The sequence below is a fragment of the Colias croceus genome, chromosome 17 (genome assembly GCF_905220415.1).
Source record: "Colias croceus chromosome 17, ilColCroc2.1".
Lineage (NCBI taxonomy): Eukaryota > Metazoa > Arthropoda > Insecta > Lepidoptera > Pieridae > Colias > Colias croceus.
Genome location: NC_059553.1, coordinates 2,254,860 through 2,326,948, shown reverse-complemented (window position 1 = coordinate 2,326,948; position 72,089 = coordinate 2,254,860). Strand labels below are relative to the sequence as shown.

Here is a 72,089-nt window from a genome sequence, read left to right as displayed (position 1 = left end):
AAAAACGTCCACGAACTTCATCAAAAAGGTATTTCATTAAGTCTTTATCCGGAGTTGAAAGAAAAGGTCTCACATTCTTGGACGCCATCGACTTTTCTAATGAAGAATGTCCATTTTAAAGACCCCGGCGATTTTTTCGCGCCATTGTTTTAAAGATTCTTTTTTTTCCGCGTTCGATTGTTATGGCGTGGAATGTGTGTGTCTCTTAATTTTAAAGAAAAAGAATAAAAGCTGAGATTAAATATTTGGAAATTAAATAATTGTACTCGAATATTTACGAAAAAAAAAGATATTTGCACGCGGTATTATTAACTATAGTAAAAAATAAAAATATTCTGTGTTTCTGATAGGATATTTACGAGTAGGTACGTTATTAGTAGGTAGATACCTACATATTTATGGCTTAAAATATAACATTGATATAAAAGGTTGTTACATGTTTTATTTAAGTAGGTATAAATAATAGTACAAAACAATCATATTACTTAAACTTCTAAACACAACAACATCGACATTGAAGTTTACTATCGATATATTTGAACAAGTAAAACCGTTCTATTCAGCCAGCCTCCACAGATAAATAATCAAACAGTATATATATACTCTGTATCCCAGCATAAATAATTATGTATCGAATGGAGGGAAACGCGTCCATTGAAGCGAATTAATCATTCAGATGCTTACAGCGTACAGTTTCAGTGGTGCCACGTTCAGTAAATTGCGATGTTTTAGCGGGAACTTCATTTTGATCTTGATATTTACTGGATTATTCGTAATATAAAAAAATATATTTGTTTCAATACAGTGTATAATAAGCTTTAAATACAATAGAAAGATATTACATATAAATAACTAGATTTCCGCCCGCGGTTTCGCCCGCGCAGTCAAAGAAAAACCCGCATAGTTCCCGTTTCCCTAGGATTTCCGGGATTGCGTCATTTTCTCGGGTATCAAAATATCTCCAAACCAAATTCCATGAAAATTGGTTCAGTACCTTAGGCGTGATTGAGTAACAGACAGACAGACAGAGTTACTTTCGCATTTATAATATTAGTATGGATTGGCACTTAAAAGATACACTAGTTCCCAGGATCCCCTGTGTTCTCAAAGTTAACTAAATATAAAAACTAGCTTCAAAGTTTTTAGGTTATTATTCTTAGAAATTAGAATTGTTATAGAGCAGGTGATATAGAGAAAGATACTGCGTGGAAAGTATGAAAATTCATGTAGCTAAAGTAAATAGTTCCCTTTATAATTGTTAACATATCTTCTTTTTTTCAAATCATTGAAAATTTTGTAAAAAGTTAAAAAATAAGTTTATCTTATAATATATAAACGTAACACTAAACTATATGTCATTTTCCATTTTTTACTTCTTAAAATATATTTCATACCTACTAGAGTGTCCTCATAGTACATCCTCCAGCTATACTCAATAAAATTACCCAATCCTGTTTATAGTACATAAGTATACATAAACACACAAACCTACAGTTCTCGCTAAGTGATTCGTCCGGTTGTCTGCATTATTGATGCGCCTCTGATTCTGTGCCATTAAACACAAACTTGTGTGATTTATATCGATATATTTATATTTTATAGTATATATATATTTGATAATATTGTTTAGTAATTATTATTCAAATATTGTGAAAGGTATTAAAGCTATAACTCGAACGAGTTTTGCATTCCTATTTCCTACCTAATAATGAATATTAGGTATGTACCTATCCATAAAAGTTTGATGGGGAAAAATATCAAATAACCTACTTAGTACTTAGTAGGTACTTATGTTTAAAAATTATAGAATTTTCAGTTTTGTTATTATTGACTTCATAATTTAACAAGGCAGTTTAGTTTATCTGAATAGGTATCTATATAAAAAGGAAAACTGACACTGCCATATTATGAATGCGCTACCATACACACCTACCATACAACCTACCTACTTAAAAATATACCGGCCGAATTGAGAACCTCCTTCTTTTTTTCAAATCGGTTAAAAAAGCTCTTTCATTTTATAAAGCTATACGCGAATAGAAGTCTCTAGCAGAACTAAAATATATATTTTATTATATTATATTGCACAATACACAGTAGCTCTACTAGATTTGTTCTACAATCATCAATACTTCCAATATACGATTAAAAACCACAAAATTGAATACAAAGTTAGTACAAGTCATCGCAAGTTGCTAACCGCCCCGCTGCCAATGCAGTTCGATTGAATTTGACGAGACAGGGGAGGAGGGGGAGGCGGGGGAGCTCTGATGGCTAAATCGTGTTCGGTTCGCACCTGACTATGGGAGGAATGTGGCTCTATGTAGAGTTAAAAAATATTATGTAGAGAAATATAATATTATGTTAAAGCTTCTACAGAGGGAGAATTATTATAATATTAACGTATTTGAAGTTACATAAAGTTTGGACGTAGGTATAACGTAGATATCTACATATATTACAATGCAAAGCTTAGCGGTTTCATAACGAAATAATTGCAACCGGCTGCTTTATATGTATTTATCGAGAGTAGTAAAGCGTTACTGGGTACTATTTTTAGTAAATCACTCATTCAAACTTTCTAAATTGTTACCATAAACGAAAAGAAATCACACATGGAATAGAATAGGTATCAAAAATCAAAATTGGACAAGAGATTGTGTTCGTAAACTTGCATAAATTTCCATACTTTTTCGTTTCTTACATTATAAAATAAAACATTGCGGTCATAAATTAAATTTACAATTGTCACCAGTTACCAAGTAGTTCATCAGATCTCAATTACGGTAAGCATATTATTATTTGAAGCGTAACATTCGATCAACTTAAACAAAATAATTATAATATTTAATCTCAAGTAGAGCCACATTCACCCCGCACTCCGTACCGCAAATGTTCGCCACTATAAACTGTCACCTCCACCCCGACGCCGCAAGTTTAGCAACTCAAGTCGCAGTTGTTGCCGGTTTTCAAATTTCAGGTCACTTCTTCGGAAGTAGAGTATCTTTCGTGTTTTTGAAAAGTCACTCATTGTTGCTTGAGTGATGTTAGGTAGATATGGATTTTTAGGATTTTATATTAGATATCCGTATAGTAAACTAGACGTACGGTTTAGTTTACTATACGGTTTTAGTTATCGAGATTATAATATGGCATTATTTACCCGATTTGCATTTTGGCTAGGTATTTTAGATACTTAAAATTACTCAAAACCTTTATTTTTCATGTTAGAATCAATTATTACATATCGGCCTATCGGCCAAACTTTAGTAGTTCATAAAGTTTTTATTTACTGGCTAAAGTCGTAAAAATAAGTTTTTTTCATTTCATTAGTGAATTCAAGGGCAAGATATACTAAGGAAGGAATAGGAGAGCCCTAGAGTAGTAGAGAATCGTTATAGATACAATTAACATTAAAATAACATCCCACTCAAATTTTTATATCAACTAGTATCACAAAAATCAAATGCACCATAATATTATTTTGTACTCAAAATCATTATCCGTTTACGCTTTCGCTGGCAATTATTTTAATCCGATAGCTAGCACGGTCGGATGTGGAATGAAATAATTTAATAGCCCCCCGGGTCCCCACTCGCATCCAAGATGGCCGCGGGGCGGAGCAGGGGGTGGGGCGTGCCGCCTCATTTGAATTTCGAAGCCGAGCTTTCCGAACGTGTGCTTGAATTTCCAAACGGGTTTTCGGCCAATTAATTCCACGATAATTTGGTTTAAACCGCACCGGTTCTATTCGGCTTTATTGTTATTTAATTGATTATAGCGGGGCCGTAATTTGGGGTGATTATTGCGAATCGATTTCGTGTATGATCAGATTATTCACAAATTGAATGGCTAAATCTTTACTTTTAGTAGGAATAATGCAATTTTAAATAATTAAAATATAGACGCTATGACAGTCATCGGGGGTATATATTTATACTTCTAAATTATAAAAAGTATGCAATTGTAAAATATAATAGTCAAAGTTTCAATTTATTCCAATCACGTTACCCAGACAAAGCACACGAAAAACAAAAACACCGCCCGCTCTACGCTAATTCAATCCGCGGAAACGCAAACTCCGCGAAACTTGAAAACTAATCACAGGCGCCTGAAAGATTGAAACAAGTCGCATTTTAAAACAAAAAGCCTCATAATAGGTCCGCAGCAAACACTGTATTGTTAGAACTTTCACAATATTATGTAGAGTGGTGTAATGCCGCACAAAGGCCCACCCCACTCGGTAAATAACGCTTTGTTCTTCGAAGCCAAATTTTGACAATCACTAGCTCACTCGGCTATACCTATGTTGGACGGATTGCGGCAAAGATTATGCGCTTCTCGCTTAGGAGATACGAAAGGAGAGAAGTTCATTCGTTATTAACTTGATAAAAAACAAATATTTTTTTATGTAGGTACAACTCTATACTTAAATGTTACTTACCTACGGATGAAAATTAATGGAAATTAAAATTAAGAATCTAAAATTTTTTGAACGATTATAAAGCTATAAAATTTACTTTGGAAAAAAAAAAATAAATGAATAGATAATAATTAAATAAAGTCAACATTTTCAAAAAAGATTCTGTTGTGTTGTACCTACCTAACAGGTAATTATAAACTTTAATAATGGTAGTGCGTTCAGTTTCCATACCTAAGGTGAAATTAATCAGTGTTAAAGAGTAGATACATATTATAATATAAGTACATATTCAAAATACCTACTCTAGCGTTTTGTATGATTGACGATGGAACTCTGATAAAAATTAAAACGATCACTTTCTAATAACCATAATGATAATAAACTTAATATAAAGGTATTTTATCATTCTTATACAGAAATTATAAATAAAATACGATTACCTACCTACTAATGTTTACATACCTCTATTTTACAAGGTTAGGTACATTTATAATATAATTCGCAGCATCTCATTAATAATCTATGGCGCGCATCAGTGTGCGTAGGGCGGCGGGAGGATGGAGGCTCACCCCGCCAGTCCAATGTTGACAATTGATGGATATCTCTTGTCTTCCAAAGGCAGGATTAATGTCCTGTCTCGAACAGTGACGATTTTCAGAGGATTAGCCTCTTGTGAACGGGCGTCAATGGCTGACAATTGGGGCTTTAAGATTTTTCATGAAGCGTTTGGGATATAATTCTTGTGATGCGTTTTTCGGTTTTAGCGTTTTAGTTGGTTTTAATTTTCTAACAACTTCGTTACGCATTTGTGGCTATAATAACGGTATTAGTAAATAATAGACTCTACAATTCTACATCATCAAACATCTAAACCTTATGTTTGTGTATGGATACCTATACCTATGTGTGGATGTTTGAATATTTTTCCAACATTCGATAACCGCTTTAAAGGGAATGTTGGGCCAGTAAGAAAGGCATTTTATTTTACCTATCCAGTTTAAACTCAGCGTCTGTATAATAGTAATTATAGTAATGAAGTCAAGGCTATCTTCTTATGAACTACAACTTTACGTGTCATCGTCGTGATGTAAATTGTAATCCATACTTATATTATAAATGCGAAAGTATCTCTGTCTGTCTGTCTGTCTGTTACTCAATCACGCTTAAACTACTGAACCAATTTGCATGAAATTTGGTATGGAGATATTTTGATACCCGAGAAAGGATATAGGCTACCTTTTATTGCGAAAAATGTACCACGGGCGAAGCCGGGGCGGACCACTAGTAGATAATATAGATACCTATTTTATTAATGTTCACATTTGTAGGTAATATAAAAAAAATATTTAATACGAACAGTAGGTATTCTCATAAACTATAATTCATATTATTAACATCTATAATATACCTAAGGAATATTATGCAGAGAAAAGATGCGCAGGATTGAATACTTACCTATTGGCCAAAAATAAAGTCAAAATTGACCAATTCCAAAAATTATTTCACACGGCGAAAGCTGAATTATTTCTTAAAGATACAACTTATGTGTACATAATATTTTATTACTTTTAATGATTAAAGCACTATTCTTTCCGGTCTTGAAAAAATATATTAATATGCTGTTATATTGACTCTACCAATGCACGACTCTATCAACAGTTTTTGCTTGATTTTTTTTTAGATATGAAAGTATTATTGCTACAGTTTGAGAAATGACTCAGTTGCTATAAGTACATAATATAATTTTTCCAACTTCAATTAATAATTTGAAGATTCAACAGTATAGAGACATTTTTTTTTAATTTTATCTCGCCATTATCAATACTACTATTACTTTATCGATAAATAAATACATGACAGGCATTTCGGCATATCCAATAATAGAATAAACAAAAATCCTGATGACGATAGTTTTTATTTCGCTCATCTTAGTAGAAAGTTAGGAACTCGAGAATGTAGTAAGTGTATCTTATTATCACCCAAAACAATGTAAGTATAAAGGTACCTAACTACTAGGTACTTACGTATATACGTAATGGCATCGATTATTGACTTTGCTCATAAGTCATAAGTAACATGAGTTAATACTTAATAGTAATCTAAGATCCTTTTAATTTTAAGAAGAGCCTTTAATAAAAATAAACACCAACCTACCTCCAACTAAACTGTCTATTCTCAACTTGGATCAAATCGAAAATATACTCCTATTACAAATATCTTGTCCAGCGCAAGCATGAAATCCGAAACGCAATTTCTGTCCAAGTATACAACTACAAGCCAATATTATCGTTGACAACGCTTATTGCTATATACATTATACAAGTATGCTGTCGAGGCATCTGCCGGTCCGTACATTATTGACTCGTCCAATAAACGGACGGTACAACGCCTTTTGTCAGCTTCTTGCTAATATTATGTGGAGAGGGACACTTATTTTAAAGATCAAAGGGAGTTCTTTGAAAATATTCCATGAGATAGGGTATTTTACCGCGGGAAAAGCAGCTTATATTATTCTCTGGTCTACCAATAATCTCTACACACGAAAAAGATGTTATCAAATCGCTCTATAGGGGCTAGCGACGCGTACCTAAGATAGACAAACAAACAAACACACTGTTGAACTTATTATATTAGTATATATAGATTCTATGTGCTATTTGTAGTAGGTAATGATTGATAAGAAACAAAAGCTCAACTAGTTTCCAAATTTCAACTAGGTAGTCGAAAGTCAGCATCATTACATTCATAGTGACATAGTCCATAGATTATTAACATGATAACGAAGCTCAATATTTCAAACAACAATAATTGCTATCAAAACTTAACTAACTTTATTTGTTAAACGTACTGAATTCAACACATTTTTATACATAATATTATTAGATACAATATAATGAACTCATTTGAAAGATAGAGCTATACGAAAAGAAATCTCTTTTTAAACTTAACAAGATAATATATATTATTCTAGCAGATATTTTTTCATATCTAATTGGTAAGAACTAAGAAGCTGGAAGAGCTTTAAGAGACTGTTTTAAACAAACTAAAATTAAACACAGGTTAATCTTCTCTAAAAATTAAGTGTTTTCAAAGCAAACTCTCTACCCTCATGATATTCTAAGAGCTATAAAAACAAACATGATTGAACCTTCACATTAAATTCTTTACAAACTTAGATTTTACCAACAAAATAGTAGCAAAAAAGGTTCCTTTTCCACACTGACGTAGCGTGGAGTTTATAGCAGCATTCCGTCGTGTGATTAAATGAGCCGCCGGCCATCGCGATATTGCAATCTTGGGAACACGCGCGAATGGGGTGGCTATCTACTGACCCTTCTATATATACCTATCTATTGAGTTACAAGCATTGTATGGATTTATAGAAGGAGTTATTGTTCCAGGAAAAATCAACGAAGGAAGTAAAAGAAGTAAAGAACAGTTTTAAATGGGAGTCGAGCTAGCATCAACACGATAATCGATATGGTTCAGCTCAAATCGGGATACCTACCACACTTCCATAGAAGAGTAGGTAGTGTGAAAAAGTATGCGAATGCTAGTGTGTTTTGTACGATAAGAGGCCTGGAGACCCTTTCCTTCCCCAGCCTTTTCAATCCATTCCTATATTAATGTCGTTAATCCTATTCTTTTATTTCTTATCGATTAAAATCAAGCAATGGTGGATGAGCGTTGATGGCTGTTTGTTGGTAGTTCGCCTATAGATATAGGCGAACTACCAGCTCAGTTGCCCATTATTTATTTTATTTATACCTATTTTATTTTATTCATAAAAAGCACCTTACAGCTGTTATTAAGATAAATTATACAAATTACATATAAAAACGCCAATTACAAGGCACACCAGTAATAGTCCAATTGTGTGACAACAAGAGGTAAACTAATTAATTGTTTTCTTGTTGGGAACAATACTTGTTTTCTTTTTCTTTAACAAAAGTACAATTGTTCTTGATGAAACATAAAACGTACATAAAAAATAAATGTGACTTCTAGTAAACAAGCAATATCAACAAAATAACATTAAAGTTGAGAAAAAAACAAAAATAAAAATGAGCCAATTAATAAAAATGATAACATTAATAAAAATGATAAAAAACACAAACAAAAATGAGCCATTATCATAAAAGTATGCTGTCTACTCATCGGGCTCTTCTTTTTGGGAAGCTTTGTGCTTAGTAGAGAACATAGGTAGATACCAGCTCGCCATGACTCCGCTGCGCTTGTGTTGAATTCCAACAAAACTGAACTCTATATTTTGCATAGGTATATTAATCCTACACACCCATCTTTTGCTAATTGTTTATTTGCTTGATTATGTATTTTGGTCAGTATCTACTGAGTCCATAAAAAGTGATTATGTAGGTATTGTGTAGTTCAATTCATCCACTATACCTACTGGATTTTGTTTCTTTTCGGTATTAACACAAAAAACATATTATTATAAATTAGTGTGAAGAAAAATGTTTTAGGCTGCTTTTCAGTTTCCATTGTGGACTTCAGCTATGGTGGTTTCTGAGCTATGCGAAGCTTTTCTATTTTCGTAATTTCTTTTAAATTTTAATTTATGTAAGTACCTACCTACTTTATTCTATACAGGTATATCACTTTTAACCAATTGCAAAGTGATAATTCAAGATTGATTTACGTTTTTTATTTTATTATTAAAATAGATTAAATTTATAGGTTACTAGGTAGTAGGTATATATTACTAGCTTTTCCCCGCGTCCCCATTCGCATTGGTACCTACGGCTCACGATATCACTATATTCTCTAAACAAATTAACATAAATTTATTTTATTAATTAAATTATTTCACTGCCAGCTTCAATACATGCTTTCAATGAAACAATAAGTGGGATCATAATTCATTATTAAACCTATACCTATAATATTCTATCTACCTACTCATCAATATTCATTTCTTCATTTCATTTCAATATTGTTTTAATGGTTTCTGTGTGATAATGTTGTTAGGCTGTTAGATATAGAGATTTAGGTAACTTTCGTAATTATGTTATGATTAAAATGAAATGCAGTTGTTTGAACTTTCCCCTTTTCTAGTAAAAGTCACAACAAGACAGAATAGGTATTTCATAAAACTGTAGGTATTAGACAAGATTTTAAAAGATTATCCACAAATTTTATGTAGCAGCAAAAAGTGAACTGAAACAATCGATCGAAATACCATCGACTTTTTATTGAGAGTAAAACGTTATTTATTATAAAGGAAAACATTTCCACAAAGTATTATAGCGATGCGGCTGGAAGAACATTTTTCTGAGTAACAAAGCGAATATTGGAGAGGCTCCACAAAAGCCACCCGCCTGAGACAGAATAGTGATGTGCTGTGTCTTGTGTTTGATCGATATTTTTGAAATAAATATTTTATAAGATTATTAATTGTAAAATGGTGGTAAGTACATAGATATGATGTGGAATTTATGTTTGATGTGAAATTGAAAGCTCTAGTTATCTGGAATAACAAATCTTTTAAAATCATACTATAATTAATATTTCATTGCTTTTATATTCACACTGTAATATTATTTAAAAAACTTTTGACAAGATGGCTTTATGCCAAGAGAAGAAAATTGGTTCAACTACAAATATTATGTGGGTGTGTAGTTAAGTAAAATATTCACTCTACGTAGTACGTACGCACTGCAGAGAGTATACTAATAAAAAGTGCACATAAAATGCAGTTAGGTATAGATTTATATATATCTCTAAATGTTATATATCTCTAAAGGTTATTTATATCTTGTTGATCACTATACACTGGCGCTAGCGTTTTTGGGAATAAATGAGAAATTGTATTAGTACATCGTAAGAATAACAGAACTTGAACAGGAACTATTTACTATAGTTATGTTATTATAAAATAACTTATCTAAGCCATAATCAATAGCTTGATTTAAACATCAACACCAATCGTCCGCACCAAATTATATTAACAAAAACCGAAAATTTTCATCGATAATCCACCGACTTCCCTAACAACTGAGTCAGCTCTCGCAAGTGCCTTATACTTACATACGTAGGTGTAATTGTTGATAAGTACATTTTTCTTTGAGGTTACTCTCTATTAAACGCTCAAAGTCAAATAGGACGCAATGGGCTCGAACCACAAAGGTGTAGAAGATGAAAGGGGACGTTAATTGTTCCTCAAATTATTATGAATTTGATACACCGCTAAGTCAAAGGGCTATGTTGAAATTACGGTCCCATTTGCAAATGAAAGTAGGTGCTTGGTGAACTTTGACGCGAGGGCACCTACACTCGCAGCTCGAGGTCGCGAGAAGTGTCTTGAGTCCTTTCTATTTAATTTTATGCTTGATTTGTATACGTTTTAGTTTATTATGAATAAAATTAGGTTCAATGGATTGGAATAATATGGGGGTGTGTGTGTGTGTGAATTTCAGGTTTGTGTGTGTGTAAATTTTAACATTTGTTGGTAGATACCTATTGTAATCTTTATATTTAAAGTTTAAACAATGTTTGTTTGATAAAAATCAAAATGTAACCACACTCTAAAGTCAAACATTTTAATTTTATAGCTCATAGACACAAAAATAATACAAACCATAAAATCTCTCCGTGGCGATGTAACAGAAAGTCAAATAAATAAATAAACAAATACACTTTTTTAAATATAGGTACTTCTATAAAGGATAGTATAATGCTTATAAAATCTTGTAATAGGTATGTACTTTCTACACAGACCACAGTCTATCTGCAAATCTCAGCACAGAAAAACTGAAGCTTTCCGTCGGCAAAGCAAGATTTCCATTTTGATAATATCAATGATGAAAATTTTCTCACCTGCGGAAGAGGGGAAATATTTTCTATCTATATATAGATTTAACTTAAAATAATATTATGTACCTACCCTTTAGTTTCTGTGATCTGTGGTACCTACCTATAGGATAAAAAATATCGTTAGAAAACTCTATTTATTTTATCTTATTTTATTCGAAAAAATTCAAAGTGCATCGTATTTTTTTAAAGTTGTTTCAGTATTGAAATGGTGGTAATAATAATTTCGATTTGATTTCAATTTGTAAAAATGATAGGTACCTATCACCTAGGTATACCTATCTTTTTAATATTTGGTAATACGACTTTAACATCCCAATATTTCTTTAACATTGCCATTTCTAAAAATAATTCAACAATTTGAAACTCGAATCTTCAACTCCAACATCGAATCATAATCATTAGAAAACTAATAAAGAACACAAAACAATAGTTGTATCCCGAACAGTTGTACCCTCTTAAAGGTTATTAACGTTCAATTTTCTCACAATAAAAATCTCATAATCCCCACTGAAGCTCAATGCTTAACCCTTAATGTAAATATTTACGAAATATCATGTGTTTGCTGTGATTCAAAAAGATTAATGTGTGTAATGGCTGCCTACGAGTAATTTGGTCGCGATGTCTTGTGAGTTGTGACGTAAAAAAAACTTTTAACATAATATGAGATAGTTTTGGGTTAAAATTTGAAGAAAATAATAATAGATATAATATATTATGCATATGCTCTTACATATGCTAATATAATGTTTAACTGTAGGTAATCTATACAATAATTAAAATACAGATAAGTCATACCTAAGTAAATCCAGATCTCCGAACTTTTCTTTATGTAAGTAGGTACTTAACTTAACTGGATGAAAGTATGATTCGATTTTTCTAATTTGAAATGTTATACTGCAAGAACATTAGCACATACCTATTATATGTACGTGGAAATGCATTTTTCTTTCATTGGTTTTATTTTGTATTGGAAATTAAGCACACTGTACTTCTTTATTATCTGGTAACTAAATTTAATATGAACTTTACTGAAAACTTCGGATATCGAACACCTTATGAGTTATGTTGCTTTTATTCTTTTAACTAAAGGATATTGAAAACGGGTGTTTTTACTTTACATACAATTTACTACAAATAGCCTTTCCAAACATATCCACATAAGTATTAGCTAAAGTCATATCGATTGTAAAACAAACAATATTTTATTGCTCATAAAGCATCCTCGATCATACGTTATGACTGTGGTATTATCCTCCACCACGCCATCTGTCGGCAGTCCTATTATATTCATGCGATTTTGAACCATATCACCTTGTAATAGAATACGTTTAAGGCTTATAATTGTTTCAATGATATTCATACTGTGCTTAAACTCGCGGGTGGTCATCATAACCAGCTGGGAAGACACTGGTGGCGCTAAAATGTTGTTGTATTTTTGCTTTGGTTTGATTTAGGTAGTTGAAAATGTACTTAATTAGAATATGAAGTCTGAAGGCCGCTTTAATAGAATGTTTTGACGGTAAAATATTATAATACATTTTTTAAAACATTATTTTATAAATACATTTTGTCTCACGGTTTGACCGATGGACAAAACCCGCGGGAAAAATCAAGTACCTACCTATATCTCATGTGTTATTTTCATGTATGGGTAGGCATATTTCTTTAGTTTCATTAAATTAAATACGCATTAACGTAACTTCTAATATTCACAAAATATACGTCTCGCTTAATTTAAATTATTATTCAGATTTCTTAACTGCTTAAATCAAAATATTCATAGAATTTAAACATAGTCTAAATAATAAACTAAATTCAACAAAACATAAAAAATGCCTACACGTCCAAAATTGTAAAGCGCCATTTTACCGCTCCCCTAAAATACTAGGACACGAATCGAGTCCTTTATAATCTGATTCATTAAACACTTGCGTAGGACAAGTGTCGCTGTAATAGGATTAGCCTATTAGTGTGATACACGCAGACGAGATTAACTTTATAGCTTTTATTTTAAATATTATAATAAACGTATGTTATGTATGTAGTTACTTTTTTAAATACTTTGGATAGGTTTTTTAATCTATAAGAAAAAATAGTACCTAGCTAATAAAGATACCTCCTAGTTACTATAAATTAGTAATCGATCGATAATAAACTTACTCATAGATGGCAGTACCTTCCATGCAAGTTGCTGGGAAATGACATGGAAGTAGGTAATAAAAGAAAAAAATAATAAAATACTTTAAACCGAGGCAATGTAAATCAAACAAAGGCAATCATAAGAAATGGAAAAATTTGTAAATATTCCGGGTTTCGTGTTTGAAATTGTAATTCGAAACAACTATACCTACACATACTCTACTTTTCCTTTCATTTGTTATGGTGAAGGTTTAAAAGAAAGAGATACAGTCAATTAATAATCGTAAATGGAAGCATCGATACACATAATACCTAGGTACGTGTTTTAAAACAATACAGTTTTATGCATAATTTTCTTAAGTTTAATAATCGATACCAATTGAAAAGCAATACCAGAAATTAATACCCATATAAATTGTTTTCAATAAAACTTAATAATCTCTTTTCATTGTGCATCACGCCCTTACGATTAAAGCGTGGGGTTCACTGGGGTAGACCATAGACATGCATATTCCGATGTCACCATAGATAATAAATTATGGTATTAGGAGATATTTGCTACGTTATTGGTTTTCATTATTCGATATTAGTAGCATGTGGACAAACTATTAAAGTAATACTGCAAAGCCGTGAGGTTTAAAGTGTAGTTAAATATTATTGGAGTCATACTGAATTACCTATATCGCTTACCTGTAGTAACATACAGTTATACCTACTTATATTAACTTAATTCTAACTGTGTTAATTATAAGTTAGATAGGTAGGTTAGCAGTTTAGCAGTTTTCCGATATTGTGAAGAAATCGAACTTTTAAATGACCGTTGTATGTCTAGGTACCTATATTCGTAGCTAATTGAAAGTAGGTATGTAGATCTAATTAATTTTTACAGTTTGTGTTTCCTGATTAGGTACCTACCTACACTTCATCAATTTTTTTAACTTTTGGTTGAAGATTTTTATCGAATCTAGGTACTTAGGCACATAAACAAAAATCAATCACTACACGGGAATGCGAAAGATGATTTTATTTATATTAAATTCATATTTCAACCTATACATTTTATGCATCTACTATAATATACCTACTTACATATTGTTATTGGCACAATTTAATTCTTATCGGAGTAGATAATATCTAGGATTAAGTTTGACCACGTCCATTATTAAACGGCTATAATTTAGTGAATGATGTGCATTTTCTGCAGTCCGGTTAGCCGTGAGAAAAATAAATTAATAATCTAGTATGAGGCCGGGAGATACTGACAGAAAATATTGGGTCATTTGGACCAGTATGGCGGTTCTTCAGGGTCTAGGAATCCCTTGACGGAACACAGTGGGGTTTTGGTCGGTAGGAATCCGACATAACCCGCGGCCCTTTCCCCGGACGCCGTGGGTATCTATGCAAGATTTCCCCACTTTTAAAAAAAAAAAAAAAAAAAAAAAAGGGTCTAGGAATCCGACGTAACCCATACCATACGATGACGTAGAGTAACTATCTATGCAAGATTTCCCCACTTGAAAAAAAAAAGTTACAATACCTAGGTAGGTATTGTTACAACCTTAGGTACAATCTAAGTTAGGTACCCACAAATTAATTATTAATTTATGTTAAAATCTTAAGCTTATTCATATTATATTTTGTTGGATAATAAATTAAGAGTGGATGTTGCTTGCTCTGTTTTTACTTTTTACACACAAAATATTTGTTTTGATTTATATTTTTTTGAAAAAAATAAAGTATATGAGTAATTGAGTATCTTTGTTTTGTTTTCTACATAATATGGTATACCAATATGTAGGTACTTAAATAATTTTGCCCTCAAAATTTGACCCATAAACATAATACAATTACAATATTATTATCTTGAATTTCTAAAGCCCTTGCATTGTTTCGTTGTTTTAAACATTTGTCGTTGAAATGTTAAACTATTTCTATGCCAAATGTGGGTACGCAAAGCCCCTTATCAGAATTTCAAATGGCTTGAAATCAAATAAAAAGCAATGTACAAATAATTGCGTTAAACTCGCACCACTTGAAATAAACAAAAGGTTGTATTGGCGCTAAAATCGGAATGCATGCGCCTCTTAACCATCTGTGATTGTTGGGGGAATACAATTCGATCGGATTCGATTTTTAAATATTATTTTCGGCCAGTCTTCAAGTAAATATTTTAATATTCGATTGAATACAGCCTTAATACAGCGGATTCAAGGTCATATATTTTGTATTTGTGAATGTAAAAACAATTGACGAATAAGTATAATTGGCTGGTCGGTATCTGTCTTCTCGACCCACCATTTTTTCCCATTCTTAGATTTTTATACATATGAAATTATCAAATATCGTCAAAATATATGTTAGCGTTTATGACTTGTCATTTAAATTGGCATGTTTTATTGACTACGACCTACTAACTACCCATTATAATTACTAGGTATTCTACAATACCTACTTATAAAGTTATAATATCAAGAAATGCACCTTGAGGCTTGAATCTTGACAGCTGTAGCTAAGGTTCACGTACGGTTCTAGAAGTTTGTTATTTTTATATATGTAATGTTAGCTACCAGTACCTACGCTGTTACAATATTATGTAAATATAATGGTAGGAACGGCTGAATAAGTCTATAAAAATAAATTATAATAATAAACGTGAAAGATTGTGATGATGGATTTTAATGATACCTAAGTACTTTGTAGTGATATAGCTTGCTAGTAAAACATAGAAGATTCGTTTACCCGAGAAGATTCACTTGCCAAAAGATATAAATATATTGAATAACAATAATTTAAATGCGAGTTTGGATTGTTTTTTCTTATTATTGCCCTATTTTTATTTGAAATCACAAGAACTGGACGGTTAAAATAAAATAAATATAAAAATCAGCATTTACTTACTGAGTATTGATATCTATCTAATTTGTAACTTTGTACAGAATAAGTGCATTCTTGCCACAGATTCTTGCAAATAAAATAAAACTTTGAATTTGAAACCTCGTATCAGAGTAACAAAAACCAACTATTAAAAAAAAAAAATTACTCAATGTCAACGTCATCGAGACACCGACTGTCAGGTGATCATGACATTGACAAGTTTCGTAACATTTTTTAACCTATGTTTTTAAACCTTAATTTATTATAATATATATTTAATATATAACAATCATGTTTATTTAATTGTAAAACCACAATAAAAATATATACAAAATGTGGCAATTACTACAAGTGCAGTCATGTCAATTAATGCGACCAAGGTACATATTTTGGAATTGTTTACAAAGTTTTCATTTGAACAGGATAAACAATAATAAATTCTCTATTTTCAGGTTAACGCCGATAAGAAGCAATGGATATTTTACAAACTTACTAAAGAATAAACCTTCAGATGCTGTTAAAAGATACGTATCTAATGTTAAAAATTGCAAGGAGAATGAGTTAAAAGGTGTTTTTCAGTTTATTAGTCCATGGAAGCTTGGTACGGGTATTAGTTTAGGTTTAGGAACTCGTCTTTTATTAAGTGATGCATCAGTATTGTGTAAGGCAAAATCTCCTTCAAGAATAATACAGAGGAGGCCAAATGTGAATGAAGACAGCGGCAAATTTGATTGGTCAAAGTTCCTGGAGTATCTCAAACCTCATAAATGGTTGCTGGCAGCTGCTGTAGCTGTGAGTATTTAGTATATTTACAATGTATTTGAAACAGCCTTAAGTTGGGTATAGAAAATATGTAAATGTATTTTACTACTTAAGATTCATACTACAGATATTTAAACTTAATAAACTTTATTAGATTACAGAACTATTATAGATTATTAAATTATTGTTGATACATTTTAATGCTTTTTTTAAGTAAATTATAAAGTGACCGCCTCCTTGGTACAGTGGTTGACGAATGTGCGTAGATCCGAGGGTTCCTGGGTTCGATTGCTGGTAGAGACGAAGCCAAAAAAATGGTCTCGGTCTGGTAGGACACAGAAGGCTGATCACCCACTTGTCCCTAAAGAAAATCGATCAGTGAAACAGATGTATGAATCTGCCTCTTACCCCACTAAGGGACACGGGAGTTCACTTTTTTTTTATTATAAAGTTACAAGCCTAATAAGATTATGCATAACTATAAACAAAATGTTATTTTTCAGTCAGCGATGGCAGTGGCATTTCTTAATATCTACATTCCGGCCATGTTGGGTGTAATTGTTAATATATTGGCTGATATGAGAAGCAATCCTAACTTAGATTTCATTGATCAGATTAAATATCCTGCGCTCAAGATGATTTCTTTGTATATTGGCCAGGTAATTATTTTTATGATGTTTTGTTGATGAATTCAATTATAATAATTCTAATTAGTCACAAATATTATTCTTGATGAGAATTTCAAGGACTATCACGCAAAGCATGTTCTGTTTATAATGTTACTGTTTTGGTCCGTTTTTGTATTATTGAAAATTACTCAAATTTACTGGACCAATATGTTTATATTATCACTAGCTGCTCCGCGCGGTATCACCCCCGTGACTCCACCCCTGTTGGTCCTAGCGTGATGACACATAGCCTATAACCTTCCTCGATAAATGGGCTATATAACAGCGAAAGAATTTTTCAAATCGGACCAGTTGTTCCTGAGATTAGCGCGTTCAAACAAACAAACAAACAAACAAACTCTTCAGCTTTATAATATTAGTATAGATGAAAGCATAACTTTCTATGTTACTTGCTCCAGGGAGAAGTATATTTAGTGACAATTTTTTTTTGCATCATTTCATTTCATACGTCAGTTGCGCTTGTCATATGTATGGAAATTCATAAAACTGTTCATAGCTAGACCGACCATACGCACGCGTATTGTCATGCGTATTAGTGTCATAGTCATACAATTGTTGATGCGTATCGTCAGGACCGACGGTACGCACTGACGGTCGGTCAAGCTCTGCAACCAGCCTAAAATAAAGTAGGTTTTTTTAAAACATGTAAAAGTAGTTTCTAACAAATAATTTTATTATTTATATTACCTTTCCTTTGGATTTGTATTTGATCTAGAAATATTTATAATAAATACAAACACACACCATAATATTCAAAAATATTTTTGAAGTGAAAATTCTTTATAAGGGTTGGAAAAAAATTTAGTGTAACTAACATTTTTTCGTTACGCATGACATTTTTATTTTATTTTTCCAGGCAGTATTCACATTTTTCTACATCCATCTATTGGCGCAAGTCGGTGAACGGGTAGCTGCGCAGATGAAGCAAGACCTCTTTGTGTCCATACTTCAGCAGGATATGGCCTTCTTTGATCAAGAGAGAACGGGAGAAATAGTTAATAGGTATTTTAAATTTTAATTAATTTCCTAAGTGGTTGATGTGTGAAAACTTAGGGGTCGTGAGTTTGATTCCTGTTGAAAACTAACAAAACAAAAATGACTTAGGCTAATAAAAATAAGCAACAGCTCGGTACCAAAAAGCTGATCACTTCTAAAATCAGTCTTACATATTACATATTTACATTGCAATAAATTTTACCACTTTAAAGTATTTGGTTAGATATAGATATACTAATCTTGCTAATCAGTTGTACTAATAAAGAAGTAAATTCTTTCTTAGTAAATATGTGTGATGGGATTATGTATATCGTATATCTAAGAAGCTACTGATAATTTATTTTCTGCATCTATTACATTTTCTTAAATTTTATATCATTGTAATTTATAATATAAAAAATGTTGTGTGGTTTTATGAAACCACGGTAAAAGTGAAACTGTTCGAACGGTTCCGAACACTGCTTTGTGTAGCGCATGTCGCGTGTCGGTCGGCTGCCGAGTAGGTATACCTACATCCTCCATCCTCGGCAGCCGCGATACACGCGACATGCGCTACACAGACCAAAAAGTTTGAGACGATGTAATAAAAGTTTCACTTTAATAAAATATATACTTAAAAATACTCTAAAGCCTAAAGAATAAATATCCCAAGGTCAAATATTTAAAAATAAGTTTAACGGCTTGAAATCGAAAAATATAAATGTATTATAATATAACATAAATAATTATTAGACTATAATATTATGAAAATTATAAGTACATCCAAAGTTTTAATGATTTTCAGAATAACAGTAGATGTTCAAGATTTTAAGAGTTCCTTTAAACAAACAATTTCTGGTGGTCTAAGAGCTATCACTCAGGTAATAAAACATTTTTTGCGTTTTTGAATATTTTTTTTATTGTTAAGCACTGTAAATTGTGTTGCATTTCATATTATGCAATATTAGCTGTAAGTTTATTTTTCCATACAATTTTTTGAAGGTCACATCATGCCAATACCATCAAGTCAAGTGAATTTTCACTTCAACACGTGTGCTCGGCACGTATGCTCTTTTTTTAAAGTATCAAAGTTTTAAGCAATAAATGAACTTTGTTAAAAAAAATGAACTTTGTTGTAAAAATTGCAGTGTAAATTTATAAAGAATAGAAAAAATTCGATCACGAGGCGGGACTCGAACCCGCATCCTTCGCGCCATTCCGGGGCGGATGCCTAACCAACTCAGCCACTCGTGACCCGCCTGAGCAATCGAATTTAATCTATTCTTTCAGTTTTATGTGTCTTAAGGGATACACCGCGCGCCATCTATTGAGATGATTTAACAACCATCTCAACCAATATGAAGCACTTTTCTTTTTTTTTTCTATTCTTTATAAATTTATATTTATAAAGCATTTGAATGCCATAAAAAAAAAAACAAAAAAATATAAATTCAACAAAAAGGTCGTGTTCCATCGTTACAATATTGTATTCACTGAAAAGTGCTTCATATTGGTTGAGATGGTTGTTAAATCATCTCAATAGATGGCGCGCGGTGTGTCCCTTAAGACACATAAAAACTGAAAGAGTAGAATAAATTCGATTGCTCAGGCGGGTCACGAGTGGCTGAGTTGGTTAGGCATCCGCCCCGGAATGGCGCGAAGGATGCGGGTTCGAGTCCCGCCTCGTGATCGAATTTTTTCTATTCTTTATAAATTTATATTTATAAAGCATTTGAATGCCATAAAAACCAAAAAATATAAATTAACTTGCAGTGCATTGAATCTTATTATGTATTAGTGCATTTCATTACCTGTACCCTAATCATTTATTTACGTTTACAGGTGGTAGGATCAGCGGTAAGCCTGCTAGTAATATCCCCACATTTAACCGGGATGACACTTATCTGTGTCCCCACTGTGGTCATAGGAGGCACGTTCATTGGTTCGCTATTGAGGAAACTGTCTCGGGAAGTGCAGGGACAGGTGTGTATGATTTTCATTGAAATTAGCTTTTTCAGTGGCTTCGCTTGCAAATAGTAAATCTATTTGCTAATCCACCTGAAAACTCGCAAAAACTTCATTAAAATCGGTCCAGTTGTTTTCCTAAACACTTGTATGTAGAATATAATTTTAACTGTCACTGGAAAATTTTAAACGCAGAGTTTGCTTATAATCTGTTTCGCGAGGTTATAAATAAAGTCGATATATACACTATACAGGGTGTCGGGCATTTTTAGTAATAAATAATAATTAACGCTAGTTGTCATAAAACTTCTTCTAGTAGTTCAACTGCTACTATTTCAACAAATTGACTGACTGGCCGGTTGGCTTGGTTGGTAGTGGCCCTGCCTTGAAGCTAGAGGTCGTGGTTTCGATCCCCACCCGGGGCAAATATTTGTGTGATGAACATAGATGTTTGCTCTGTGTCTGCGTGTTAATTATCTATATAAGTATTTATTTAAAATTATATAAATGTATGTTTATCAGCCATCTGGTTTCCATAACACAAGCGAAAGCTTAGTATGGGATGAGATCCTGCTGTGTGTGAAAAATGTCCCGAAATATTTATTATTATTATTATTTACTAGCTGCTCTGCGCGGTTTCACCCCCGTGGCTTCTCTCCTGCTGGTCGTATCATCACGCTACGACTATAGGATATATTATATCCTTCCTCGATAAATGAGCTATCTAACACCGAAATAATTTTTCAAATCGGACCAGTAGTTCCCGAGATTAGCGCGTTCAAACAAACAAACAAACTCTTCAGCTTTATAATATTAGTATAGATTAAATTCTGCTAAACTTCAATAAAAACTCAATCAATATAATTTCCAGATAGAAAAAGCAACTCTAGTAGCGGAAGAAGCGATATCCAACATGCGTACAGTGCGAGCGTTTGCTGGTGAAGAGAATGAAGCTAGAATGTTCGCAGAGGAGTGTGATACTGCGGCGGAACTTAGTATGGAATTGGGTTTGGGTGTGGGATTGTTCCAGGCTGGGACTAATTTGTTTTTGAATGGGTATGTAAAAGGAACTTTATTGTAGTTTTGTCCGTTTGTATATAGTTCTCAATTACTTATTGACTTCAGTCTTATTTACAACTAGCTTCCGCCCACGTTTAATGTAACTTTTTGGACATTTCCCGTTTTATTTTTAAAAAATTATTATTGTAATTTTACTAATTACGTAAAGGGCTTTCGATAACACTATAAAGTTTTTGATATCTCCAATAGTTACGGAATAATCGCCTGTGCACACTTAACGATTACACCCTGTATAGATTCTATTTTTGATTAGGATTGGTGACAATGTGGTGGTTTCAGACCACCTAACTCTAAGTATATACTTACTCGACGTAATACTTGAGGACACTTATATAAGTGTCATCAACTAGGAACAGCATATAAGGTCATTTTAAAATTTCCATTATTAAATAACAGTCTAGTATTGATGATGGCTGTTACAAAAGCTACTTAAGAGCTCTATAATATGAGGGTGTCTTTTAACTTTGTATTGGTGACAATAAATTCAGACCACCTATAAAAGTGTTTAGCTAGTCCAGTATTGATGACGATTATTGCAAAAGTTACTTAAAAGTCGCTTATTAGGGTGTCTTTTAACAGTCTGGAATTGGAGACGATAATTTCAGACCACGTTTAAAGCTAGAGATAGATGTCTCCTAATAGAGATTAGGGGCATTTTTAAAAAAAAATCTCGTTTTTCCAAAGCATGGTGTTAGCGACAATGTTCCTGGGCGGGCACTTAATGTCCACGGGGCAGATGTCGGCGGGCGACGTGATGGCCTTCCTTGTTAACGCGCAAACTATACAACGCTCTGTTGCCCAGATATCCCTGCTTTTTGGCGCTGTTATTAAAGGGATAAGCGCGGGTGGCAGGGTTTTTGAGGTGAGTTAATAATTGATTTTTATTGGTAAAAATATTTTTGTTTTTTTCTTCCGATGTTAAAGTAAAAGAGACCAGGAATGATGCTTTATAACACCAGCGTAATAAATAAGGTTTAAGGTTTGTGAAATAGATAAAATCGATTCAATAAATAAAATCGAGGATCTAGAAATATTTTCTATTCCTCCTGTCAATAAGCTATCATTTTTTTTTGTTTCATTAAAATAATAACATTCATATGATATATTCACCTAAATACTCAAATTGATATATTTACCCTTAACAATTGCAGTATATAAACAAAGAACCAAAAATGGACACATCGGGCACGAAAGTGATCAAATATCACGAGTTTCACGGCGACATCGAATTTAAGGACGTCTCTTTCTCTTATCCAACAAGACCAGAAGCTGTGAGTAGATTATTATTATTATTATTTGTATTTTATTGAAGTGAAACTTCTTTAGGCGCGATGAGAGTAAAATTCCATGGTCGTATCATCCCAATACAGTCACGTCATGGAGTAAGGCGACGATTTTGGTATCTTTGAATCTTACCAAATAAGTTTTACTTCTGACATGTATGCTCGGCACACACGCTCTTTTTTATAATAGTAATGATTATGAATTGTTTTTATTATTCTCTTAGAAAAAATTCTATAACTTTGTTGAAATACATTTCAGATTGTGTTGAACAACTTCAACTTAAAAATACCGGCGGGCAAGACTGTCGCCATAGTGGGTAGTTCTGGCAATGGAAAATCGACCATAGCTGCTTTATTAGAAAGGTCAGTTTTGAGCTATCAGTTTAGCATAAATAATTTTGAAATCAAGATAATGGACAGCTTCTACCGTTGGATAGTAATTCGAATGAATATTTAAAATTCCCATTTTTTTTTCTTTGCACTTTAGAAAAAAGATGAAATTATTTACTCATTTGTTTATCTCTCTTTACCGCAAGGAAGCAATTTCATGATTTGATTTTTGTGTCTGGAGATCGTAAGAAGAGAGATTGACATAGGCTACTTTTACCGCGATCAAACATATTATCATCCTCATGAGAGTTTCATCTGACTACACGCATAGCCAATACATTTTTACATTTACGGTATAAATTTATTTTTACTGCCTTAATAATACTGTGTAGTATTTTTTTTTGTGCCATTTCTCATATACAAAAATATGAACGGGTTTGTATAATGGTGAACATTGAATAAATTGATTTTATTAACCGACTTCAAAAAAAAAAGGAGGAGGTTATCAATTCGGCCGGTATGTTTTTTTTTATGTATGTACACCGATTACTCCGAGGTTTCTGAACCGATTTACGTGATTCTTTTTTTGTTCGATGCGGGATGGTGTCGAATTGGTCCCATAAAAATGTTATTCGGATAGGCCCAGTAGTTTTTATTTTATGAGCATTTTTGTCTGTGCAAGTTTGAAGTCGGTTGTTTTTAACGCAGTTATTGACTTGTTCTTATTTCTTTCTATTTCCAGGTTCTACGATGTAGACAAAGGCTCAGTGACCATAGATGGCGTGGATATCCGCGAAATGGATTGTACTTGGCTCCGAGGTCGGGCCATAGGGCTGATCAGCCAAGAGCCCGTGCTGTTTGCTACCACGGTCAGAGAGAACATACGGTATGGGAAACCGGAGGCTAGTGATGCTGAGGTTTGTACATATATTCTAATAATTAGTTAGTATAGTAATATAAACTAGGACTATATATTGTGTAATAATTAGTTAGTATATAAACTAGGACTATATATTGTGTAATAATTAGTTAGTATATAAACTAGGACTATATATTGTGTAATAATTAGTTAGTATATAAACTAGGACTATATATTGTGTAATAATTAGTTAGTATATAAACTAGGACTATATATTGTGTAATAATTAGTTAGTATATAAACTAGGACTATATATTGTGTAATAATTAGTTAGTATATAAACTAGGACTATATATTGAAAGAAAGATAAATAAAAAAGGCGTGGTTAACAATTAAATCTTTTAACTCATTTTGAAAATTCTGCTTGCAATCGAAAGAAAAATTTCTGTGTTTTATTGCTTTTTTTGATAGGTTAATTTAAATACTCCATGTTTCGATATGTTTATCAGACACCTTACTTTTCGGTAGTAATGTTCTAAGCCACAGTATATAGTATTGTCTCATAGACGCGTAGGCAAAGTTTTCTCAATGAATCCAATATATATTTTTATGTAAGATTAGATTTCCTGCATAGTACCCGTTCCCGTGGAATTTCCGGAATAAAACCTATCCTATGTGTTAATCCAAGTTACCCTCTATATGTGTGCTAAATTTCATTGTAATCGGTTCAGTAGTATTTGCGTGAAAGAGTAACAAATATACACACACACATCCTCACAAACTTTCGCGTTTATAATATTAGTAGGATCACAGATGTCTAATTAATTAGAGGCGAACTTATTTTTTTTGATATTTTTCTGTTTTGCCTAGTATTTAACTATACTTATTTCTAGGTATACCGCGCAGCCCAAACAGCGAACGCGGATGAATTCATACGAAATTTCCCAGACGGATACAATACATTGGTAGGAGAAAGAGGAATGTCCCTCAGCGGAGGGCAGAAACAGAGGATCGCCATAGCCAGAGCTGTGCTGAAGAACCCGCCCGTTATGATCCTGGACGAAGCCACTAGGTGAGAAATTTTCATAGAATACCTATAGGTAAATAGGGAACTCGAATTCGTTTGTCCGCCATCTTATTATATGAGGCATGTCGCTATAATATAACTAGGACTAGGATAGGAAATCATTGGGTATAAGACCAATAAGAGTTTCCTATCAGCTTTGCTCTGTTTTTGATTTGCGAATCGGAATTTTCACGAACAATTAAAAACTGAATCACAGGCATAAGCATAGTTCTACTTGGTGAAGATTTGGCATATAATGATAAAAAAAAGACGTGTGGCACTCGGGGACTGCCGCAGTAAAGCTATTGCATACAATGCCTTCAAGCCACACCTCCGTCCGTCGGAGTGGGGAGCGTGAGGTATTTTCGTTACGGAATTTCTCGATTCGGTCCCCGCGCTCAAGACCCGCGATAGAAGCTATGTAATAGCTTAAAAATGTGTTAATAATAATAAATTTCTGGATAATTTCTTTACAGTCAGTACAAAGATGCTTAAAACATATTAACTACACATTTCTTAACTCATTCAAACATTATAATTAATAAGAAATCTTCCCTTCTAGTGCCTTAGACGCGACCAGCGAAAAAGTGGTGCAAACAGCATTAGAGACAGCGTCCAAAGGTCGCACAGTGCTCGTGATCGCACACAGACTGTCCACTGTCATGAATGCTGATTTAATTGTGGTGTTGAGTAAGGGGAAGATTGTTGAGGTGAGTTTATAAACAAGTGGAGTTATTATAACTGCGTTAAAAACAACCGACTTCAAACTTGCACTTGCAACATTTACAAATACATACAAAAATGCTCATAAAATAAAAACTACTGGGTCTATCCGAATAATTTTATGGGACCAATTTGACACCATTCCGCATCGAACAAAAAAAGAATCACGTAAATCGGTTCAGAAACCTCGGAGTAATCGGTGTACATACATAAAAAAAACATACCGGCCGAATTGATAACATCCTCCTTTTTTTGAAGTCGGTTAAAAAGAGCATGTGTGCCGAGCACACGTGTCAGAAGTGAAACTGCTTTGGCAAGATTTGAAGATAACAAAATTGTCCAGTGTACTCCAGGACGTGACGGTATTGCCATGGCGCGATCTTGAAATTTTACTCTCAACGCGGCTACAGAAGTTTCACTTAAAAAATATTATAAATTTTGAAATAATAGAAAACTTAGATGCGGGATTCGAACCACCGTCTTCCGCCATTGCGGCTTATAAGTTATTTTTCTTTTTGGCCAATTTAATCAAAGTAATAGTCTCTTATTAATTAATATGTAAGGAGGCTCCCATACGACATCTTTGATAATAATAAAATGAAAACATGAGTACAATAATTTATCGAGTGACATAGTTTTCCTGGCGTATTTGTATTTTTTAAATTTTTTTTTACTTTTAATTCCTCTCTTATACTATAACTTAATATTTAAGGTTATTTTTCTCATAATAAATAATTATATTTTAGATGGGTACTCATGATCAACTGAAGAAGCAGAAGGGACATTATTGGAACCTCATCAAACAGCAAGACCAAGAAGAAGATAATAGATCCTTATAATAATAGTCGTAGATCATAAGTAGAACAATTTTGACATATTTTTTATTTTTTTGACATTTTTTTCTCTATTATTTATTTTTTGTTCTTAAGGATAGAGGAATTTAAAGTTAATGTATTTTACGAGTAAGATACGGAATTGTTACCAGTTTTACATCTTACTCGATTTTCTTTGTTTTTTTTAAGTGAATATTTCTTGTATTTGTTCCTTAATATTTTTGTATAAAAGAAGTAAATTCTAACGATAAGTAACGTTGATATTATTTCCTCAGTGAAATACAATAATTTGATTGTTTTGTTATCATTTACTTTTTATAATTATTTATTTTCTTAAGGAAACCAGATTTCCGTCGTATCTATAAATAGCTTGTTAAAAATATCAAAATGGGGTATGGGATGGTGTGAGAAAAGTTTTATTTTGGAGTATCCAGTTTTTATTGTACTTTTCATCATTTTATTATTTATAAAAGAGACATCATAATATAAGAGACATCAACAATAAGACACACATTATGCAAGATAATAATTAATGCTATTAGGGTCGGTTAATAACATCCTACTAATATGATAAATGCGAAAGTTTGTGAGGATGTGTGTTTGTTACTCTTTCACGTAAATACTACTGAACAGATTGCAATGAAATTTAGCACACATATAAAGGGTAACATGGATTAAAACATAGGATAGGTTTTATCCCGGAAATCCCACGGGAACGGGAACTATGCGGGTTTTTCTTTGAAAATGCGGGCGAAGCCGCGGGCGGAAATCTAGTATATAATATATCCTGGGTTGAATCCTTGATAATAGAATATTTTCCTAGAGGGTTATAGAAAGCTGATCGTCTACTTACCAGAAACTAATGCATAAAATTAAAGATAAGAGGGACATAGCTTATTGCTCAATAACTATATTAATATGAGTAGGTATTTTTTTTTAAGGAAAGAAGAAGGCATTGTATTGAAATAATTGAAGATCGTCGCTTTTGTTAAATCACTGTTAAATGTTATATTTTGTGGTTTTTAGTATTTGTCGCATTGTCAAGCAATCCTCTTGTATGTTAGGCACATAAGATATTTGTAATATATTATGATCTAATGTATAAAGATACCAAATGAAAAGAAATTGCCTTGTTTGAAATTATTATTATTAAAACGTTATTATTGAAGTGAAACTTCTTTATCGGGGTAGTAAAAAAATTTAGTGTAACATTTTTTCGTTACGCGTGACATTTTTCCGTTACGCGCCATCTTTTTCTTATCCCTACCACGCGTGAATCGACATATTTCTGTAAAGTTGCATATAGTAAATTATTTTTTGAAAAAAAAGGTCTTAAAGAAGTTTCACTTCTTACGTGTGTACACTAGTACACACACACATTTTTTTTATAACGTCACTAACTTATATTACTTTATTACTGCGTTATTTATTTACTTGTTTTTATTGTATACAATGTTCTTTTATTATACTTATCAAATCACTGCCGTAGCTATTTCAACAAGACAATAGCAAAATGCATTTAGGCAAGTCATCCTAAACATTGATGTGAATGTACAAGTTATATAGTATAGTGAAAAATACAAAAAATGAAAGATGATTTATTAGGAGAGTGAATAAAATTGTTGAAATATATCTTGGCTTTTATTTTTAATCACTTTTCACAGCGCCATCTAGTTTTTAACTGAACAAAACTCGTATAAAATAATGATAAATATTCGCACAGAAATAAATTCTAGTCTGTAACAAGATATTATTTTATTTGAGAATAATAAGGAGAATTTTTTTTTGAGAATTTTAGTGAAAATATAAGTCAAATTAACCAAACCGTAGTAACCCACCATTAGAAATTAAATTTGAAATTTCCAAAAATTCGTTCAGAAATATCAGAGGTTCTTACTATAAGAAAGGTATGTATAGGTACTTATAGATTTTACCTATTCATAACAAGAGTTTTAAAAGATATAACTACAGGTTTCGTATAAAAATAAAACACAACTATCCGAAGAAGTATTTATTGCATACAGGATCACCAAAATTATTTGTACAATTAATATTTTGAAATAACACTGACCAAATTATTTACATTTTATACCTAATGAACTATTTTCTACGCTTTTCATTTATATTTACAAACAATGTTACTTTTAGAATAAGATTTCACATTAAATTCAAAGGTATCACGAAATACAGCAAATTTCAAAACTTTCAAAATAGAACAAAACAATTTTTTAATTATTCGTAATTTGCTTAAATAATTACAATGATGTTTATGTTCTAGATACATTCTTAACTCATACCTTCAGGCATATACACACAATAATTAAATAATACATAAAATTATGCCTAGATAATTTTTAAATGAACAAAATTAACAATATTATCTTTCGAGACCATGCCTCGTTGTCAAGTTAATATTATTGCAAAGGGTAATGTAAATTTATATAAAAAAAGCTAATTTATAAATTTTTGTTGTTCTAATTATTATATTTTTCTGTATCATTATGAATGCACACACACAATAATTATGAGTTTAGTGTTGTCAGGACTAAAAATAATATTTTTTGGATAAAAAAAGGTAAACAGATTGATCTAATATAATTTTATCAGTTAATACTTACATTTAAATTTATTAACTAAGTTTTAATTCCAAAGAATTTACATTACCATCAATTTAACATTTTCTAAATCTAATAATATATTTGTAGAGATTTTTTACAAATAAACAATTTTGAACTAGGTACTTAATTTAGGGAATTTTCCTTTGCAAAAAAAAGAATGGAATTTAATGAATTTTGTACATATTTTAATAAATAAACATTATGCTATGATTTATTTTGGTTATCTAGTTTGAATCTCAACTATTGAAGAAATTCGGATATCCTATACTTTTATATTTATAGGTTTTCTATTAAAATACCAAGTTTGTTCGTAGGCGTAGCGAGAGATCAATTAAAAGTTTAGAAGTTTGGCCTTATCAGTTTTGACAGTCCTTTTAGGATTGTAAACTTCTCAACTTCGAAATTTATGTACTTAAGTATAATTATAAAAAAATAGGGAACGCAATAAAGTTAAAAATAAAATCGAATATTTTTTAAAATATTATATTTTAAATTGTATTTTATACTATCAAGGAGAGGTTTTTTTTAAATAACGTTTACCTGATTGCTACACCTACAAAACATCAATAAAATTTTCTCCTTTGCCTATAAAAACAAGAACTCATTCCATTGCTTTTTGTTGGAAGTTCCTACTTTTTAAGATGGATGGCCATTCACGGTCAATTCATTTGGTACGACGCGACGTCTAATAATTTAAATGGAATGTAGTTAATATTCATTTTTTTTGCGATTGCGTCGGAATTTTCTATTCACGATCATATTTGTTGCGATAGATTGACCGTGAATGCCCAGCTTTAGGGGTTTCGTATGGTAAAAGTAAGGGTAAAAGAGAAAATTTTGTAGAAAATCATTTGTTATGACAATATCATAGCGTACACAATTAATTGACGGATGACAATAAACACACCAGTGAACTTTGTACAGTGATACAAATGGAATATATTTTACATATTTCTGTAACTACGCTATATTTGAATAGGGTCAATGGTATCTCTATGATTATATTTGATAGAATTAGCATTGCCAATTCGTTAGCAATGACAGTAAAATACTTAAAGTATTTTTCTTTTAATGTAACTATTGTATGTCTAAGAAACAGAAGTTATGTTTTTGAAATATGTACCTATTTGTTTTCCATTAAGACATATTTTATTTATGAAAAACTAAATCACATTATAGCCACACTTATGACATGTAATAAAATAGTATACTTGTAACTACATTCGCATAAACAGCCGGAAAAACTAAACAACTTATATTAAAACCAAGAGTTTCAGTCAGATAGAATGTTAATAATGCATTAATTTTAATCTGCATTTCAAGATAATACAATTTGAATTATTTAAACACCACATTTATGACTTATCAAGTAAACAAGAAAACATTTCTTTCTCAGTATTTATAGCTACAAACTGAAACTATTATTGAGATTATCTACATTTAAAATTTTTTATGAAACCAAACCCATAACCCATAACATAACTTTCCACACTTCAACACAACTTTCAAAAACAGCGGTGTTTAAAATTAATTAAATTCCCATACAAGTTGATCACCAACTTATTACCAAGAAATGCAGCTAAATCTAACCAGCGCTAGCCTCTACCGTCATCGCAGGACGAAGTGTATCAGTACAGACGCGAGCAAGAGGATGCAAGTCACACTCGACGTGATGCCGTGAATGGCGCTCGTGTTGCGGCGCAAGATGGCGGCCATCTTGTTGCCTGGAAAATGGTGGTGGAATGTCAAGTTTTGGTGGGAAATGGATTATTCATAGATTACAGATAATTAGATGGATAATTATTTGTTGATCAGCTCACAAAGCAACAGAAAAAACTGTATTATAAACTTTGAAGTTTCATTTTATTGGTAGGTAATAAAATTGATTCAGCATTTAGGCGCGCTTTGTAAGTGCTTTCGATTCTAGACTATATTTCAAAACCCGTTTATTCAAATATTGTTTTCCTTTTACCTGTTGTTTTTCTTTTACCTCCTTTTATAGGTAGTCACCCAAGTCTTTGAGATGAAACTGCGTGCGAGCGCCCGGCTCGGTTGCCATGGAGACGGGTATCTATACAGGGTGTAATCGTTAAGTGTGCACAGGCGATTATTCCGTAACTATTACAGATATCAAAAAAATTTAAACTGATATCGAAAGTATTTAACCTAATGAGTAAAATGGCCATAATAAATTTTTAAAAATAAAACGAGAAATATCTAAAAAATTAACTTGAAACCCTCCCATACATTTAGTATGAGATACGAATATCCCATGTACATGGGTTGATCCAAAAGTAATGATAATCAATATTAAACAAGGTCATTACAGTTATAATAATTATGTAGTTCTCTAGAATATAGTCTTCTAACTAGAAAATATACTTCAATATTTTTTTTCCAAAACTATAAAAAAAACTTTGACTTCATCCACAAAAACCCCTCCACGCGGCCATCACTTCGCTGTCGTCTTAAAATAATTTATTGCTGAGAAAGTGTTTCTTGTGCCGAGGAAAGAGATAAAAGCAAATAGGAGCTAGATCTAAAAAATAGGGTAGGTGTTCAAGCATTTGGAATGCCGATTTTTGAATGGCAGCCATCGCAACTGACGCTTTGTGATCTGGTACGTTGTCTTGGTGAAACAGCGTTCAGGTCCGCAGTTTGCCATGTCTCTTTTCCTTACTAACCTACCGCAATCTTTTAATTTGGTCTGTTTAGTAAGAGCCCAATAAAGTGGCTACCTTTTTAAAATATTCCACCATAATTATTCCTTCAGCGTCCCAAAAAACTACCGCTTTAATCTAACCTACTGATTTTCACTTTGAATTTCTTCATCTTCACTTTGGAAGCTCGCATCCAGAACATTGATTGTTTTTTTGGTTTCAGCATAAACATGGTGAACTCGGGTAACGTCTATGATCACAAAACATTATCCTGATATCATTAAAAATTTAGAAATTTACCCTCTACATGTCGAATCGTTGTTTCTTCTTTTCGTCGGGAAACATTCTGGCACGCACGGCTCACATTCAAATTAATGTAAATAATTGGAAACGTGGCCTGTTGATATGATTTTTTTGTAATTACTTAGTGAATACATGAGCAAGCAAAAAACATTTATTTTATATTTTTATGTGCACAGGAAATACCCAATTAACATTACTTTTAGATCAACCTAGTACATTTATTATGAAAGATTTTAGCTTTTTCTTTCTTTTTTTGGTTTTCTGCTTTAATTACTTCGCAAATTTGAAGGGAAGTTCATCTAGAAACTGTAAATAGAGCTCCTCATTGTATTGCACAATGAGGACATCACTTCGAAAATCTGCTATGAATACAAAATGTATGGGAAATAAAATGTATGGGAGCGTTTAATGTCACATTTTTGGATATTTCTCGTTTTATTTTAAAAAATTTATTATGGCCATTTTACTCATTAGGTTAAGTACTTTCGATATCAGTTTAAAGTTTTTTGGTATCTGCAATAGTTACGGAATAATCGCTTGTGCACACTTAACGATTACACCCTGTATAGAGTTGTTTACACCAAGATACTCACTCCCTTCCGATACGAAGACGTGTATAGATTCGGGTTCGGTATTAATCGCACTGCATGTATACTTCCCAGAGTCCCGTAGCGTCACGTCGCGTACAGTGAGGCGGAACTGCGTGCGCGCGGATCGGTTGCCATGGAGACGGGTATCTATATAGAGTTGTTTACACCAAGATACTCACTCCCTTCCGACACGAAGACGTGTATAGACGTGGGTTCGGTATTACTCGCACTGCATGTATAGTTCCCAGAGTCCCGTAGCGTCACGCCGCGTACAGTGAGGATGGACTGCGTGCGCGCGGTTCGGTTGCCATGGAGACGGGTATCTATATACCTAGAGTTGTTTACACGAAGATACTCACTCCCTTCCGACACGAAGACATGTATAGACGCGGGTTCGGTATTACTCGCACTGCATGTATAGTTCCCAGAGTCCCGTAGCGTCGCTCCGCGTACGGTAAGACGGGACTGCGTGCGAGCGCCTGGTTCTGTTTCTACGGTGATACCGCCGCGGGTAGCGTCGTAGTTGATCATGCGGTCGTTGTGGTACCAGAACACGTATTGTGGTGGGGTCGGGCTCTGGAATTTTATTAATTCAGATTTTATTTACAATTAAAAACTAGAGCAGCAACTGCAACACTGCCTTTGTTGTAAGTGTTGAGGGGCGGTCCGCGGTGGTGACATATCAAGTACCTGCCAAATTGTTTGCTCTATAAAAAAAAAACTTGAGCAATGGCGTAAACATAATAATATGACGTAGTCTATACATATAATAAATCTGTAGAAGGGTCAATTCTGTACATTGAAAATATTGAAAAAATAAATAGCAGGTGTTACTGGATCGATACCAAACCCAAATATGTGATTAAAAAAATTTTTGTCTGTCTGTCTGTCTGTCTGTCTGTCTGTCTGTCTGTCTGTATGTGAAGGCATCACGTGAAAACTAGCGGTTCGATTTCGATGAAACTTGGTATAATTATACCTTATTATCCTGGGCGTAAAATAGGATACTTTTTATCCTGGAAAAATACGTAGAAAAAAATTAATCTTAATTTTTCAGTTTTATCCATAGACGTTGTTCTGTAGAACCGCGAACACACGTTGCGTATTATTATAGGCCTAGCCGTATTTGGGAATTGGGTCCAATAGATATTTATAAGAATGTTATTGACAGAGGTACTCAAAATGGAGAAATAACCATCCACGCGAAGACCGATATCCGCGCGGACAGAGTCGCGGGCGGAAGCTAGTTGTTAATAAAGCTTTATCTATCTATATAGAAATATCTTTAAGTATTAATCACACAATAATATTTCGTAGGATATGAATGCACATGGATATTTGGATTAGGATAAAAATTTGTAAAAAATAAAAACTAACACTAACCATCTCTTCGAGCGAAGTTAGAGTTTCATATACCTAATTAAAGCATAATTATTGGTTTTCGGGTATGATTTCATACAACAATCAGTCCTTGCAAAACTATAGTGTAGGTAACTCGATATGTGGATGATGCCCAGGATTCTGATGGATGGAGTATCAACCAAAAATGAATATAGGGAAATTCATAGGTATTAAGTAATATGGATATAATATTTTTCTAGCATAGAAAATAATCGCTACCAGTCCAATGACCAGGATAAAATTTGAGAACTAAAATGTTATTATGATACGATTACCAACGTAATAAAACATTTATAGATGGAAAATAAAATATTTATCAAATTCCATTCCATTACAATTTACTAAGTAGGTACTTAGCTTGAATAAACACATAATTATATACCTATATTATGTTAAGGCCGTGTACGCGGTCCGTGCGCTGTTTGGCTCAAATATGTGATTTTTCAAACTAGATTGTCCATCAACCACTTATCTTACAAACATATGAATTTCTAATAATTTTAGGAAATTTTATTGTCTATATAGTTAGTTAAAAGTTTTTTTCAATTAATACAGTATTTGTGAATACCATCAATATAACTAAGCCGATGATTACTTGATTTCACTTTTAGTGTCAATTTCGAAGCTAAAAATATCTGAAATTGCTGACAGATCTAACACACAATTTTTTTTAACTAACTGCAAAAATCCTTATTAAAATAGTTAGTTAAAAGATTTTTTTATTTTAGACTCCTAACTTACGAAATTAAAATCCGAACAATGTGAATTTTTTTAGAAATTATAGTCGACAAAATGATTATTTTCACCAAGATATTTGACTTAATTGAATATAATTTATAAATATTGCAATAAAAGAACGTCTTATTTATAAGATAAAATTTAAAAAATCAACTAAGGTACCTCTATTATTTTTCTACAATTTTTTTTAAAGTACTATAAAACACTGCGCGCGACCCGATTAAAATCAGTCGGCAGCGAGCCTTTCCAGTAGAGATGCACCGAATATTCGGTTCCTATCCGGTATCCGGCTTATCCGGCCCTTTTTTACTATCCGGCCGGATACCGGATGGTAATGTACTATCAGGCCGGATACCGGATAGTAAAATTGGTAGATTTTATAAATAGAATCGAAATAAAGACAGTTGTAATTGAAGCTGTTTATTATTTTTAACGAATTTTTTTTTCACTGACACGATAAAAGTGTCTCTACCAAGAACTGTGACCGCGCGAACGTTCACTACGAAACAAGTCAAAACCTGCACTTCACAGGCGGCGTGCCGGTGCGCGACACGCACCTACGAAACTCAAAATGCCGTCGGCCGAATATTCGGCGGCCGGATACCGAACATTCGGCTGGTGGTCAGGCCGAACATCCGGTATCCGGTATCCGGCCAAACATCTATTCGTTGCATCTCTACTTTCCAGAGAGAGGACATGTTGCTCGGCGCTTTCCTGTGGACCTATGCTGTTCATAGTAAAAGGATAGCGCAAGCCGCGATCTATCGTAATAGATCGCGGAGATTTTGACTTGCGTTAAATTGAATAAGCCCTCTTAAGTACAGTTTATACCACAGTATCACCTGTAATTAACATCACAAAGAACCTAAATTCCCGAATAAACACATAATATTGCACTTAATTATTGAGTAGGACCCATCCAAGCGGATGATTGCCCGCATCCACGGATGTATCGATTCAAAGAGCCCTAAATAAGTTAACCGTGTTAATGTTTAACTGAAGGGTTGTTCCTTGGGGATGTGTGCGATAGAGAATTTCAATTTGCCCTTTGTTACTTATTTTTTCATGATGATAGTTTATTTCATGTGCTGTAGGCGGATTTAGATACATTATTTGTAAGGATCTTTTGATAATTTTAAGTTTCAAAAGTTCGCTAAATATTCTATTTTTTTAGGGTGAAGCCGAAGAAGATACCTAACGTCTAATCACACTTTTCTCGGTAGATAGGTAGTTACTGAATTTTTAATTTTTCAAAAAATCATAAAAAAGATTGTGTGCCTAGCACACGTGTCAGGAGCGAAACTTCTTTGGCACGGTTTGATAAAATCGTCACCTTGCTCCATGATGTGACGGTATTGCCATGACGCGACTTTGAAATTTTACTCTCAACGCGCCTAAAGAAGTTTCACTTCAAAATCTGTGTGTACCCAGATTTACGCCCTAGGCTTCAGCCAGTCCTTATGTAAACTTTATTATATTATAAAGGCTTTCTGTAGTAATTAATTTCAAGTTTAATTTGTTAATTGTACGCAAAATGTCGGTACGTATGAGTATATTCCAACTACTTCGAGCATGCGCGATGTAATACTCACAGGATAAAATGAATAATAATGAATGTTTAAGGTCCGTTATAAAACTTTAAAGAAAAGTAGAATATATTATGAGAACAAGCTCTCAACTTCTTAGATTGTTCAGTAGTTTAAAACTAATGAATATAAAATTAAAAACTATGTTTAATCATCTACCAAGACTTTATAAGAATGAATACATTAATTGTATATTCGTTGATAAAACGCTTTTTAGTAATCTAAGAGATCTATCGTTAGCAAATAATCTTAATTTATGCATTTTTTATTCTTTTCAAAAGAAAGGAAAATAAAATATCTACATTACACAAGTAACAAGGCACCTTTCTCTTATGGAAAATCAATGATAATGGATAAGGTGATCACTGATCAGCAATATTTTTTCCTTGTAAACTTGTTTTCGATGAATAGGTACCATCAGTAGGTAAAATGTAAAATTAGTACCTAGTCATTAGTAGATAGTATATTGAACTAAAATTTAATTAGCCTCAATGTATGAAATAGATAAGTACGAATCACTAGATTGATATATTGTGATATTTGAACTGAAAGAAGACCTCACATAATAATATACCATCTTTGTTTTACGTTATCAATAAACAGAGTATCCACAAATACCTACGTAGATGGTAATTTAACAATGAATCCATATTAATATTATAAATGCGAAAGTAGCTCTGTCTGTCTGTCTGTCTGTTACTCAATCACGCCTAAACTACTGAACCAATTTTCATGAAATTTGGTATGGAGATATTTTGATACCCGAGAAAGGACATAGGCTACTTTTTATCCCGGGAAAATGACGTAATCCCGGAAATCCCACGGGAACGGGAACTATGCGGGTTTTTCTTTGACTGCGCGGGCAAAGCCGCGGGCGGAAACCTAGTACTTACTAAAATTAAATACAAAAACAACAAACCTTTTCCACAATGCATATGAGATGTATGACGCTGCCCAGATCTACATGGTGTTCACCAGACCCCAGGATAAATGCTTCTGGAACTACTATTTGCAGCCGCACATAATGAGACACTATGCCTGTACGAGTTGACACCTGGAATGGGAAATATAAAATATTATCATCTTGATATTTAGTTTTACTTACAGCATTCAAATGCTTTATAAAGGAGAATTTTTTTAAGAATATAATTCGATTCCCGCCTCGTGATCGACTTTTTCTGTTCTTAAAAAAATCATGTCATCATCTTGTTCTTGCCTTCTCAACTCATCAAAATTGCATTAAATTAATTTCAGTTGTTCTGGACAGTAGCTCAGAGAAATAGAAAGAGCATCAAGGGACTAGATAAGCTTGTGTTTTATGATGTAAATAATAAATTTAATAGTTACGTGACGTTCCAATTACATTTGTACGTATTAGGTAAGCTTATAAAATGTGGTTTGTTAAAGCTTTATGGTAGAGTTATCCAAAATATTTAAAATATCATATTTTAGGCATTGCGTCTGCTCGTTTGCCCTCCAATAATATATAAAAAAAATATAACGATTAAACGTACCAAAAATAGATCATGTTAGACAGGAACCATTAGTTACATATATTGAACATTTTTGCATTTTAATTTTTAATATAACCAATTTGTTTAAACAATTTTCCAGATATGGATAGAGAATTTTTCAAATAGAAATAAAACAGTACCTACGTGTTTTTTTTAGTTAAAAGTATTAGTTTAAAATTCAGTTTGGGAACGCTGTATTAATTCGTTTAAATTGGAATGATTTACCACCTTTCTACGGGGAAGAAACGACAAGAAATTCCAAAGTAGAATCAAATAAACCCCAAAAGAGTAACAAATCAATTCTTAACAAACATTTTATTTTAGTACACACAGGAAACTTCCCTCGAAACGACTTCTTAATTTCTACACAATCGCTTACCAAATGCCACAGAATAGTGTAATACGCAAACAATCACTTGCCTACGTGACTGGAATACATGTAACTTCATACATACTGTGCCATTGCGTAAATGGCCATAGCAGGGGCAGTTACGTTTTGTAAAAAACCTTACAAATTGTGTATATAGGAACGAGGCGGAGGAATACAAATTCGAAACATTTTTTTTTACGTTATTTGTAATTTTTATGAAGTGAACATCTTTTGTTTGTGATATTTTTATGTTATCTGCTTTTTGGTTAAGTTATTTACAATATTTTGATAATATAATATCCTACTTAATATTATAAATGCGAAAGTTTGTAAGGATGGATGTGTATGTGTGTGTTTGTTACTCTTTCACGGAAATGCCACGGGAACGGGAACTACGCGGGATTTTCTTTGAAAACGCGGGCCGCGCGAAGCCGCGGGCGGAAAGCTAGTTATTTAATAATTCTCATATTTGAATTAAATATCGTTGTTAAATCGAGATAAAGTGGATTCTAACTATTTTTAATATTTTATAAAAATTGTTATAAAATAGCTTAGACTCTACATTTGCGTAGAATAAAAATATTTACATTTTTTAACTGTCTTATAATAATTGTATGATTAATGAAAAAAATGTGTACATCTCTTTGATGTATTTATTACCTTACATTATTAGCCCCAAATTGCCGAAATCTCCATAAGAACACAATAATTACGACAATTCCCGGTTTCTTTAATGATAAAGCGCATAATAAGGTCTATTCCATATAACAGGCCTTGCGATTTCAGTCTCCTTTGCAAAATACGATATAAAACGAGAAAAAGTCGCTCGAAGGCGCTCTCTTGAATATTTTAGTGCTCCGAGATGGCACAGGGCTATTTGCATAAAGAAAATTATACGTATCGGCTTGAAATAAAGGAATCTTTTTGGTCAGCCTCGGGTAAAAGGGCAGGCCCTTCAGCAAATAAGGTGTCATGAATCATCGCGAAGGGTCAGGACAAAGGGACCCTTGGCTGGGCTCTTGCAAAACAGAATGGAGATATGTTAGTGAAAGTTAGAAATAAGTGAACGTAAATCATTAAATCATGAGTATGTTGAGATATTACGCGTTTTGGATGTTACGGCGCAGTTCGAATTTGTTGTTTTTGTTTACATAGAGGGTGTATCGTAATGTGCACAGGCGATTTCCGTAGCTATTTGAGATATCAAAAAACTTAAAACTGATATTGAAAGTATTTTACCTGATAAGTAAAATGACAATAATAACTTTTTTTTAATAAAACGGGAAATATCCAAAAATTTTACATCAAACAACGACTCAACAAAGATTACACCCAGTATGTAAAAATTTGTAAAGGGAAACTAAACTGGAACTTTTTCATCATGCTTTCTTATAAATTGTAGTTAGATGAGCAAAGATGGACGCAAGGATGAGCTAGTTATATAGGAAAGAAAGTAACTTTATTTAAAGTAAATAACAATAACGTAAAATATGTTAAAGAATATATCAATCATCTTCATGTTTTAATCTTTCGTATTAAAATATGAATTGGTAAGTTAATTCGATGTATTGTGAGGTTTTAAAAATTATTATAACTTTTATTTAAACATCCATTTAAAAGTTATTATGTCGATATATTACCTCATAAAATGTGGCAATATAAGTATCACAGGTAATAAATTGGATGGTTTAAATGTGTTTAAAATTTTATTCGTTCGTTTGTATTAACAATAATCACTTTATATAATTTATTATGGTTGAATTAAACCTAAATATAAATGAACTTTCACCCACGATCCTGTTATAATTAAAATATACCGGCCGAATTGATAAACTCCTCCTTTTTTTTGAAGTCGGTTAAAAATAACGGTACCAATAATAATAATAGGTACCAATTTCTTGATAGCTATTTTCGGTCAGTAATTTATGTATTTTAATCAAAGTTCTCTTACGATAAAGGACAATATGTAGCTTATTTATATGTATAAAACCTTATACCTACACAAAAAAGAAAACGAACGATTTCATGTATGTATGTATGTTTTTGTATTTAAATTAGTACTAAGTAATTTCAGCATCCCCTTTCGATTAAATATTCAATGTGCTAATGTGTTTGTTAAGTAATCTATCTCTATTAACATTTTTATCCAAATCTGATCAGCTCGTTTTGTGTGATATGGTAAACATCGACTTACGAACTTTCAGGTCAATATCATTAAATAAATAATTAGGAACTAGGTACGTCAGAAAGTTTATTTTAATAATTTCTTTCTCAAACATATTTCGTATTTCGTGAAATAACTAATAACGTAGAGAAACCGCCACACCGACCAAAAGAAAAAGGACAGAATTTTGTTGGTAGTTGCATTTAATGTAGCGCAATTCACTTTAGCAGAGTAAACAAGTAAAGTGAACTAGAAGTGTTATTAGTGTATACATATAATAAATCTGTAGAAGGGTCAATTCTGTAACATTGAAAATATTGAAAAAATAAATAGCAGGGGGTGTTACTGGATCGATACCAAAACCAAATATGTGATTAAAAAAAATTTTGTCTGTCTGTCTGTCTGTCTGTATGTTCAGACATCACGTGAAAACTAATGGTTCGATTTCGATGAAACTTGGTATAATTATACCTTATTATCCTGGGCATAAAATAGGATACTTTTTATCCCGGAAAATTACGTAGAAAAAAATAAATTTTAATTTTTCCGCGCGGACGGAGTCGCGAGTGGAAGCTAGTAATAAAATATGAATCACAAAATGTATTCATTACGTGTTATGTCTATAATCTGTACCCACTTTGCGTTAATAAATAAAACTAAATATTTTCAAAGTTCTCTGTGCTCTATCCATACCCTTTTTATTTTATAAAAAAAAATATGTATTTCACATAAAGTTATTTTAATATGCATACTTTTTCACTTCACCTACTTTTTAATTTCTACTATCACCCTATTCCCAACTCAGAACCTTATAAATTTAAAAACGACATTGTTAAAATAGTTTTCCCAGTAAAGCTCTTTATCATGATGTTATTCCTTGTCAGCATATAACTTAATCGCTGACGTGACGTGACACACATCCACTCTAATCTGTTCATCTTGTATAATATTTATGTAAGATTTCATGTGAAATCCGTAAGGGTTTCTATCCGAAGATCTTACGCTAAATTTCTTAGAATTACGAGGTCACTGAGAACTTCTTAGAATTAAATAGTGGATGCTAAACACTATGATTTAACAAAATCTCTCAAGCAAGATTAATTCTAAAACTCGGTGTAATCTGTATGTTTATCTTTAGCTTCAACTTGGCAGAGGAAATTGCGAGAGTATAGTAACAGTATTATAATAAACGCGAAAGTTTGTGAGGATTGGTAGATGTTTGTCTTTTCAATATGTTACGAAACAAGAGAAAATCTAGTTGACATGGATTTTTTAACATTTATATTCTTGTCTGGATAAGCACATAGGTAGGTATACGATAGTCGCTGATAATGGCTCATAATAATTAAGTGAATTCATTAGATAGGTTAATACCTACCTAGGTCAGGCAGTTCCAGAAAATATCATATTATGTTCGAAAATTTTGTATTTTTCTTAATACTTTTCATAACTTTAGAAGACGTATAAAATACAATTGAAATAAAAAAAAGTCTATTAATTCAAACATGCCATGGGATTACCTTAGGGACTGGAAAATTCGCGATAAAATCTTGTAAAAGCACGGCTACAGAGTAAAACTAATCCACAAGAAATCTAGCAAAGAATCACACGCTAATCAATACGAAATCCGTATAATCCAACATCTTTGCGTGCATTGAATAGAGATGGGTGAAACATTAATAGAAGCCGACGCTCAAGTGAATTCAGCCGAAGTGTGCCGACAGCATTAAAATGTATACCCCGAGCTAGGTCATGCATGTTGAATAATTTCGGCCCAGAGGTTATGAATATTTTATTTTCAGTGAGAACAACGTTTTAAACATTGTATCTTGTGTACTTCGGTTTATCCACTTTGCTAAAGTCTATGGTAATTTAAGTTTGACTTTGAAAGCGGTTTACTCCTACCTACGCATGGGTGTGTTTGTGAGTTTTGCTGGCGGAATTTAGAGTTGGGCGTCTGTGTTTGAATTTAAACTTTCATACTTAGTAATTGCGTAGTTAGAATTGTGTGTGTGAACGCTTTATATATGAAGCACTAGCTTTCCGCCCGCGGCTTCGTCCGCGTTTTGAATGAAAAACCCGCATAGTTCCCGTTCCCGTGGGATTTCCGGGATTGCGTCATTTTTCCGGGATAAAAAGTAGCCTATGTCCTTTCTCGGGTATCAGAATATCTCCATACCAAATTTCATGAAAATTGGTTCAGTAGTTTAGGCGTGATTGAGTAACAGACAGACAGACAAAGTTACTTTCGCATTTATAATATTAACTAGTATGGATTAGGACTATATTTTTGTCAGCACAATTGAACAATTTTTATTAAAGCTTGACTAGTAATAGATTCATGTGAATCTATATTATTTTAAAACGTAGCGATTATAGTTCCACTTTCCAGGTATCATGATGATAAATTAAGGATATTTTTGTATTGCAATGCTGAATGTTTTATCGAAGTATGTTTAAAATACAGGTTAAAACATTAGGATGAGAAGATAAATTGTCTACCTTGTGACCGAGCAATTATGAGTCTTAAAAGTAATAACAATAAAGTTTATAATAAACTGGTAAAATAAACATAAGGAAATATTATATTCAAGTATGTACTTTGTCCGTAATTATTGTGAATTCGTAAAATTGAGGGTTTCATAATGCATTCAGCTATAATTTCGGAAATGGTTTTGCATTTGAACCCTTTGGGTTACTTGTTAAAATTAAGTGCTGCTAAATGGATGGTCATAATAGAATTGCTGGAATGGGCTACCTTTAAAGAAATATTAACCTGGATGAAATGAAACGAAAGTGATGGAAAAGGTCTACAAAATTTGTTTTATTTTGTAGATTTTTAGATGGTTTTATTTGGTGATGATAATGGAGTAATTGCGATTTATAATGTTGGTATTAAGGATTACACACAGGACACTTCACAAATTTACACTTAAAATATGTTAATACTTACTTACTTTTTTCATCTAATTTGCTAAAAGCTTAATTTATTTACAAGAGTCATCTTGTGTTTAATCTAGTTTTGAAATGTAACTTCTAAGATGGCTATTTGGTAAAATAAATGAGAAAATGGAGACCTATCTTAAGGGCGCTTCATATTTAGAAAATTTTCGTATACGAAAGAGAGGGAAGATATACAACGCTAAGAAAAGAAAGAGAGCACTATATTTTAAGAAGTCTCACTTCTATTACCTGTAGATGGAGCACACGCGTCTTTCTCAAGAAATGTAACAACGTGTAATACATACGTAAAATGTTTTGCATAAATTACCATACTGAATTCTAGGCTTTCCTTTTCTCAAATAAAGATTTTTTACACCTGAATTTCTTCGATACGAAAAATAAGGTACACACAATACACATGTGACTAGTATCTTTAGTATATTGATTTACTCGTGGGCCGTGAGCACAGAATCAAGAAGTCTTAAGGTTTGAATCTACGTACAGATAAACAAAGAAACAGGAATTCTATTGCTCTGGCGGGATCACGGATGGCTGAGTGGTAAGGCAGAAGAAGCGTGTTCGAATCCCTACTCGTGATCGAAGTTTTTTTATTTTTACAAAATTCAAAAGAGAAAAGGGGCTAAGAAATCTACTTGTGTAAAGAAAGTCGATTACTGAAACAAATGTGGCATGTATCTGCCCCTATAAGGCTTACACACATATTTCAAGGCCCTAAGATCTTGAAGTCACCAATAAAACTGACCAGTGAATCAAACGTGAAATGTATCCATCCCATGCCCCATTAAATAGGCTATAACTCGCATATTAATGGAGCCAATACGTTGAACAATGTAACAGCGTTACAATGCATCATCTATAATTTGATTTAAGGCATTAGCCGGTAAGCATCGAGTATCAGTGAATTATCTTCAAGTGATTTACGACGCAGCTAGACGTGGCTGTAAGTGATGTTAATGCTTGTCTTATCTTTGAGATTACGTTTACTAGGTGAACGTATTTAACTGTTAAAGGAGGTTGAATTAACATGTTTATAACGCTATGATTGTGACAAGTTTGATTTGATTTAGATGATAATTCTATGATGAACTTGATTATACTTATGACTAAGCTTTTCAATTTTTTTCATACTGATTTTAGACGGTTATATTTGAGATAATTATAACAATAAAGTATTGTCACTCTTAAGTGATAAGGCCGCCCTCTGTGCTAGTTTAGCTATAAGTTTTAGTTTTATGTTATTTGTATAACTAGCATAGTAAAGTGTCATAAATAAATAAAATAAAAAATAAATAAATTGTTCAATAAAAATAATAAACTTAAAGTAGGTACTTTTAATTTGTAGTTAATGATTTTCTATTTTTCGTGTTAAGTCTGATTGTATCTATTAATAAAAAGACCGTCTGTGCTAAGCACACGCGTCAGAAGTGAAACTTCTTTGGCAAGATTAAAAGATACCAAAATCGTCGCCTTACTCCATGACGTGTACGTACGGTACTACCATGACGCCACCTTGAAATTTTACTCTTAACGCGCCTAAAGAAGTTTCACTTCAAAATCATGTTTTTAATATTCAATATTGTTTCAAACAACGAGTTGAAAATCTTATACATTTCACGTAGAGTTAACCAAAGATGCAATAAGCGTATTGCAGATCCTTGTCTCGTACAATCAAATTGTATTTTATCGAGAAATATGTTACGATATGAAAGCACAAAGTTCGCATAAAATATATATTTCTAAATCTTATGAATCTCACCTGACACTCGTAGGTGCCGTTATCTCGTTTCTGCACAAACTTAATTTGAAGGGTCCAATCTTCTGAGCCTTCCCCGTGTAGTACCTGAAATATTTAATAGTCGTATGAATTGTAGGAAAATATAAATTTGATAGAAAAATATTGTACTTAACTATTAAAATTTTCGTGAAAGAATTATTATTTGTTAGTAGGTATTATTGTAGATTTTTAGTATAATGTTATTTTAATAATCGTTTGTATGATGTCTGCTAAAATCAGTATCAACATTTGGAATGTTGGTAGTATAATTATATTATATTAGATTTCCGTTATAGTGCGCTGTACTTTATATTACATATAATATACGCCTGACATTGCTATAGGTATATCATTGCATTATTGTTATATATTTTAATAATTCTCGGAGTTTTCGTTTGTCTAATGCAAACAGAGGATAAGATTCTATAAGTTTTAAAAATGTTACACACCATTTAAAATAATAAGAATAATGTTTCTTTTAAACTAAACTATTTGTGATGACTTCGTAAATATTTATTCACTTTTTGCGCAAATATCTCGGGAAAAAACGAGCTTTGGAAACAGAATCAACAAGTTGATTGCAGTCGCTAGTGTTTAATTAATATTGTCCTAAAACGACTGGAAAGTGTTCAAAATATTTATCATCGAAATTATACTTATACTAGCGGTCCGCCCCGGCTTCGCCCGTGGTACATATTTTGCAATAAAAAGTAGCCTATGTTCTTTCTCAGGGTCTAAAGATTGTATGTGCCAAATTTCATCAAAATCGGTCCAGCAGTTTATGAGCCTATTCATTACAATCAAACAAACAAACAAAGTGTTCCTCTTTATAATATCAGTGTAGATTTAACTTCAATAACTTAAGTTATGTCAAATAATTTAAAGTTTTCCCATAACTGAGAGGTTGCACTCAAGATATCGATTTTACCAGCAGCTTAGCATAGTTGTCATTAACAATTTTCAAGTTACCTGAGTTAAGTTTAAGTTTGATCCTTCCCAACTTAAGTTTGCGGTATCTAACAATTATGGAGGCTTTATTCACAAGTGCTCTGTTTAATTTGTATCTAATTTAATTTGGTAATTCTTTTGTATGTAAACTACTCATATAAATTATAATTATATAAAGAGGAAAGGTTTGTATGTATGTATGGTTTTCACGCATAAACTACTGAACCGATTATAATGAAATTTTGCACACATATAGAGGGTAACTTGGATTAGGATTAACACATAGGATAGGTTTTATCCCGGAAATCTCACGGGAACGGGAACTATGCGGGTTTTCCTTTGAAAACGCGGGCGAAGACGCGGGCGAAAAGCTAGTGATATAATAATTTTTAATTTATATTAAAAAATCAAAAGTAGTTACAGTGTTAATTTATATTTGAAATATTAAGAATATTTTTCTATTTTCAATAGAAATAGTTAGATATATACATATATAACAATCGTAATAATTAAAAACTTAAAATCTAAAGGTTATTGTTATGAAAAAAATAATAAAGTTATTAAAAACAAGAACTTATCGATACTTATTGTAGTGACAATTAGAAGGATGAGAAAATTTAAACTTGAACGTAGAGATAGAGCCATATAATTTTGATAAGTTCCACTTTTATCGCGTTCATGAAAGTGCATTTTTATGTGTCTGTTCGTGTATCACACAAAAACTAATATAAACAGAGTGCGATGTCATGAGATTTATCTTTATTACAAGCCGACCCTTTCCGTTCGTCCCACCCTAATCACCTGGTATGAAATATAGTTTACGACCTTTTCTCATATATGTTATACTGAATATACGAAAAATTTCATAAAAATCGGTTAAACCGTTTTGAAGGAGTGATGAAGACAAGAGATTTTGTGAGATTTACCTTTTTACGAAAATGTGTAGTGATGGTTGAATGGATCTTTAAAAAAAAGAGTGTGTGTGCCGAGCACACGTGTCAGAAGTGAAACTTGTTTTGTAAGATTCAAAATGGTCGCCTATTTCCATGATTGCTACCTTGAAATTTTACTCTCAACGCGCCTAAAAAAGTTTCACTTCAAAAACATGCAACAATGTACATCCTTTTTTATGTAAGTACATAATATTAATGAACTAGATAGTAGGTATAGATACCTATAAATTAGAGTTTATAAAGACAAACAATGTCCATTATATCTGATGCTGAACAGATAAAAAAGGCAATCTTTAAATAAATACTGCTAATATATCTACAAGGAAATTGTGAATTATAAAAATATCCTTCTAGCATTTAACGATATTAAATTTTCTGTGCCAGCTGCATTTGAAGTTTGTTTTTATTACGGCTCCGTACAGCTAGTCTGCTAGTAAACCTTATATTATTTGGAATTGCATCGCTACATTTTCTATACACGTACGCAATATTGTTTGTATTATGAATTGGGTCTCAGGGGAAAAAGTTTCTCACAGAAGTTGTAAACAAATGTCGTTTCTTTGTTTTGTTCACAGCGCAATAATGTGCTGGCCAAATTTCCGACAGGGTGACTTGTTTTAATCGAGACTTGCCAACTATTTAGGGGATAATGTGATGTTCTACATGTGTTTTTTTAGTCTTGATGTTAAGTATTTCCTCAATGATATTTGTAAAAAGTTCGACACTTAAGGGCGTATTTAAATCACTAGCTTTTTCGTAAATAAGTTCTATGTGTAACCTTTCCTAGTTCGAGATACACAATGAATATCCGTATTAAATGTATGTGTTACTAATTCTTTAATGCATTTTAAAGAATGTACATAATATTATTATGTACTATAAAACACAAAACTAATACGTTACCTAACATAAACCTGTTATAAACCAATCCCTTAAACTCCTCATGTTAGTATACACATTTCATTTAACTATCTGCATTGGATCTAAATATAGTTCACATATATGACCTAAATTCGAATGGAACAGGATTAATGCGTGAAGGCAGCAAGTGAACCAAACACACAGCACAATAGAAAACAGATAGTAAAATCGCCTAAGCTCCCAATACGTATGAACAGACCTTACGTTGGATTTATAAGGTAAAGATTGACCTGAGTGGTCTGCAAATAATCATAATAAGAAAGAAGTAACTTAATGGAAGAAATAGAAGGCTGACCTTACAGAGTAAATAAGAAGTATCAGATCATTAAATCTCTCTAAGAGTAAGGCAGAACAATTACGTTAGTCAGCACAGCTATCGTTAGATATATATTGTGGTTATCACTACATAGTATAAAACAAAGTCGCTTTCTCTGTCCCTATGTCCCTTTGTATGCTTAAATCTTTACTAAAAAACGGACTTTGATGCGGTTTTTTTATAGACAGAGTGATTAAAGAGTATGGTTTTAGTATATAATTAAAAAACCTAAAAAGACAAAGCGGGCAAAGCCGCGGGCGGTAAGCTAGTACTATATTATATTTAGTTCACGGTCTATCCTTTACACACATTATGCATCATCTATCACATTTATTCTTAAAGTGTGTAATATACATGTTTTACTGAGGTATACACGTTGGGTATACATGTAAGCATGTTTTATTCCGTGTAGACTGTACAGTGCTTGCCGTGAATTTGAAACACCGGGATCAATAAAATCTACTCCAACATCCACTGGTTATACAGAGAAAGTAATTTTGATGTCTGTTTTAGTAAAACTCAAAAATTAGTTAGGTACATTTTAACTGATTCACATAATATGCTTCTGTGCTGGACTAGTTATAAGTTTTAATTTTAAGGATTTATTTGTATGCCAGTACAATAAAGTGTAAAAAAATAAATAAATAAATAAATATGCTGTATTTTCGTAAGTTTCTATCACGATTCACAAGAGAACGAGAGTTAGATCTAGTACCTAATAAATGTACTTTTTAAATCCGTTTAAACATTCTGATCACTACATAGTATATAAAACAAAGTCGCTTTCTCTGTCCCTATGTCCATATATTATATGCTTAAATCTTTAAAACTACGCAACGGATTTTCATGCGGTTTTTTTTAATAGATAGAGTGATTAAATGGGAAGGTTTTAGTATATACTTTATTAGGTTTTAGACAAAGCGGGCGAAGCCACGGGCGTCTTTCTTCTTTAATTCCCAATTACGAATTTAATTTAAAGTAAAACCACGTAAAACCATGAGTCATCAAAAACATGGTATTTGTGTACATACAATTAATAATACGGGAAAGCCCTGTCCCGTCATCCATCGCATTATCTTTTAATTACAGTATTATCCTTCTTGATAAGTTTTCCAAACTTGTTCCAGTATATCCAGGATTAATATGACTAATTGTTATAGCTCAATTACTTTTGGTTAAGTACTAAATCGGGATCTTTATCATGAAAAGTAATACAGGGATTAGCGAAGTGCTATAAATTAAAAAATATCGCTTTGTAAGTGGAAGTATTTCATTAATGGTTATTTGCTTTTGTTTGGAATTTTACACAGAGTGTAACAATTGATCTGAAGAAATATGTGAAAGAAAAATTAAATACATATTTATTTGTTCTTTCTACACACATAAGTTACTAGCAATGTAAGATAATCATTCCTTTTATCACAAGCTCTGCGCGGTTTCACACCCGTGGCTCTACTCCTGTTGGTCGTAGAGTGATAATATATACCCTATAGCCTTCCTTGATAAATGAGCTATCTAACACCGAAAGAATTTTTCAAATCAGACCAGTAGTTCCCGAGATTAGCGCGTTCAAACAAACAAACTCTTCAGCTTTATAATATTAGTATAGATAGTGTCCAGATAAGATGAGTCTAATTACTAAGTACATCTTTAATTTTTTTTTCACGGCATCGAATACACAAACACACAACCGAACGTAATATGACTTATAAATAGAATACATACATTCTAGCACAAATAAATCATTACAAAAATTATCGACAAGCCATTTCAAAGAGCTACAAATCAAAACCTACACTAAAGGTAAGCCCCGCTGACCTACCGCAGTCCTATTATAAATTTACGTGACCCAAAGCTTGGAGATAGTTGTCATTAACAATTTTCAAGTTACCTCAGCTTGCTAACTTCTTCACTCTTCAAAGTGCGCGTCCCATTTAATTATAACCCTTTGTAACCCTTGTTAGAGCTCAATGATATTAATTATTAAAAACGTTGCCTAAAATCTATAATGTGGGCTTAGGATAGGTTTAAGGATTTTGTGTACGCTTGTAATAAGTATTAAGAGATTATAAGAATGCTAGCTTATACTGTGAGTTTGTTTGTATTCATTTTTCAATGGGTTGCTTAGTTTCATACAGCGATGGTATAATGTGAATTTTTTAGGTAATATCCATACTAATATTATAAAAGCGAAAGTAACTCTGTCTGTCTGTCTGTTACTCAATCACGCCTTAACTACTGAACCAATTTGCATGAAATTTGGTATAGAGATATTTTGATACCCGAGAAAGGACATATGCTACTTTTTATCCCGGGACATAGGATAGGTTTTATCACGGAAATCCGACGGGAACGGGAACTATGCGGGTTTTTCTTTGACTGCACGGGCGAAGCCGCGGGCGGAAAGCTAGTATCAAATACAAATTTGAGTTATGATCACACCATGTCACTTGCTAGGCGAGGAGCGTTTTATGTCTATCAATGAATGTTTACGATGTTCATTATATCGCTTAAATCAGCTCTCCAGCCTCTAGACAGAGGAAACCAAAATCGTGCATGTCAATTGAAGTTGATAAACGGCCGGTTTCCAAATCAAGTCTCAAACCATACTTAAATTCTCCTTAAATATGTTCTTCTGTCTCAGGCTTTCTCAATCCTCAATCAAAGACTGTTAGTCAAATTAAATCCAACCATTTCTGGTACAGAAGATCTATTTCGTTATACGAATAAAAACGTCATTCGTTTCCACACAGCTCTAACTTAAAAGAAATACTGCGCGTCAAATGGATATTGAGGCGGATGATGAATGTGTGTAATAAAATGGGGAAGGCGAAAGTTTTAGCTGGCGAATTTTACATTGACTATCCGATATGTCATACGTTAATATTGGGTTCAATCAATCTAAACAGGGATTGCTGACTCGATGTTTTGCGTAATGATGATGTCATCACTGGTGAATGAATGGGGAAGCAAATACCTAGGTACTATTGAATATTTTGTTGATTATTTAGTTAAGCACATGAATAATAATTGAATTTATTATCGATACAACTCCCTTTTAAGAACTATAATGTTTTTAAGCTATTGCATAGCTTCTATCGCGGGCCTTGAGCGCGGGGACCGAATCGAGAAATTCCGTAACGAAAAAACCTCACGCTCCCCACTCCGACGGGCGGAGGTGTGGCTTGAAGTCATAGCATGCAATAGCTTTAACCGCGGCAGTCCCCGAGTGCCACACGTCGTTCTTTTTATTAGTTACATTGCATTTCAATTCTTATGAGAATGTCCGAAAATGCAATTATTGACTTTTCAAGTGGGTGGGAATAATAGAAAATTTAAATAAATAAATCACAAGAGTGGAAAACACAGCTTATTTTGTGCATAACTAAGTACCCACTGTATCCAAGAAAAATAGAAACATATTTTAGTATAACTAGAGGTTCTGCTAAAATAAACAGAGACATAACTTGACAATATTTCCATAGTATGCCACTTGCATAATGCATATTCTTATCCCGAATACATAATACTTTATTGTAAGAAATTTCCATAAAAGAGACAACCCTATAATATTAACAATAAAATTTTAAACTTCCCAACTAATAAAAACATGCATTACCTATATTTATTTTAAGCTGGGTGTTATTCAATCATATAAAAAGAGCGTGTGTGCCCAGCACACGTGTCAGAAGTGAAACTTCTTTGCAAGATTCAAAGATACCAAAATCGTCGCGTTACTCCATGATGTGACGGTATTGCCGTGACGCGACCTTGAAATTTTACTCTCAAAGAAGTTTCACTTCAAAATCACAATGTTGATTGTAACACTTGTTTCTTGAAATAAATAAACTGTAACGTTCGACTTTATACACACTTGCTCATTTGCTTTCCTCTCGTTATGCAATGTTTTCATTAATTTTCCTTTTAACCAACCTACATTTGCGTTGGGAACGAGTTAATAAAAATAAACAAATTATAGCACATTCGTATGTTCTTACTTCAGTAAGAATTTGCATATGAAAATATACAGGAAGTTTTCAGGCGCTCTACTTAAGGCTAGTGGGACCTCATGCATATTCAACCGGTAATCTGGATCAAGAATTATATCTACTTTTGAGGTTACTTTTTAAAAATAAGCTCTAAGAATTTTGGTATTTTTGGGGCTTAGTTTTGTTTGTAAAACTGTAGAACGTTTTGACCATTTTTTTTAGAATAAAATAAAATCTCTATAATATGTTCATAATATTATGTATTATAAACTGTTTTCTCACCGAGATGGTCGCTTTTCTCTAAGGAATATACCTGGTCTAATATGTAACGTATTCAATGCACTTAGTTCCATATACATTTCTATTCCTAAGGTTATATAACGTGATTTGAAATTCTTCCAAAAATGAACATTGATACTAGAAAGCTGAAGAGTTTGTTTGAACGCGCTAATCTCGGAAACTACTGGTCCGATTTGAAAAATTATTTCTGTGTTAGATAGCCCATTTATCGAGTAAGGCTATATCATCACGCTAAGGCTAACAGGAGTGCAACAATGCGGGTAAAACCGTAGGGCTATAGTATAGTAATGCCTCAAAAAGACTATTCTAGATATACTTTAATTATGCAAACAAAAACTCACCTGAAAACGTTCATCATTCGTGTAGGTGAATTTCCCGGAGCTCAAGATATGCCAGTCTCGTTTTCTAATCCACGACACTTGCTGCAAACGGAAGGGAACCATTAATATTGTCAACTCATTCAACACGCTTGAAAAATAACAGCGTCATAATAAAACGAGAATTTGTTCTTGTTTAGTTTAAATGGTTTTTGTAATTGTGTTGGGTGTTACATGTGCTGTTGATGCTTTGTTTGGTACTTTGGTCTTTGCGGTTATTCAACATTTTAATTTTCAAGTGACGACATATTATACAGATTTGTGTTTCGGATGAAGATCTTTAAATAAGAAACACATTATTTCTATGGGATGGAAACTTAGAAATAAGATAAATATTAACGTAATACAAAAGGTGCGCAAAATGAAAGATGGTCGTGTTTTCTTTTGAAAAGTGCACTGCCTAGAACCAACGTTTTTTTCCGGATTAGGCACCACCAGTTTACAACTAAAACGAAGATAAGTATTGCACTTGATCTTTGTCAATGTGCATTTTATTTAAGAACTAGGGGTCCGCCCCGGCTTCGCCCGTGGTGCATATTTACGTTTTCTCTACATAAGTGCCATCCTCGTACTTAAAGGAATATAATAAAAAAAGAATTATCAAAATCGGTCCCCCTGTTCATGCGAGATGCCGTGACCAAGGAAAACGGGTTTCATTTATTTATATTATATATATATAGATTATAGACCCATTTCAGCCCCGTTAAACTAATCCCAATAAAAACCATACAAATATACACGGTATTTATATAAATCCAAAAATCACACCGATTACAAGCCTGCATTGTCATACGGAACAATATTCTCAATTTCGCTCGGACGTGTGCGATATGCAAATTGCGGACCAAGTCAGATTGTAATTGTGCCAACTTGCCAGCTATGAGCTTAGCAAGCGTTTTACAGTTTGAAAATTTTATACAAGTTCCGTGAATTTGCGCAATCCGTTTTACCGTTGAAACGTTTAGGTGTTTGTTATTTAATCGCTATTTTCATCTGTATAATGTACTAGCGGTCCGCCCCGGCTTCGCCCGTGGTACATATTTCGCAATAAAAGGTAGCCTATGTTCTTTCTCAGGGTCTAAAGATTGTCTGTGCCAAATTTCATCAAAATCCGTCCAGTAGTTTATGCGTGAAAACCATACATACAAACATACAAACATACAAACATACAAACATACAAACATACAAACATACATAATGAGAAACCATTCCTCTTTATAATCTTCTATAATATAAAAATGAATCCCAAAATGTGTTGGTAAGCGCATAACTTTAGAACAGCTCAACCGATTTCTTTAATTCTTTTTTTATTATATTCCTTGAAGTACGAGGATGATTCTTATGTAGAGAAAACGTGAATATATACCACGGGCGAAGCCGGGGCGGACCGCAAGTATTAGCCATATTAACCATATCAATAACAATGTTATTGATATGGATAAAAACTAATCGCTTATGTTCATGAAATTATTGTATTGTCATATCCTTGATAAGTGTGCAAAGTTTGAATTAAATCTGTATCGATTCAGGAGTTGGTGACATACAAACAGGTTATCAATCATACTGATGAAGCTAATAAAAACGTGTTAAAATGTGTTGCTAAGTGTAAAGCTGGAAACACCAATCAGCTAGTTTTTAAACGTTTTGTTAACCCACAAGGAAGGTTTGTATCGGAGAGAACATACGAAAAATGGGCAATAGGGCAGAATGTTTACTGGAGCAGCTAGTTAGTTCATAATTGGGATCCGATTGCGTTTGTACGAATTATTAATTATTAGGTTATGCTTTGTACTATTCTGTGAATTGTAAATGAATTGTTTATAGTTAATGGGTCATTAATACGTGACTCGAATGGAAATTTATTCGTGTAAATAATTATGAATTAGTCTGGCAGAAATTGCTTACAGCAATAAGACCGCCCTCTGTACATATTACAACTTATATTGCTCTTATTTTGTAAAACCTGTATTGAGTGTGTAACATTAAATAATTTTTCGTTCATTCATTCGTTCATCGATTGTCGTCTTAGTTTATCAGTGAAGCTATGATAATGATAATAATTAAATGTTCTCTTATTAATTTAAGACTGATATTCCGAATCTGAATGCCATCATTAAATTTATAAGCGGGCTTTAAATGTGCAATAAAACTTTTAAACGTTCAGAATTGAAGCTTAAAGCAACATTCAGATCAATATCTTCAGTTCTGATAAGCGATATTATATTCAGAACATTTATTATCTCTACAAAAAAGTTTTTATTCAGAAAATTTAATAGTTTAGCTATAATTTTGTATCAATCAAAATTAAAGGTTCACTACACCTAAAACTACCAATTATTGCTCTTTCACTAGAAACTTGTATAGTTTATTTATGTTTGAGTGTAGGTATGATCCTCTATAAATTACTATGTATGAATTATTATGCTACGTATTGGTACATGAATCTATTTGGTCCTCTTCACAATGGGCAGTTTTGGGCGAATAGAGGCAATCACGACGGTATGGAAGGTCAATCTCTATGATAGGATATTAATTATTCATAATTGCCGAATAAATAAATCAAAAGACGTAAAAGCGGCAAACATCGACGATCATTTGTTGGGCCAACGCTGCCAATTGTGAAGATGGCACATAAGAGTATTGTGTATGAGTATACGACTAATTGTACAAACAAGGTCACTCACCCCTCTCTCATTCAAATGTCCCACCAAACAATGTAGGTAAGCGGTACCCCCCAGTTGCGCGGTCACGTTGCTCACAGAGTTGTTAGCTGTGACGTCAGCAGGCGCCTGCACGCTGCCCCGCCAGCCGCGCGCTCTTGATGTGCCGTGGTGCCCTGGTACATTGGAATCGATTTCATAAAGGTTCTGTAGAAATTAAGGCAAAATAAATAATACAATAATTAATATTAAGTATATATTATATTAATTTAAATGACGTTACCAAACGAAAAGGAAAAACGGATAATCAATTATTTATGAAGCATCGATTTCAACAAAACGTTTCGTTAATTCGATTATTACATTTTCGATTTCTTTAAAAGTTTAGATTCATATAGTGTATTATTTTATCTAATATAATGTTTAAATTATTATTTAATACTTATTAAACATTTTATATTTAAATGACAACTAATATGGTGTTCCGTGTTGTATTGGCAATACATTCACTGCTTAAAATTTTTTAAGTCTTCACTGTTGGTATTTAAGCCAAAATACATAAATTCATTTGCCGGAACTATCCTTCTATGTAAACAAATAACACGATTTAAACCAACCACTTCTTACCAAAACATGCATAGAAAAAGTCAGCAATTTAAAACGTTTGAAAATTTAAACAATCGTTCTAACAATTCAAATACTATTCGTGGTTTTTGTTCTTCTGATATGTGTAAACTATTTTCGTTCACATGTGTCGATCTAGTTTATCCTGTTAACACTTTATAACTGACTTTTTTCAGTATTGGTTCTAAAAATGAAGTATTCAGGTTTTTGTATAGAGTTCGCCTGTTGTTAGAGTGATTTACTTAGCGAATAGCGGATAGAAATCGCTTTTATTTTACGGATAGGTAATAAACTACTTATGCTATTATTAATGATTACGCAAAATAATAGGTAGTTAATCTGATTACTGCATTTTTTTAAGTAAATAAATGGAAACCTTATTTAGTTTATACATTTTCAGCGTCTTTCGTTTCTTTTATAAATAAAAATAAGGCAAGGTATTTACTTGTGTTTCTGTACATGATAATCTATGATAATATGATAAAATTTGGGTCCGTAATACTTCTATCTTCTAAAGAAACTGCGCATTTAAAATGTAAGGACCATAGAGATGTAACTTGTAAGGACATTACCTCAAAATTTCTTCGGGCAATTTCCTTATGTCCCTTTTCGTTGTGTAAGTATTCTACTATGGCCTTTAAGTGTTATATAAATAAGGAAACCTAAGTATATTCCCTGGAGCATAGGTGAGGTCTTAATTTCTAGTTAAAAAGCGATTTATGCTTAGACACAAAGATAATAAATATAATGTATTATCTAGTTACCTAGTATTATAGTATTATCTGTGATATTACTGAATTCCACTGCCACCCAATTACGATTTACCTCAAGTTGTTTGAAGAGATCATTGGTTACCATTCAGGTTTAAGCTTTCTTTTCTTTCCTCTTTGTACTTTATAATCAATAAATAAGCAAACACAAGAACACTTCTTTTGTTAAGAAGTCTTTATTACTACTATAATAATAATTATTGTTTCCATGGTAACCAATTAGTGTAGTTCCCGCTCATCGCTACTGTGTCGTTACGCTATATTCCCCGCGCTTCCGTACGAAAAACGCAATTTGGCGGGCCTTTAAAAATTCTGTTTTAGAATATTCTCGCTCACAATAAATTGTGATTGTGTTCACGTTACAATAGACTCGTATTTTGATAGACAAGCTTTTGTTACAGCCGTATTGAAGTTTGGAAATTAATAAAACTAAGATAATAGCTTCACAAGACGAACATGTTTTTGCTGGCTATTCAATTCGGGTTTTTGTTCATTTAAATTAAATTTTGATGTGGATACGGCGGAAATAATTGATGTGCTACAATATGTTGTGTTGCTATTGAGTACATATTGAATATCAGAGCTGAAAATGTATTTAATTACATCGTTACACAATGCACTTTTTACATGTTCATACAAAATACACTGTTTGAAGAACTAACACTTCTTATGAAACTATATAATTTATGATACATCTTTGAAATATAAATTAAATGTATTACAGATTATTTGTATTACTCTTACAAATAAATAAATAAATACAAAAAATATATAGAGCTTCCATGGTTCGGATAAACACCACAATAACATTAAATTGATTAAAATATTGATGGAATCAAAATGTTTAACCCATTATATCTACCAAATAAATACCATATTGTTATCTTTTCATACAATTTAATATATAGGGTGGAATTTTGTAATACTTTAATACTTTCTGTAGGGAATACCCTTAACACTGTAGGTAGAAATTATTCCATTTGACATCGTAGTCGATATGAATTATAGTATAAAGAATAAGGTATAACTTAAATGAATATATAACAATATAACAATTATACTATAAATAATATAACTATTATAGTATAAAGAATAAGTTATAATTTAAATGAATTAAATAAATAACATACTGATATCTCCCGTAGAAGATGTGAACAGCGGTAGCATGAAGAATATTGCAGCGGCAAGCGGCACGCCCATCCCGCTGGCCACTCGCCATTTCATCTGTAACAAACAAACAAACATATAAACTCTTTGACTGGGAAATAAAATATTTGCTAATGAGAATTGTATGAAGTCCTTGGCAAAGGTGAACGGCGAAGGATAACATCGTGAGAAACCGACATATCGTAGAATCATATGTTTGACGATAGGTATATGATCCGCCAACCCGCATTTGGCCAGCATGTTAGATTATGACCTGTACCCCCATAGGAAGAAATGTTTTCTTTTTGCTAATTTATGTATTTTTACATTACTAGTTTTAGTTCTTATATATACGTGCACAATGCATTATTATGTCAATTTCTTTAATGTACTTTTCAAATCAACATCACTATGTATGACAAAAGTTCTTAATATTATACAGCAAACATTCGACAGTTATGTAAGTATTCTTAATAGTAATAAATATTCCTAGGCAATACTGAAATAATTTTCCGCTCAAATAAATTCTATCAATCACTTGAATAAACGTTTCGACTGCTGAAAAAAAATAACCATGAGGAGCTTTTATAGAACGTTGTTAACTAATAGTGTAGTTTATAACTATTATTTGAGTTTATAAATCAACGCAATTGTAGCCAATATACTGATTATGTTTATGACTCGTTAGCGAAGGCCTGTGGGCTTATCGGTAAGTATTTATGGTACTGACAGGGCTTGGTTTTTAAATGTTACGCTGCAATAAAAGTTTGGTACAATGTAGAGACCATGTAGAGACACTCAACGTATTGCGGTAGAATATTCTATTATATTGTGTTGTGTTCGTGCTAGAATATAGATTTGTTAAATGAATGTTACATCATAAGTGAAGTCCCATGTCCACTAGTGGGGTTTGTACATGTGTTTCACTGATCGATTTTCTTTAGGGACAAGTATGTGATCAGCCTTCTGTGTCCTACCAGACCGAGACATTTTTTTTCTTCGTTTCCACCGGGAATCGAACCCAGGACCGGTGCTAAGCTCACGCGTCAACCACCGTACCAAGGAGACGGTTATGTTACATCATGGTTCATGATAAATAAAATAGAATGATGGTCTAGAAAGAGGAACTGATTTCACATCCAATAAATAATTTGAAATCACTTTTAGGAAAGTTTGTTTTTTCCCAACCATTTCAATAATAATCTATAGGGAAAGCAACAAAAGAATAAAATATATTCTCTTTAATTATATAACGGAGTATTAGCGTCATTAATCTAAATTAATTATACTTTAAATAATTGTTTATTTCGATATCTTCGATCTAAAATCTCAGATTCTATTAGATATGATATATTATGACTACGAATATTTGAATATTTTCCCCCGTTTCGATGATAGGGTTTTATGATAAACCAATTAAAAAGTGCTTTATATTTATTCGACGCTGAACAGCACGCAATGCTATTAAAAGTCATTTAACTTTGTTTAACGTAGCGCCTGTCAGTAGTTCCTATGTATACTAGCCGCACACCCTGGCTCCGCCCGATTTGCCGGGATAAAATATAGCCTATGTCTTGCAGGAATAATGCAGCTATTTGCTCGTGAAGGAATTTCTAACATCGGTTCAGCAGTTTTGTTTTAAACTTTACACACATACCATATACAAATGTTTCCTCTCTAGCACACATTTTTCCACTCTAGGATATTATATAGATTAGTGGCATTAAAAATGAAGAGTTTTGAAGAAGGAATAGACGAGTCACGTCGTGGGAACGTGTTCTTCATTTATTGATAAAAAAGGAATTGGTAGTCGTTGAATATTTTATTCGTTTGGGTTTAGGATTCTTGTTTTATTTAAATTGGATTGTAGAGGCGTCTTGCTAAATGTCATTTGACATACAGTTAATCAAGTAAAAATATTAACTGTGAATTCTAACTACGGGCTTCATTCGTTTAAACAAAATGTACCAGGAAAGCAGACGTAAATGCGTCTTCCCCATATCTGAATATGGGATTCTTCTTTTTTATTTATTGGCAAGTCTCAATCTCATAAAATATGGGATACTAAGTAAAAGTCTACACAAGGTTTATTGTAAATTTCGATGTCAGGATATTAATTATAAAAAGGTTTGATAAATTTTAATATAAATTACAATATTTTCTTATTAAGGATACAGTATCGTATGGAATATTTTTTAATAATTATCCTGGCACCGTAATCAAATTCTCTACGGGCATTAAAGTATAATTAATCGAATAATGCATATTAATAATAATTTATTTAAATGAGTTTCACAATATATGAGTATTTTCAAATTGTGTTATTCTTCCATAGTTTTATTTATCTAATATTTTATAATATTATAAAGCTGAAGAGTTTGTTTGTTCGTTTTTTTGAACGCGCTAATCTCAGGAACTACTGGTCCGATTTGAAAAATTCTTTCGGTTTTAGATAGCTCATTCATCGAGGAAGGCTATAGGCTATATATCATCACGATAAGTCAAACAGGAGTGGAGCCACGTGGGTGAAACCGCGGAGCGGTATTATGATAATGTGAGGTCTGTAAGTTAGAAGGTCTTAATACAAAACTAAGATATCAGCAGGTAGTAGCTATCCACCGCTATAAATATAACCACATCTATATAATCTATACATATAATAAATCTGTAGAAGGGTCAATTCTGTACATTGAAAATATTGAAAATATAAATAGCAGAGGGTGTTACTGGATCGATACCATGCCCAAATACTTATGTGATTAAATAAATTTTTGTCTGTCTGTTTGTCTGTCTGTCTATATGTGAAGGCATCACATGAAAACTAACGGTTCGATTTCGATGAAACTTGGTATAATTATACCTTATTATCCTGGGCGTAAAATAGGATACTTTTTAACCCGGAAAAATAAGTAGAAAAAAAATTAATTTTTCCGCACGGATAGAGTCGCGGGCGGAAGGTAGTAATATTATAAACGTGACTGCACATAACCTATAAATATAGTACTCTAAAAATAAAATAAACCGCAATCAATACTTTAAACGCATTAATACTAGCCCAGGGTTTGATGTATGACCAAATGCAATATTCACACAGCGAGTGACGACCATAAAAAATTTAACACGCAATATTGCAATCAAATGTTTGTTAGATAGACTTTTAACCTATGGTAAATAGGTAAAAATATATTCTTTCATTTGTTATGGATTAATTCCAATAAAGTATTTGTATGATTGCTGTATAAATAGTAAGTGATAATTATGATTTGGTTTCACGTTACATATTATCTTTACGAAAACGGGATCTTATAAAAGGTCTTCAGGACATTATTATTTACATGATGTTTGTAATTTAGGGCTGATTTTTCAATCCTTGGTTAAAACTTAAGTATTCGTCGAATAATGTATAAAACTACCATTTTAAAAACGCATTCTAATTGCCCGTATTTGCCAGTTTACGTGACATTTTAATATTATCGTGTAATACTTTATTGGACGGATAAGTTTTATCCAAGCATTGAAAAATCGGCACTTAATAAGGTTTGAAAAATAATGTTTTGAAAAAGAATCTCTCAACCTGTTGAAGCGATTTGAAAATTATTTCCCCCAAAGAAAATAACATTATTCTCCAGTGCCAAGCTATATTGTTGATTAGTTTCTCACCCACGTTAACCCGGGCAGAGTTAGTATCTTTTTTAATCTGTCCGATCAAACCAGACATCGATATTTTGCAATATACGTGAAGCGACAAACGAAATCAACCAAGATATCGGGTTGCATTGAGTGCTGAGATAAAAGGTTAAAATACAAATATAGAGAGAAGATCGAATTTTATTAAAATAAGGAATGAAATGAAAATACGTATTTATAAATAGCTTAGTATAGCGGAATTTATTATTTATCAATTACTTACTTAGGTACTTAAAAAAGGTGTTAAACCCCTTTTTAATTTTAATTGAATTCAGATAGAGATGTTGTTATGTGTGTAAGTAGTAATTTCTTTTACATAGAGATTTTTTTCTTCCTTTGTTTTTAAAGAATGAATGCAGGTATTAATTTTATTATTTATAATATGTGTTGTATTCTTTTCAATTTTCCATAATTATTCAAATCAGCCTTATACATAACTGTTCAACCAATGATCAAAATATACTCTGTATATGAGTAATACTAGCTGTTCCCCGCAGATTCACCCGAATCGCTCCGCTCCTGTTGGTCTTAGTGTGATGATATATAGCCTATAGCCTTCCTCGATAAATGGGCTATCTAACACCGAAATAATTTTTCAATTCGGACCAGTAGTTCCTGAGATCAGCGCGTTCAAACAAGGAACAAACAAACTCTTCAGCTTTATAATATTAAGTATAGATTATAACTAATCCCTATATAAAACATTGTATTACAAGATAAGTAAACATATAATACTCAAAGTACCACAGATAATACAATACTAACACTCAACAAAACCTAATTTTGAACTATAGTTCAACACAAACGTTCTCTATACGCTAAGTGCAGCAATATATTTCAATTACTCGTAAACTTCAGATAAGGGAAAGGCATCTAAACATGGCGGAAACGTATTATCCAATGGGCAATGATATATCAACCTAGCAACCCTACGTTACTTTGATTTATTTGGAATACAGGCTTGGCAAAGCATATTAAATTTGAATAGAATAATAAAGTATTACAATAGAGTTTAGAGAAAAAATATTTTGTAAATAAATAGGTAAAAGAATTAGTATTATTTTGCAAATGTATAAAATTGTTTTGCCTGGGTAGTGTCAGACTTTCGTAACAGGATTAATTAGAATAGAGAATAAACAATTCCCTGCTTTATCCTGAAAACCGTATTTAAGGCTGTATATGAATATTAAATCGCTTGCTTATAAAATGCATATAAATTATTACTTCTATCTTGCCGCCATGTGTGTAAATATTCAATACTAGCTTCCGCCCGCGACTCCGTCCGCGCGGATGTCGGTCTTTGCGTGGATGGTTTATTTCTCCATTTTGAGTAACTCTGACAATGACAATGATTCGCGGTTCTACAGAACAACATCTATGGATAAAACAAAAAATTAAGATTTTTTTTTCTACGTATTATTCCAGGATAAAAAGTATCCTATTTTACGCCCAGGATAATAAGATATACTTGTACCAAGTTTCATTGAAATCGAACCGTTAGTTTTCACGTGATGTCTTCACATACAAACAGACAGACAGACAGACAAAAAATTTTTTAATCACATATTTGGGCTTGGTATCGATCCAGTAACACCCCCTGCTATTTATATTTTCAATATTTTCAATGTACAGAATTGACCCTTCTACAGATTTATTATATGTATAAATTTTTCATCTTATTACATTATTGAGAAACAAAATTACAAAAAATATTATTCAGTCAAATCAAATAAAAGAAAATCAAGTCGTAATCAAGAATATTATGTGAAGGCTTAAATAACTCCATTTATTTTGCTCCAATGATTCCGTAATCGTTTATATATTATTATTTTGAAAATGGTGGTTAATAAAACGCCTTTGAAATATAATAAGGTGTTTATTATTTAGAGTTTAGATAATTTTAAAGCCTTTTGGAGGATATTATATTATAAATGTAGACATTTCTTACAATGGGGACGGTGAAGATATTTTCATTTAAAATGTAACACAATTATTCTCCACTAATACTGAGACAACTTAATAATTATCTAGTAACCTAGACATTAATACTGTAATATCTTATACTATCTGCACTCCGCGGTTTCACCTGCGTGGCTCCGCTCCTGTTGGTCATAGCGTGATGATATATAGGTACCCTATAGCCTTCCTCGATGAATGGGCTATCTAACACTGAAAGAATTTTTCAAATCGCACCAGTAGTTTCTGAGATTAGCGCGTTCAAACAAACATACAAACTCTTCAGCTTTATAATATTAGTATAGATATATTAAGTCTACAATGTGCATCTAACAATACCTTTTAAACTTAAACAATTGTATATTGTTATACCTAGAATAGAAAGTATTCTGACTTTGTCATATTTATTTAAAAGCCTTTCAACAAATTTATTTCAATTTCTATAACTTAAAGCCTCCAAAGCTGACCCTATAAATAACCTTCTTAAGGTAAGGCTAAAGTAGTTATCTAATAAAAGATTCCATTAAACTTTTGCCCGCGTAATTGAATTTATCTTTGGAAAATCACTTATAACCTTTCAAGTATTCTTAGTCGGTCGGATTTTGTAACGCACTTTATAAGGTTAATTGAATATCGATTTTCCAATGCTTTATGGTTATATTGAGGTCAAATTAATGTATGATTCAGCTGAAATTAAATGAGGTTTAGTACTTGTAAAGGTGGATGAGCATGAATTAACGCTTTCTTTTATTATAGTTCATAATGTTATTTCTTTGTTCGAAAATGTTTGCTAATTTTAAAATGTATCTAAGCTAAGAACGTTAAAAAAAACGAATTCATAGGCTTCATTATATCACTAGTTGTGTAACAGAATGATCAAAATCTACCATTTCTAATCTATACTAATATCACAGACTAATAATAATATACTACGTATACAACTAATATTATAAAGCCGGAGAGTTTGTTTGTTTGTTGTTTGAACGCGCTAATGTCAGGAACTGCTGGTCCGATTTGAAAAATTCTTTCAGTGTTAGATTGCCCATTCATCATTCATTCAGTTATAGAGCACACGTCGTTATATTTACCCTGCTGAGTCGTTGTATTTTTAAAAAATCAGAACAATGTTTTTGCGTGATTGAGTAACTATGATATAAAAAGAGTTTAATTATTTGTTTGATTTAACGCTGATCTTAGGAACTACGGGTATATAAAATATTTCAGTGTTAGCCCATTTACCAACGAAGGCTATATCACGCTAAGACCAATAAAAGCGAAGCAATGCAGATAAACCTCGGGGTACAGTTAGCTTACAATATTCGTTTAGTCGTCTAGTAGTATAATTTTATAATTATTTTGAACTGCATTACACACACTCTTAACTACACTACGTTCATTGCAAGACGTCAATGCGGTACCCTTAATAGCTCCGTATTTACGGATAGTTCAACAAACTAATTATCTTGTCTTCTATAAACTAAAACGCGGGGAAAACGACTTGCTGTTTATTTTCGTACAAGAACTCAGTTGAGTGTGTGAACGATTATGTTTAATTACATCGTTTTAAAGTTTATTTATCCGTTTTATACTTAACTAGCTTAACGCCCGCGGCTTCGCCCGCTTTGTATAAAACCTAATAAATTATATACTAAAACCTTCCTCTTGAATCACTCTATCCATTAAATAAAACCGCATTAAAATCCGTTGCGTAAAGTTTTTAAAATTTAAGCATACAAAGGGACATAGGGACAGAGAAAGCGACTTTGTTTTATACAGTGACAAATCTAAATAGAATGAAGACAAATACTCATGATGAGATAGCCTAGAAATATATAGACTAATTTTGTTATAGAACTGATCTTATAGAGTCATATAGGAAGTGGAAATATGTAACATATGCCGCGCGATAACATAAAGTAAATGTGAGCAAAAACGCAGGCTTTACGCTTGTTTTAAAACATCTGTCAACAGTCAATCTAATAAAATCTCAATCAACTTTTTAACACTTGTAAAGTTGTAATTTGTAAACCATCATACAACAACGTACTTATCATCGAAACTTTCTGCAAACAAAAAATCCAAGCGCAGTTCATTCGTATTTGCAGTGAAAAAATAAAATCTGAATGCATTAACATTAAAGCAATTTACACAGAGTCGTGTGACTATGCACAGAAGGAGCATAGTATAAAGAGAACAAATAGCCCAACTCCCGGCGTTTAGGAGCGCACGGTACCCAAACTCGCGAGGCGCAGCGTTTTCACTTGTCACGTGGATATCTATACTTCTATACTATATATATAATATATATATAAAACTCAAAGGTGACTGATATAGTGATCTATCAACGCACAGCCCAAATCACTGGACGTATCGGGCTGAAATTTGGCATACAGGTAGATGTTAGGACGTAGGCATCCGCTAAGAAAGGGTTTCCCGAAATTCTTGCGGGAACGGGGAAAACGGGGATGCACGTACAAAGTCGTGGGCGGAAGCTAGTTTTAGATAATTGTATAAACAAACACCGACCGCTCACAGCAATGGCGCGGCCCTCACGAGAACGGTCCATGAGAAGGAACCGAGCGGCGTTGTGTGCGTGCGTCAAGCTTGCGTAATTCGTACGTACATGAACGTGAGGCGTGGCCAAGCGCTCCGCGTACATACACACGGCGCGATGTAGCTTTGTTCGAAGATAACTTAGGGATGTGACCTCGATTCAGAAAAATCTATTACTCAATAATCGATTTTTTTTGTTTAGAAATAAATCGATTTTTGAAAAATCTATTTTTACCATTAATAAAATCGATTATAAAAAATCGAAAATGGAAAAATTAATCGATTAAAATAATAATCGATTATTTATTCACTTCCATAAGATAACTTACTTGTTCTCTCTATACTATGGCAGTAGTTTCGAAAATCCTGTTACAAAGAACATAAATGTATTTTCGTTTCATTGCGGGTATACAATGGCGATGTAAATTTTAATTAAAAGTTTTAAATGTGCGTTTTTGTTTCTTAGCATTGGCTTTACTGTGGGGATAATTGCATTCGCTTTATTTGATTTAATGTTTGGATATTTAGGGGGCGTGTACTTAAATGTTTTACTTTTTTTAATATTACTTCCATATTATATATTATAGGAAATGCTAATTAAAAAGCTGCCATTTGCCCATAAACATTAGGTATATATTTTTATTGACTCGTATGTTCGTTGTAGTATATAATATCGTTTGCAAGATGCTTAGTATTATATTATGTTATTAGGTAATAAATAAATCCATGGATACGGACGTAATATATTCATAATAAGTGCCACTAGAATGAAGAGAAGAGCGTAAAATAAAAATAAGTAATTATAACTAACTTTCAAACCAATATAACAAAAATATATAATTAAGAAACACCCATCCACTTGAAGATTAACCAAAATTACAGGTTTATATATAAAACTGGTTATTAATAATGAATTAAAGTTAATTATGATCAATGTTCGTGATTCTTGAGTCGCGTGATGTTTTCGTTACAAATGATAGTTATTTTACCGGGTAAAGATCTAGGTAGCTATTATAGGTTAATGACTGGGGCATTACGTATCTGAATTATTAAAAGTTTCTAATCTTAACACGTGTATTATTTTAGATAAATATAAATATAAATAAAAAAGACGTGTGGCACTCGGGGACTGCCGCGGTAAAGCTATTGTGTAGCATGCCTTCAAGCCGCACCTCCGCGCCCGCGATAGAAGCTATGCGATAGCTTAAAAATATTTTACGTTTACATGAACATACTATCATGTATATATAACACAAAACAAAACTGCAGAAAGCTGCAGTATTCCTGCCTCATGGAGCCCACCTAATTTGGTTTTATAAAACGATAATTGTTTTATAAATCTCGGTTTTTTCATTTAGCAAACTATCGTGTCATTGTTAACAAACATGAACAATCCTAAAATTAATATATAATACGTATTTATTACTATTTGCTTTCAAATTAACTGCATAAAAAATGATTGCTCTTTTTAATCAATCCATCCACACCTCTCATACATAAAATACTATAAAATTTCTTTCAATATAACCAACCACTGCAATAAACATCCAAGTCCCACGGCACGTCTATTCCTAATGGTTTAAATTTCAACATCTATCTAAATACGATGTTAAATTCTATTTGTCGCTTTTATTCCATTCGCTTCGAGTCTATTCCATTTCGATTTTTCCAGACTTTATATCCCTAGAGGTTGTTTTGACGTGCCACGTCAACTTGGGTATGTCGTAATATTTATTTATAGGGGAATTAAGTGTGATATTAAATTTGGAGTTATATCTATAAATGATATATCCAATATCCATAGGTACTTAATATCTATACTATATACTATTACTATATAATACAGCTTTATAACAAACGAACTCTTCAGAGTTTGTTTGTTTGAACGCGCCAATCTCAGGAACTACTGGTCCGATTTTGGTAATTCTTTTCGGTGTTAGATAGATTTTTTTACAATATACATTTAGTGAGTTTTTGATTGCTCTACATGCATTGGAACGTAAGTGAGACTTTTAAACACCGAGCTTTGCAGCAATTATTGTTGCGCAACTAAAGAAAGTCGTATAAAATGTAAAATTGAATAAAATTTTCAAGCTTTCTTATATTTATTTCAATTATACTATCCACATATTTTCATACTATACCATCATGATCCAATTGCACCTATTCAAAAGCACACTTCGAAACTGCTACGTACACGTAGCACGTGCTACGAAACAGCTACGTAGCTCAAGAATACGAACTCAAAATTGTTTACACGGCTCTTGTACGCTATGCAGTCATTACCAAGATATTGTTCGCTAAATTTCCTTAGGGCCTGCGCGGACGAGGGATTTTAGTCCGCGGACTTTTTTGTCCGCTAAAATAGAATACTTACAACTGTATCGAGTAACGCAAACGAGGGATTAGAAGTGCCGTGTTCTAAAAGTCCACTGAATAACCGCAGACATGCAGGGAGCGGACCAGATAAAGATTCGTATAGGAGTCCCCGAAAGAAATAGAACACGGGTGACTAGGCGAAGCAACGCAAACGGCGGACTTTAGTCCGCGTTGTAACCTATTCATATTCGCTTCCATAGCGTGCTTTTCTCCCCAATACGTGTGCGTTGAGACCGCGGCGCGGTAAATCCGCGGCGGAGTTTTTATTCGCGGAGCGTACTTTTTTCTCCACCAGGGACTAAAATCCCTCGTCTGCGCAGGCCATTAATGACAAGACTCAAACAAACATCTAAAATAGAACTAGACGTCTACGAATACAATTGATTCTGCGGCAGCGGCTCAGGAAGTGTCTGTTTAACTTCATCTCTTGTTCGCTTTGATCTCGCTCGTGTGGATTCTCTTTTGTATTCACTTAGCTACAATGTTTCATTATTTGTATTGTTTCTTAGCCTATTTGTACTATGCATATATGAGGCTGTGTTGAATTAGAAGGATTCAAAGGCAACGAACGCGTAGTTAAATAAGTGAACTTTTTGGTATCGAGGTCGTACAGTAAAATATACATAGAGATCGTTTTATTTAAGAGTAGTCTGCGTCTAAGTATGTTTATCTACTATAGTACAAAAAATATAAATATAAAATTAGATGCTTTTATCGCTTCTTAACGTACAAATCTTGGATAAAAATTTCATAGACTTTGGCAAATTAGATATCTATCTACTGCTAGGATAAATATTATTACATATCCAATAGTACCTTTGAGCACACATTTCAAAGAATTCTCCTCATCTTATTTCTCTTATAATCCATAGTAAAATCCATTACTTCTTGGACCAATCCTGATGGATTCCAGCTTAAACATCAATGATTTATGTCACATAAGGTCCCTAGTAAATCCGAGATTCGTTCAAAGCCGATAAATGTGCCTCAAGATGGATAGAGTAAGTTCCTGGGGTGAAGGCAAGATAAACTGCCAGTTGTTTGTTGTTTTAGACAATAGAAATAATAAATAAGATGTTTTCCCGTAAACATGGGAAATCGAGGGTATTTATAATGAAGGAGGCGTGTAAGTCGTTCGTTTATTATTTTGGTGTTGTGTAAAAATACATAGAAACACAAATGTAGAAGTTATACAATATATTTATTATAATAGAATAAAGTTTTATATTGAAGCTTTTAATATTGAAGCAAATAAAAGCATAAAACCATATATACCTTACTTGCTTGTTAACAACACAGATGTAATATAATATGAACCTACAATCTATTACGTTTACACCATGTATTCATTAACACAATGTTGATGAGATGATGAGATACAATATTTCAACACAATCAATCATAAAATTCCTTAAATAAATAAATTTATTTCCTTCTCATTTAAAAACATTCAAATTAACCACACACATTCAAAAAAACAATCACGTACTCAATCCCTTAAAAGACAACAATAACCTTTCTTTGACATATTCGTAAATCGTCCCTAAAAACCTTTACCAGAGGTTTATTAAGATTCTACGTGCCTTCAGAAAACTGTTTATCCTTTGACTTGAAATCCCCTCTTGACTGATTCTTAGAACGCTATCAATAGCCTTAAATACTTTCACTGATGTTAAAGTATCTTATCCTGAATTAATTTGAAACAAGTGAGCTTGTTTTACAAAGGGATTTTGGAGAGGGATGGACACGTTTGATATAGAGGAATGCCGGGTTTTTGATTGGCATATGGTTTTATATGTATTTATTTATTATGGAGATGGTACATTTAGGAAGAAATACTTATTCGAATGTATTAAAATACAAATATCACAAAGACAACAAAAACATAATTTAATAGTGGACAATGGACATGCACTTTAAAATCACTTAAAAACGTTGACTTATCCATACGGATACATAAGAATATTTGTCTTCTACCTTCTACTTCAATTATAATCGTAGAAAGTACATACATTCTTAAAGACCCTTACCATTACTATAAATTCGAGAATACACATTCATAGACGAATTCAAATGCTATTATAAGTACATATTACAGGTTATATACCAATTTGAGTTCACCAATAAAAGTAAAAATAAAAATAAAAGTAAGTAAATCGCAGTTCGGTATAACACTACTTATCGAAGGCAACGTGATTCAAGCTTAACGATGCAGCCTCATTTCCTCGGGAGCTTTGTCATCAGATCCACGTGTAAATTGGTTAAATATATGCCTTGGAAATAAATTGCATTTAATAAATTTGGTAGTATTTGGGTTTTATAAGTACGTATTTTTTAACTACTTTCTTCAAACTTCAACAAAACTATATCACGCTTATATTAATTTATTAAAAAGATCATTTAAATAAATTATAAAAATTGGAGGAAGATACAAGTAATTGTAATATAAATTATTTTTAACATAGCCCGCCTTGTGTCTCAGACATAGTACATCGATTGTTTTATATCATATCGTAAATTTTCTTTTTTTTATTATCCATTACGTATGGCTGCTGTACTTGGATTAAACATTCATAACATACATTATTTATATGAATATAATACAATACAACATAATCACAAAATAAAATACATACCCATACAAAAAATATTTATATCTTAGATTACAATTTATATTATACAGGAAAAAGCTCCCAATAAACCTTCACTCACCATCACGCTGACGTCACTCGATTGACTTCTGTTCGATACGATTTATATTTTGTATAGATTTCTCTCAGCCCTCATTCCCACAATCGCAACGCTATAGAATGTAATTGAAAGCCCTTTGTGGAAAAAGAAACTCATTTAAAATTCGAATTTATCGAACATTTTTTTTCTGTTTCATTTTTTTTAATGTGCGGTCGAATGTAGCCAGCCAGTTACTGATTTTTAATGTTATGTTTTTTTATGCAGTCGAATTTAATAAATTTTTAATAAATTAATTTAATCAG

At 32.5% G+C, this 72,089-nt stretch overlaps 2 protein-coding genes across 3 annotated transcripts; one reads left to right on the top strand and one right to left on the bottom strand.

Annotated features, from left to right (window-relative positions):
* The first annotated feature begins 16,541 nt into the window (after positions 1-16,541).
* LOC123699245 (mitochondrial potassium channel ATP-binding subunit) lies at positions 16,542-27,109 on the top strand. 2 transcript variants are annotated; one of them, XM_045646154.1, is made up of 14 exons: positions 16,542-16,650; positions 16,723-17,062; positions 17,536-17,691; positions 18,578-18,723; positions 19,502-19,577; positions 20,539-20,679; positions 21,533-21,717; positions 22,426-22,603; positions 22,893-23,012; positions 23,284-23,387; positions 24,097-24,271; positions 25,107-25,285; positions 25,842-25,989; positions 26,749-27,109. In XM_045646154.1, exons 1-14 carry the CDS (start codon positions 16,604-16,606, stop codon positions 26,839-26,841), a joined length of 2,088 nt encoding a protein of 695 aa, XP_045502110.1. In that variant the 5' UTR covers positions 16,542-16,603; the 3' UTR covers positions 26,842-27,109. The 2 variants fall into 2 exon arrangements, with proteins under 2 accessions (XP_045502110.1, XP_045502111.1); XM_045646155.1 differs by lacking the exon at positions 16,542-16,650 and having other exon boundaries at positions 16,730-16,838.
* A 2,273-nt stretch (positions 27,110-29,382) lies between these two features.
* Positions 29,383-58,599, bottom strand: LOC123699131 (hemicentin-2-like). The gene is made up of 7 exons (XM_045646008.1): positions 58,506-58,599; positions 56,006-56,157; positions 53,286-53,366; positions 45,500-45,583; positions 37,651-37,785; positions 33,366-33,582; positions 29,383-31,177 (listed from the first exon to the last, which is right to left on the bottom strand). The coding sequence occupies exons 1-7, from the start codon at positions 58,597-58,599 to the stop codon at positions 31,062-31,064; spliced, it is 879 nt and encodes a 292-aa protein (XP_045501964.1). The 3' UTR covers positions 29,383-31,061.
* Between the last annotated feature and the right edge of the window lie 13,490 nt (positions 58,600-72,089).

Bases quoted from the DNA above. Each gene is read 5' to 3' on its own strand.
- LOC123699245 (XM_045646154.1), top strand. From the start codon at position 16,604: ATGTGGCAATTACTACAAGTGCAGTCATGTCAATTAATGCGACCAAG. The intron at 21,718-22,425 runs GTATGTAAAAGG...GTTTTTCCAAAG, and splicing joins ACTAATTTGTTTTTGAATGG to CATGGTGTTAGCGACAATGT. The intron at 24,272-25,106 runs GTTTGTACATAT...ACTTATTTCTAG, and splicing joins CGGAGGCTAGTGATGCTGAG to GTATACCGCGCAGCCCAAAC.
- LOC123699131 (XM_045646008.1), bottom strand. From the start codon at position 58,599: ATGAAATGGCGAGTGGCCAGCGGGATGGGCGTGCCGCTTGCCGCTGCA. The intron at 45,584-53,285 runs GTGAGTTTTTGT...TAAATATTTCAG, and splicing joins CGAATGATGAACGTTTTCAG to GTACTACACGGGGAAGGCTC. The intron at 31,178-33,365 runs GTGAGTATCTTC...ACCATTTTCCAG, and splicing joins TGTCTTCGTGTCGGAAGGGA to GCAACAAGATGGCCGCCATC.